At 40.5% G+C, this 60948-nt stretch overlaps 1 protein-coding gene and 1 non-coding gene across 2 annotated transcripts; both read left to right on the forward strand.

Annotated features, from left to right (window-relative positions):
* Positions 1-5187: 5187 nt before the first annotated feature.
* LOC104693664 (N-deacetylase and N-sulfotransferase 3) lies at positions 5188-57969 on the forward strand. The gene is made up of 14 exons (XM_039550835.1): positions 5188-5359; positions 11773-12897; positions 29435-29522; positions 30086-30240; positions 33030-33215; positions 35691-35819; positions 44859-45041; positions 46550-46646; positions 47493-47616; positions 50795-50969; positions 51394-51564; positions 52556-52665; positions 53119-53221; positions 54418-57969. The coding sequence occupies exons 2-14, from the start codon at positions 11917-11919 to the stop codon at positions 54535-54537; spliced, it is 2622 nt and encodes an 873-aa protein (XP_039406769.1). The 5' UTR covers positions 5188-5359; positions 11773-11916; the 3' UTR covers positions 54538-57969.
* A 2077-nt stretch (positions 57970-60046) lies between these two features.
* On the forward strand, positions 60047-60177 carry LOC120409994. Its single transcript, XR_005601891.1, has one exon. It is a non-coding gene; the product is annotated as a small nucleolar RNA SNORA24 (small nucleolar RNA).
* The last annotated feature ends 771 nt before the right edge of the window (positions 60178-60948 follow it).

A 60948-nucleotide genomic window follows, 5' to 3' on the forward strand; every position in this document is an offset into this window, starting at 1 on the left:
CTGGATAATATGGGCTATCATGAATATTGATGAACAGGGTAATTAAGATCTCTGTGCCTGGTGCATGATTACATATGGGCAACCTATTGACGTAATTTCTTATGATTAAATCAAAATAATATATGACAAATGTAAGAGTTCTACCAGCATCTCTGATATTTCAATCCATTTCATGTTTGGGGAGAACTGAAATATTAATAAGCAGAAAGATCTGGTATTCAAATTAACTCTAGCAGGAAAGAAAACAATTTCCCCCTTTTTTTCCTTACCTGTTGACTTGTGGGACAGATGACAAGCTGATACATTTCCCTGGAGGCTAACATCTTGTGTTCCAGAATACAGGCTTTCATTAAAAAATGATGACTCGTGAGGAGATGTTCATATTCATGTGAACAGAGTGCAGGTACTCATCTTCTCTAGTGCCTACAGACAGCCTGAAACAACCAATGTGACAAACAAACCCCCACAGCTGAAACAGCTGATAGCAACTTCAACATCAGCGATGAGGATTTATTCTGTGTTCTTGTGGGGTTTGATCTCCCAGCACTATAAAAACTCTGGGGTCCCTGATCGATAGATGCTCTTAAGCCATCAAGGCCAGTCTACCACTGTAATGAACAGTATCTCATGGTCACTGAAGCTCCATCTCAAAGTTAACCACGCTTTTTGCCCTCACTGCTCACAGAACAGGTCTGCTTCACTCTGGTGATTTAGGAACTTTTTCTAATTTCCATGCTAATTTTCTGCACCAGTTTTACCAAATCATTATTATACCAAAAATCTAAAATCTTTTTCTTAAATACTTGTTAGCTACCACTGCATACTTATGTCTCCCCCTCGAGTGCTGCAGCTCCACCACCTCTCAACCTTCATCTCAACTGTCGTGGGACAGGCTGGGTATTCACCTGATCATGGGAACAGCTCTTCCCTCCACCTCTTCCACTTGGAATCACTTCCCTTGAACTTTAACCAGCCTTCAAAATGAGGGTGTACCTCAGCCATATGAAATAGCATCAAGACTTCCATATTTCCACTTCTTCTTTTCCTCTCTGAGCTTGCAGTATTTTCCAGACAAATCACTTTGGCAGCTGACAGACATTCCCTAACTTTGACTGGTACCCACGTCCTTTCTCACCTCAGTGATTCCCAGCTGATGAGCTCTCAGTTTGGAGCAGACAGTCATGTCATTGATCCTGCAGCGTTACCTTGCATGCTGAGTAACTTTCCACTCCTGTGCAAACTCCTCTGGTTATTGCTCTTTGTTTGTTGCCACAGGGAAGCAGGGCTGTGCTTTGGGTGCTGTGTGTTCCAGGAGCACAGAAGGCAGGAGGGATTTATTTATATAGAAAAAAGGGAAGGGTGTGAGGAAGTTGAAGGCAGTGCTAAAGCATGCTGCTTTTCTCTTAAAAAAAGTCAGCTTAATTACCCATGTTCTCCAGGGTTACTTCCGTTAAGGGAAAGGAAAGATGAAATTATGATGATTTTTCCAGCTGACTGTAAATGACATTCTGCTTCAGGAAGTATTTGGATTATTGCACTGAAGTGCTAGGTATAGCGGTTCAGTGTTTTCCCTCTTTGCAAATTACAAGACTTCTTTAGAACTTTTCCTTTGTTATTGGTGGAGAAAATGAATTGATTTTAGGGTAACAGTACAAGTTCTTCTTAGCCCTATTTTATTACATATTCTAAAATCAATTCTTAACAGAAGTTTTAATTACACATTACTTACTTTAAAAGGGCAAAGATGCTTTAGATTGTTGATTGTGCTTATAGACACTTGGTTTCTTTTTAATTTTCTTCCATCCCCATTATCCCTTTCCTGTAACCAATTTCAGTATTGCTAAGGCACTTTCACTCAAATTGACATACATTCAAAACAACACACTAAAATGAATACATTCTGAACCTATGCTGCTATTTTTTTTGCATATTTATTAACTTGGAACCTCTGAACCTGATACAATGGGAAGGAAGAGTCTTTTCTCTCTTTTCATAAGCAAATTTCCTGGTAGATTGCAACAGAAAATGCTCAGTCCTCCTCATTAATGGATCTGTCTTACATTTCACATGGCGTGACTTGAGCAGTAACGGGTGGGTTTGCAGCTTAGAACAGACACACCTAATGAATTCCTGAGCTTCTTGAATTCCAGAGCTGCCCATTTGATCATTGTACAGAGATGACAATTGTCTCAATACCCTGATTAATGTGGAACAAAACATATTTATAACTATAGTTTATTCCAAGCCTGGAGATAAAACTGCCTTTCTGCTGCCAAGCAGTCAGCACCCACAGCATGTAATTAGCAACTTCCTTCCACTGGTTTGAAAGATATTACTACAATGTATGCAGATAGTGGGATTTTTTAGGCTAAGGTATTGAAAATTAAATAGAAGATACTGAAAAGAAACAATAAATGGGGTTTTCATCTGAAAGCTAGTGGCTTCTTAGAGGAAATCCATAAGCATGGCTGGCTTCCTGTATTGTTTGCTACAGAATAGTCATTACACACTTCACAAGTGAAGGGTATTGTAGTAACAATAACAGAAAAATGTAGTTCAGTTATAGACTTTGACAGTGTTGGGGTTTTTTTCTTCTCTGCCTCTTAGCTGATTACATTTTTGAACACAAGAATTTCTTAACTCTTAGGCCACGTTTTTCTCCCCATTATATAGATGGAACTTGTAAAGAAAACCTTTCCTAGTTTAACAAGTTTCTGATTAATCCAAAGAGCATTATAAATCTACAGTTAGTCTGCCTTTTGACTAGTAGCATTTGTAATAGCTTTAAAAAAGTAATAATGAAATGACTAATAACAGACAATTGCCTTGCTGCTCCTTGTTTTCAAATACCTACCTGAATTTAATGGCTTCCTGGCAGAAAATGCCAAAAGAAATAATACAAATAAAAATTAGTGTTTGGTTAAAAGATGTCTCTAAACTTTGAAATGGCAGGACTAGATAAAGTATTTCTTTATTAATTGAAAACTGTTGCTATTAAAAGTAACACTCCAAACAACGACCTTTCCCTGGCTTATGGGATGATGCGCAGTGTAATCAATCTGTCCATTGTATAGAGCAATCTGTGGTGGGAGTTGTAGTAATGATATCATACCAAAAGCACCTAAATTTTGCACAGGTTTCAGTGGGACCAAGAATTCAGTTGCAGACATAGAACCATGCAACGGTTAGAACTGTTCCTTGCAGTAATAGCCTGAAAAATGGTAAGACCCTTAGACAAGGTGGAATTCAGTTCATTTGAGAAAAAGAGATTGCTGATGGTGCAGAAGGAAGTAATACAGATGAAGACTTGAGCTGGAAGAAAAATATGAATGGGAAAGAGAGCATTCACATGTAGAGGTTAGCAGTAAGAAAGGCAGAAAGCTGAGTCCTTAGTTCATGGTGCAGACTAGCAGTTGTCTAGATGTGTCTGTTTTGCCTGCAGTCCAGTAGGTTTTCCTCCTCTCTAATTTCTTGTCTGAATTTACTACTCATTTTCCTATTTTTTGGTGAGGTATCGTGTGCCAGGCAGAAATCTTGGCCAGAAGTGCAGTCAGTGGTGTCTTAAGATGTATTGCTCAAAGAATGGCTAAGACATCACCCCCAGTTCATGCTGCAATGACAGCTCAAGAGCAAAAAGCCTGAAAAGTAGCACCAAGAAAGATGAAAGCTGTTAATATTCCTGCCAGAAGCACTCGGTGCTGCAGCTGCTGACATGCAGTGCTGCAGCCCTCAGCTGTGAGGTGTCTAGCACATCTCTGTGAGCAACCAAGTGCTTCCGAGGACAAGCGCTCTCCGACACGTTTCTGTCCAGGTTGGCCAGCAGCAACTTGAAAACAGCTGCTCAGAGAGAAGGGTAGGAGGAAAACCGTGAGTTTGAACTCACAGCTGAGAATTTCAGTCACTTCTGGTTGACTTCCACCCCATCCTTCATAGCCTGTTGTAGGAAAAATCCTTCGTAATAGAGAGTCCCCAAAACAAGACTGTATCAGGATATTCACCCAGTCGAGAAGCTTAATCTGGGAGAAAATCCCATTCTGTAGAATACTTAGAGGGCAACAGGATTTCAGATGGACTCTCTATTCCAGGGATTAATAACCTCATACAAAGTAAGCCCTTGTGACAAGAAGTTCTCTTTTTACTCTAAGTCTAGCTCATGGACCTTGCACTGTTTTGTAGCTTAGATGACAGTAAAATTTGGGGTATTTAGATTGTGTCATGAGAATAAAATGGAGAAAAAGAGAAGAAAGTAAATAACAGTATTCCTGAATTAAGAGCTGTAAATTCTCCTGGTGTTTGGAAAAGCAACATTCATGTGACTGTAGCTGTTTTTCCTTTAAGTTTTTGCCTTGAGTTAGTCATAGAAAGGAAGGACAGATAAGTGCCAGTGATGGAGTTAATCCAATGTATTGAACTGTCAGCCATTAGGTGAGCTAACAATCACCGGGCAATTGTGAGGTAAATTAGCTAGATCAAGAGGGCACTTGTAAAATTTATTAATTTTATTTCCCATTTGTGAAAGCTAATGCAGTTCAGACAGGGAATCGTAACTCCCTCACCTGCAGTAATGGAGCAGCCCCATCTCCAGAGCGAGGGATGCAGTTATCAGTGAAAAATACAGTGGGACTAACTGTGTTTAACATAGGGTTAGAAAATTCAATAGAGAAAAGCAGCCAGGCTGCAAACACATTAACAGACATTCGCTAAAGATTTTAACCCTACATTGTCTGGACAAAATGTAATTGACCTCACGGAATTTCCACCCTTGTGCGCTACCTTTAGGTATGGCTGAGAAATCGGCCGTACCTAAAGCTGAACGGACAGCGAGGGATTTGGCGGGAGGGTGTGAGTTAAACTTCCCCCTCAGCGCGCCTTAGCAGGCGCTTGCTAAATTGGTTTCGGAGGAGCGGGAAAAAAAAAAAACCCATACTTTATTTAAGACCAGGGATTAAGAATCCCACAACTGAGGGAGTCGCAGCCCTCGTGTGGGAGGGGGCGCCGCAGGTGCCGTGAGGGGCGGACCCCGCAGGTCGCTGAGGGCGGGAGCAGCCTGAGGGCCCAGGGCTGGAGCCAGCCCCGGCCCGGCCGAGCCTCGGTGGAGGGCGGGCGATGTGGGAGGCGGCGCGGCGGAGCCCCCGCCCGCCCCTCGCCGGCGAGCGCGGCTCCTCCTCCGGGAGGGCGCGGCGAGGCTGCCGGGCGGTGCTGCACCCCCGGCGGCAGCCCCGCCGCACCTCCGCGCCCGGGGCGGCTCCGCGCCCGCCGGGTGCTGGCGGCTCTCCCGGAGGAGCCTCTGCGGAGGGCACAGAAGGCAACGGGATCTGCGGGCACCGCGCGGGGACATGTCGGCGGAGCGCGCCTGGAGGTAACGAGCGGGGCGGGCGGTGCCCGCGGGCCCGGCGGGGCGAAGCCGCACAACTCCGCGCTCGCCGGCCCCGTGCCCCTGGCAAAGTTGTGCCCGAGCTGCTCGCAGGCTCCCGCTCCCGTGCGGGCACCGCCCGGGCCGGGAGCGCGGCGGGACGGGGCGCCTGCCCGGCGCTGAGGCTCCCGCTGCGGGGGCAGCGTTTGCGGGGTTGTTCTCACATGTTTCTTGGGGTTTGCGTTTGTTTTTCTTGTTTCCCGGCGCGCTCAGCATCTGCCTGGCGCGGTCCCCGCACCAGCCCTTCAGTGGCTGGGCTTTTCCCTTTCCCTCTTTCGCGGAGTTGTTCTGCGCGACGCTGTTGCCCTCTAGTGTTTGCGAGAATTTTTTATGGCTCTGCTGGGGAACAAAATTAGTCAGCCTAGTGCGGTAATTATTCCTAACTTCAGGTAGTTAATAGCTGCTTGGATTCCCCAGATCCCATCAGAAATTGGTGTGTGTTGCTGCTCGGTTCAGCTGTCCCTTGCAAGCCCCGGGAAACGGCAGATAACTTTTATATTATTCAGTTCGCTACCTGATGTGCTGGATAATTTCTTCAGGTTTTGGTGTGGTGGGGTTTTCTCTTATTAATAAAATGGTAAGTGGAAGAAGTGGGGTTTCTCTCACTGTCAGCATCCCCAGTCAGGTCTCTCGAAAGAAAGTATCGTGAACTCTGCCTTACACTTGGCAGTTGTGGGAGAAAAGAGAGGGGAAGTAATGGTATGGGCATGGACCAGAGAGTGTGCTGGACATTTATCTCACAGACCTTGAGCAAGTCATTTACTGTTTAGATAGTGATGTTTCTGCAATTGCTGGAAAATAGTAGGGTTTATCTCAGAAGAATTGTGCGATGTCAAGAGCTTTAAGATCTTTCCATAGAAAGTATTGTATGAAGGTAAAGTAGTAATCTTAAGACTAAATCAAACTTCTGTGTTCTGTTTAAGTCTTCAAAGCCTTTTTTAAAACTATTTTAAAATATTGTATATTTAATCTCTATAAATATTTTTTATTGACAAAGTGCAGTGCGTGAATCCCTGTCCTGTAAGTGTCTCTAGGTACTGCATTGGGCAATGCAGCATGGAGCTAAGGAGATCACAGGTACAATAGAAACTGAGAACTGCTTGCTGCAAGGACTTGGAAAAGAATTTCTATCCACCAGGATTGTTGTTCTGCCTAAGCCTTTTTTTTTTTTTTTTTAGCAGCTGGGAGAGAATGTAAGTCCTTCAATATTCACACATTCCAGGGTTTGTTATGTGATACTGAAGGGTCCCAAAGACTTCTCTTGACAGTTCACATCTTACATCACCATCTTTACAAGTTGAAAATGTCTTTTTAATATGCAGTTGTAAGGTCTCATTTTCAGCCTGGCTTTGCTTGTTTGAGCTGTTGCTGCTTGAATACTTGAGTCAGTAAAATAATGCTGTAAGTAGGGATACTCGGTGTTTGGTCTCTACTTTGGTATTTTCATAATTGATTTAAAAATCTGAGAACTGCTGTTTCATCCCAGGTTGGGTTGCGTTCAGTTGGACTTTGCTGCTTCCTACCATGTCATTTGTATATCCAAAGATTCCCGTTTTAGTAACACTAATACGACTTCCAAATACTTCCTCTAAAGTCATATTTCATAGCGACTGGCTAGAGCAGACCTTTATGTTCAAAGCAGTGAAGTAGCATTTTAATCAGTGGAGATTTAAATGTCTGTAGTAATATGCTGAACAATATGCCTCTCTTTTTATCTGCTCTTCATTTAAAACTCATCCTTCATGTAATATATCACCAGCATGTCACTAGCACTGTGGTAGCGTCCAGGTTGGTAAAGAACAGAATGAGAATGTAGTGATGGGGATTATTAGAAGAAAGTTATTAAAAATATGTCCCCAGACAAATGTAATATACCTGAATAATACTGATGACTACTCAATCCAGAACTAGCTCTGTTTTAGTAGTCCTTGATGAAAAGGATTCTTGTTACCCTTTAACAGTATGGTTTTTTTATGTAAGTATGACCCAACTTTATTGTTTCTAATCAAGGATCACAGTAAACAGTTATCCTAGCACAGGCCTGAGTAAGACTAAACCAGATTTTTCTTACTGGGTTTTGAAAAATTTGATTTGAGAACAATTTCTCACTTATTTATGGATATTTTAGCTTAGCCCAATGCTTTAATCTTGATAGTTTTTAACACAGCGGAAAAAAGTTTCTTGCAGTTTTGAAAATTGTGTTGATACTCATGCTTCAACTTTAATAGATTTTTATAAAATTCTGCACAATTTTATGTGCCTGTGCAGGTACCTAGTTTCTTACTTGAGCATGTGTTCTTACTGGATTGAGAACCCCTGTGAAGAACTTAGTAGGCTGTATTCCCAGCCAGTGTTGTCTCCTGGAAGAGTTTCCGTTAGGGTTATCATGCTGAAATGATCTACAGAAGCCAAGAATTTGGTCAGTTATGCTTACCAATGAAACAACAAACTAAAGAAAGCTGCAAGTGCTAGGAACTCACCAGGCTCCTTATGGTGTGCTTCAGGTCTTTGGAGTTCCTTACAGTATTTGTTCTGTCATCGGTGCTGCTTTGTTAGTGAATTAAAAATAACCAAAACAGAGCAAGGAGAACAAATTATAAACTCCCAAACCAATCCAAGTTGAAGAACTCTGTTCAAATGCATGTGTTTCATGCTGGTTGCCTTCAGATGCCTGTAATTGCGACTGCCCAGCGGTGCTGCTCATAATGGTAACTCTTCTGCTTGATAAGGTGATATTTCTTTCCTGTACCAACAAGATTTTTATGTGAACTAGTCCTGGGCTGCAGAAATCACTTCTACAGTAGACAGGAAGAACACTGAGTCTTGCTGTCCATGTTCATAATAAAATGCAAAACTTGCTTCCAAGACTCAGCTTTCTCTCAGCAGGATCTTCTCCATAGTGAGTCTGTAAGTTAAAAACCAAATTCTGAATATTCAAAGATGCTAATTTTCATCTTAAAGGGAGCATTTTGATACCTCCTACTTTGAACAGCAAAGGTAAAAGGTTCTGGTCTGAATTTTAAGACGGTGGCATGAAAATGCAGATTAGGAGATCAAATAAATGCAGGTTGTAGGAGCTCAAGTGTGGGTTCTTCTAAAACAATAAGGTTCTAGATAAAAAACCAAACAGATTTTATTGCTTCAAACCATGGAAAAATACCATACAAATTATTTAATAGGTAAAATTTATTTCAGCAGCACCTTTATGGAGCCTTGGATTCATATCGTATCTGACACCTGTTTTCAGGTGCTCTGAGATAACAGGTGGGACCATATCCCCCTGTCACTGAACTCCACATGACTGTTGAAACCAAAGAGCTGAGACTGCTCATGTCATCTGTGGGTCTTTTTCATGTTTTTTCACTGAAACGATACTAACAAGCTTGTACTCTTGTGAAGACTTTCTAGAGTCTTTTTTCTTTTCTGTAAGCCTTTTTCTTATACTTGGGTATTTTTTATTGATGTTCAAGCTATCATGACTTCTCCTTTCTTTGTCATGAAAGTAAGACTCTACAAGTACTGTCCTCTTCTGAAATGCTGCTTCTCACAGCTTACTCACTGTGGGTGCATTCTGAATTACACCTTTTGTCTGGTTTTACTGTAGGAAGTGATAGCAAGCAAGGACCATTTTCCCTGAATCCAGGTCTAAAGATGTGATAAAGGTCACTGTCATGGCCTCCATAGATCCCACAGTGCGTGGTGTGTGGTGCATCCCAAAGATGTCACTGTCAAGGGGGGGGTGCATTATGAGTTATTTTAGCATGGTGCTGTAATACATCACTAGAATATCCAGCAAGTCCTGTTGCTCAGGGGGAAATGCTGCTGTCCCTCGAGGAAAGCAGCTGTACCTTGTCAAGGCTTTGAGACTGTGTTGTTACTATAAAATGTGTGTTCTCTTCATGGTTTTTGTTTTCTTCTTTCTATGTTGTTTTGGACTCCTGCCGTACAAACCAGTCCTTAAGCAAGTGAAAATTACATAACATCAAGCTGATACAAGAGAGTGTGCATTTAAAACTTGTGCCTTGCTCTGTTCCATCTCCTCACTGTCTTCAGCAGGGAGTGTGCCAAGTCTGGCTGTGTCCTGCTGCGTCTCAGAGAATTCCTCATTCCTCACAGTCAAACCTCACATCTGTCTTGGCATTTCCAGCCACTCCTCCTTACAGCTGCACTCTGCAGCCCCAGGGGGTACCTGCAGTTAGGAGCTGAGGGTACAGTGACAGGGCTTTTCTTGAGGAAAACAGGTTTCTGGGCTGGCTCCGCATTTTTGTCTCTATGGAGTGGCGTTAGGAACCGTGTCCTTGCTGCAAATGTTTCTTGGGTTGCAACCATTCTCTAATACCCAGTTCAAACAGCTCTGTCTCATCAGCCCTTCCTTGCTATGAGCTTAGGTCGGTGTCAATTCTCATTTTTTTCATATCTAGACCAGCCAGGACTGTGGTTATCAACAAGAAGGAGGTGTATGTACAGCTTTTCTACAGAATGCAGTCAGTGTTAATTTTAGGCACTAAAATTATGTGTTTCTTGGCATTCAGGCAGCTGAATTGGAAATGCAAAATGAAGAGAGCCCTTCGTGTGTGTAATGAAAAATCATCTGTCTGGAAACCTCTCTCTGGTGTTACTCATTCAGGATGGAGCTTCTCTTTGTCACCTGACTTGTTACCATATGAAATACGCCATCTAGACTGATACTCTTGGAGCTAGTGCAGCAAGGGTTGGACATTTCAATACTTAGGAATGTTCTTTGAGTTCTTCTAAAGGTACTTTCACAGGTCTTTATGCATTCTTTAATTTCTTTCCAGATATATGCCTCTAGAAACCGGGAAGCTGGGGGTTATGTTTTTTTTGTCTAACACTGATTAGTGAGCCTGGGTGAAAGGCAGGTCTCCTGCCTAAAAACTTTGAGCCGGACCTTGTGCAGCTGCAGGTAAGGTTCAAGGCTGTGTGTAAGTCCTTCCAGAAGAGAAGGGGTTGATAAACAGGTATCTGTGAGTAGAAGGTGAGGAGAGTAGAATCTCTGCAGACAGCAGGAATCTTGCTGTGAATCTTAACTATGAATGAGACAGCTCACATACACCTGCTCTTCATGCTGAATTTTGCGATTTTGATGAATAGGATGCCTTGTAGTTTCTTTTTCCCCTCATCTGATTTTTCTCATTTATTTTTACTTTATGCTCATCATGGCACTAGGAAGATCTGTCTTCGGGATTTAATTAAATTTGTGGACATTACACGGGTCCCATTAAGTACATCATAATTTTTAGCTTTTTTGAAAACCTGAAGTGAAAGACAAATTTGCTTACAATGTAGGATAGAAAAAAACAAACAAACAACCACGTATGGAAGGATTAAGCTCTCATTTGGGAAATGACCATGTTAATGCCACACAGGTACCTTATCCTAATCCCATTTCCAGATGGGCCTGGGTGCATACTACACTGCGGTTACAATGGCGTGTTCTAGATTTTCACACGCTTAACATTTTTCAAAATCTGCTTTGAACCTTTGGTTATGAATTATGATCGTTATTTTATGCTTGTCACACCATCCAGTTGTTTTACTAGGGAGTTTTGACAGCAGTTGTACTGCTGGCTTGAAAAATTACTCTTTCCTTAAGTACAAGATAGAGCATAAGTATATCCTTAGGTGGTGTGCCTGTTAAGTTTAGCTTTTGATTTATTACTTTCTCTTCTCAAATTTAAGAGCTTGATTATTCTGTGGGGTTTTTTTAATGCAAAGACATGTGAAGTGCTTCTAACAATTTGCAAAACTACACAATCCAGTAAAATGCTTTGTTTTCCTGTAATGTTGTAGGAAGGAAGTTTTGCTTTAAAAACACTCCTATAGTAGATATAATACAGAGAATATTAGTATATGTTTATACAACAGTTAAGATGTGCCTGTTTTGTTAAGAACTCCTCCTTGGTTCTTTGAAAAACTAATACAAGATAGAATTTGTTTCATCATGTTCCCCCAGCTTTTTAGGGGCAGAAGGAAGAAGGTTATAAATTTTCTTCAATATTTGAGTTGTTAGCAGTTGTCTACTTGGAGTTAACTTTTATCTTTGGGTAAAAAGAATTTCTAAAACATAGTAAATTCTTAGCTTTTATGTCTTGCTTTTCAGTGCCTCTGGTGTGTACCCTACTTTATTTGATCCACTGAGTTGAGGAGCCTGTGAGATTTAGAGACCTTGAAATGCACGTGGTAACTAGTTGGGAGCAGGAAGAAATACAATATTGCAAAATTTTGAGCTGTTGGTCCCCAAACCTCTGGCTGGCAGTGATTTCTTTTCTCCCCATTAGTTTAAGTGGCTGATATTTCACAATTGCCTCAATTAAGTCTCTGATTTTCTTTTCTTCTAGACTATACCTTCGGTAAAGCTCTGTGGAAGATAGATGTGTGTGCTGCAATGGTGACATAAATATTTCAGAGGACTGGAACAAGTTGTTGAGAATCTGTTTGTTTTTCATGCTGCTGTTGAGAGCTATCTAAGGCAAGTAAACACCATGAGTTTTATCCTGAAACTTCACAGACATTTTCAAAGAACAGTAATTTTGCTGGCCACTTTTTGTATGGTGAGCATAGTTATTTCGGCCTACTACTTGTATAATGGCTACAAACAGGAAAATGAACTTCCTGAAACCTCTTCAGAAGTGGAATGTGGTGATCCTCAACTGTTGCCATACAAGCTGATGGAGATGAAGACCACGAAGCCAATTGATCCCCTGAGGACAGAACTTGTAGTGCTGGTGTTTGTGGAAAGCCAGTACTCAACGTTAGGCCAAGATATAATAACCATTCTGGAATCTAGCAGGTTTCAGTTTCACATTGAGATTGCATCTGGGAAAGGTGACCTCCCAGTGCTTATAGACAAAAACAAAGGCAAATATGCTCTCATAGTATATGAAAATATTCTAAAGTATGTGAATATGGACTCTTGGAACAGAGGCCTTCTAGATAAGTACTGTACAGAATATGGTGTAGGCATGATTGGATTTCACAAAGGCAATGAGAACGGCTTGCAGAGCTTTCAGTTGAAGGGTTTTCCTTTCCATGTCCACAGCAATCTGGGTATTAAGGACTGTTGCATTAACCCTCATTCCCCACTGCTCCATGTAACTAAATCTTCTAAGCTTGAGAAAGGGCCCTTGCTTGGAAATGACTGGGCTGTTTTCCAGATTAATCACACAGCTTATCAACCAGTGATATTTGCAAAAGTAAAGACACCAGAAAACATTTCTCCACCTGCTGCTGTAAGTGCTCTCTATGCCACAGTAATTCATGACCTGGGGCTCCACGATGGGATTCAACGAGTCCTTTTCGGAAATAACTTGAATTTTTGGCTGCACAAGCTGATTTTCATAGATGCCATCTCTTTCCTCTCTGGAAAGAAGCTCTCACTGTCCTTGAATAGGTACATTCTGGTTGACATAGATGATATCTTCGTTGGCAAGGAGGGAACAAGGATGAACACCAACGATGTACAGGTAAAGTATGTGCACAAACTAATGGTCATTACAGCAAAGTGGGGTTTTTTTATCTGCAAGTGTGAATAGTTTTTCGTAGTTGGAACTTCAGGGCTGGACCCGGGAGCTGTTCATGTTTATTGCACATGTTGAGAGTCTTACAAGCGGGAGGTAAATGTGGTGAGCAACAGTAAATGTCAGCATAAATTTTGAAGAGTGAACTGGGTTATTGGCTGTTTGAAATAGGTTTGGATGTCAGGAGTTGCTTGCAGCATTTCACCTCTCTCATCTCTGTTTTATGGCACTTGCTTGCAAGGAAGGTTGGTGTTAATATTGGTCTTAAAAGCTCATTCTGTCACTAAAGGACTTGACAGCTTCCATTTTAACATTTGGAGTTGTGCATTCCTGGAGGTTCTTTTCTACTCTGTTGTGCTGTTCAAGTGAGGTGATAGTTGTTGGTCAGTAGCAGTAACAACATTATTTCTTCCTTGCTTTTTGTGGGGAGTGTCCCAAAGCAGGTAGCTGGAGGTCCCCTTTCTCAATTTGGTCCGGAAGGTAAAAATCTGTAACATGATGGTTGTTGCCCTGTTTGTGCTAAAAATAAGGGAGAATGTTTTGTTAGAACTTTGTTAATGGAATGAGGAACTGCAAGAAGCAAAGACAAGGGCAGCGCTGCATGCAGTGGGTTATTTTTGTTTCATTTTTAACTAAATTTTTGGGGTTTTTTTCAGTGTTAATGTATTTGTCAAGCTACTGTAACTCTGCATACAGTGCTTCCTTAAAGAAAAGGTTTGACCCCGCAGCTAAACTTAAATTTCCCATGGATTTGCAGCATACACTCTTTTCCAAAACATGCTCTGTACATGCAATTATAAATGAGATTTGCCTCCTTGTTAAGTAGGTGTTTTCCTTAGGCAAACAAATTGCATGGGAGAGAGCAGAAATTAAGGTGAAACTCAACAAATGGTTTTCCTGTGGAGAACACGATGGCAGTGTTTGAGTTAGGTGAGTGAGCATGCTTGGAGAATCTCCTAAATGCAAAGTCAGATGGCAGGAAAAAAGTCAGATCTGACCAACATCACTGGCAGAACCTGCGTTGTTGTGCAGAAGCAGCACTTTCTGGTAACAAAGTGGGTGAAATAGAGCCTGAATAAATCCATCGCCGTGTTGTACAATAGCAGTTGGAGACAGCATGTTTTGTATTGTTTCTCTTTGCAAGTGACACCTTAGGATTGTGATTTTAACATAAGTTAGGATGTTTAATTGCCAGAGTTACATACCAGAAACAGGAGACTATTGAGACAAATTTGATTACAGCAGATACAGAAGGATAAACCGTATCGTTTGGGGAAAATAATTTGCAGTATGTCAGAAAGTAATCTTCCCAAAATAGAACTGTCATATTAAATAGAAGTAATATCCAAGTGGAAATAACTTTTAAGTAGCATAATTTCATTTGTACAGATCTGTGTTCTGAAACAATGGAATCTGAAAAAAGTGTTCCCTTCTGATTCTTCATCTACTTATAGTTAAAATGGTGTATTAAACATGTTGTTAGGGCTGTCAGATGCAATGTATCTTCATTACTATTAATATCAAAGGAGTTATCCTCTGTGGCACAATGACATGTGGAAGGAATGAAACAAAGTCAATTTGCAGTAGTTGGAAATACATTATTGTAAAGTGTATTTGCAGATAAATGACATCTCATTAAACAGGAGTTTTACTGAGTTCTGCTGCAGTGACTGTGACGGAGAATTGGGTGCTGCGAGTGTGAAAAGAGGTTCTAAATGTAGACTTTGTATAATTTCAGTGCTCAAGATTAGCTCATTTCCACTAAGCTTACATTTTAAATACGGGCAATATAGAATTGAGCAGGATGCTCTCCTATGGTTTAATTTTGTTTGACATGTCTCCTAGTTAATATTCTCTGGATATACTCACGTCTGGTAGAGCTGTGAGCTGGAGGAGAGTAGGGTGAATGTTTCTATCTATATTCTATCAATGCAAATCAGTCTAAACCTTAAGGAACCTCCCAACAGCCAGAAGACCTTTAGGGTTGGTTCTGATGCTGTGTGGGTAGGACCGAGTTCAGAAGCTGGAGGGTTAATGCACAACCAATAGCAAAAATCAGGTGGTCATCTGGTCCAAATCCCCTGCTCAAGCTGGATCATGGCCAGGTGCCTTTTGACTGTCTCCAAGGAGAGAGATTCTGACTGCATGTAAGATTGTGGTTTCAAAGGAATTTCTTCTTTAGATATCTTAAGTAGATTTGCAAAGTGGCCAGAATAGTTAATATTTGGAGGCTTAACTCATTAAGGCTTAACTTCTCTCTCCTTTACAGTGTGTCAAGTGGAGTTGAGCACTTCGAAAATTGCTATTACAAGGTTTAATGGTCATTTTTTATCAGTATTATATATTGACCTCAGAAGAGGTCAAATTAAAAGCAGGCCCTCTAAAATGAGTGTCTTCTGTACCTCTAGAGAGGAGGCAAAGTGGTGGTACTTCAGCTTGAGTACCTTTAGTGTCAGGAGCGCAAGTATAAAGAGCCCTTCTGAAAATCTTTTACAAACATAGTGTATCAACCTAAATACTCCTGTAAATGCTTTGTTTTGTTAAACAACAGATTAAGTTTATTCTAGTTTCACCACAGCTTCTTCAATTAAAAAAAAAAGGACCCGAGCTACTTGAAACAGTGGTTCAGATTTTTAGAGTACGTGTTGCAGATTTGCCCGTCTCTGTGTAACGTCTAGGCTGATAGAAAATAGTTCTTCCATGTAAGATGCTGAGTGGCTGTCACTGTGCATCAACAATAACCATCCATCTTCATATTTGTTTACTTTATCTTCCTCTGGTATAATAGAAATAATGGAAGAGAATGTTTCCATCGTCTAATTGCCTCCCACTTTGAAAATAAGCTTGGTAATAACAAACTCAACATTCATATTTTAGTAAGTTTTTTCTCTCCTGTTGTCTGTCAGGCAGGAGGGACCATTATGCTGTGACAATATTATATTTTATTTTCCTCATGTCTTTTAGAAAGACTTAAGAGCCTGTGCAGTGCAAATAATTCATTTAAATGGACATACAGAGAGTAATCTATCTAGATATCCACGGCGTAAGTTTATCTTAATAGACCATGATTGCCCTGGCTGACAGTCTACTAATTTAACATCTCTTTTTGCTACAGTTACTCTTTGTGAAATTCTTATTACTATAAAGCGTGAGATTTTTCAAGGGAGAAGCAGATGATAAAAGGGGGGAAATTAAGTGTGATTTTTTTTTTTTCCTGATGACAGTTTGTTCAGTGCTGGTGGTCTAGGCCATCTACCTTTCCCTTTATTTCCCCAATACATGCACTTTCTGTAGTTCCTTGAGAGTTAATCAATTTCTCCAAGTGAAAAATTAGAACACTGCCAAATTATTTTTCCCTAATAAGTAGCTGTGCGAGCTCCTCTTGACTGTCTGGTCCTTTGTGTGCTTTCCAAAAGAGACACTTTGTACTGAAGTCAAGATGGGGTTCTCTTCTCTTTCTTCAGGTAAACCTAACCTTTTCTACACTTGTAGTTATTCTTTGTAATTGCCAAGGAAAAAGCTTCATATTAACCATATCCATTACTGGAGGGGGATAGTAGATCTTTGTTTATCATTCTGGTTTGGGAGTGCTTGGGCAATGCATCTGTCAGTGTATACGTGCATTGCAGTGGGCAGTACAAGATTCCGGCTGCAGCCTTCCAGCATTAATCATTGGAGAGCTGGAGAAAAGAAAGAGCTGCACTCTCTGTGCATCTTCTGTGCCTAACATTGTTCTGGTAATGGAGAGGGTTTAGCCAAAAGGAATCGATTCATAGCACTTCAGTCTCCATCATTTACACAGTCTCTCATCTTGCCTGGGTGTTGAGGTTTATAAGGCAGACACCTCTAATGGAGCTACTCCTCTAACTTCCCGCAGTAGACATAAACATAGAAAAAGAGCTCATCTTCAGGCAGGCACTGGTTAAGTGAATCGCACCTTAAAAGCGTGTGACTGGTGTTTATAAACTGTTTTCAGAGTGACTAAGATCAAATATAAACATTTGTATTTGGTCAGATCAGTCCTCTTCCATTTTCCATAGCCAATGCTGTCACTTCTTACTTTCTTAGTAACATTGGTGGCCTAACCTTTTGTTTAATATAGTTCTGTTTAATAGATTTCTCCACTAAGAGCTAATTGTTTATTCCCTATATTAAATTCATCCACATTAGTCAGCACTTCTTAAATTATTGCAGTTGTTTAAAACCCATTAAGTGTCTTTTCACCCTGTGCAGCATACATGGAAAGAAACCAGGACTTCCCAAGGCAAAGCAGATCACTTGGCTATAAATTTTAAAAATCCAGTCATGGGGCTGCTGAGTTTTTCTTGCATAGGAATGACCTAAATATTTGCCTCAGAAGAGAATTTTATATATAAATTTTGTTAAGGCAGAAGGGCTAAAAGGTGCAGAAAGCCTGAACTGTCAAGACAAAGGATGGTCCCTGTCACAGGAAGAAGTCTAATTCTGTAAGTTAATTGCTTCTTTATCTGTAGGATCACGTAGAAGGTTATCAGAAAAGAAATGACAGATGTGTCATCGAATGTGTCAGCTGCAGAACCACCAGAGATACTCACAGCTGTTTGGTTGCACTGAGCCATGAATCTTTCCTTTGGGGAGATTCAAAAAATCTTTTAGATCACATCTTCAAATTACATAAGAAATTAATGATTATGAACTTCTGTCGTGCTAAATCATTAGCCATAATACCAGTATTCCATTGTGGAATGTATCTGCTGTGTGTGTACATACATTCTTTCTTAATTTGGCCTGAAGCTTCTAAGGTATTTCATATTGACTTGTTGGAAATAGCAGGTAAAAAGTGTGTTCAGTTCTTCAGAAGTGTCAAGGAAAAGGAATATTACTCTCTGGGGTGCCTCTGTAGCTGTCTGATGCCCTAGGAAGACTGATTTACTTGAGCGTATTGTGTCAGCTGTAGTAGTGTGGAATGTCGCACACTCTGAGACAGTAGAGAATTAGAATTAGATTTCAGGACTAAAATACAACTTTAAAACTAGTTATAAAAATCGTCTTACATATTTATGGGCTGCTGCCAGCGTACAGTAGGCTCTACCACTCAGCCACCATAACATCTAACTTCTAAAAGCCATTTGGCTTATGTGCCAACCTCTGTGAAGTTTAGTCTAGTAAGATTGATACAACTGCTGCTCAATAGAGCCCAGATCTTTTTGTTAAAATCTCACTGATGTTTGAAATGGAAAGCAGGATAAAAATGCTTCCCCAGAGCAGGAGGACTGCAGAGGGGCCACAGGGCCGCAGAGGAGCTGGCTCTACTCTGAGTACGACTCTTCTGGGGCTGCCAGAGTAATGCCGGGACTTCCTTATGGGCCTCTTCTTCCTGTTTTGCACCTGTGTGAGCTGGACACAACCAAATCCATGGAATAAGCATGGTGCTAAGTTTAATTTAGCAGTTTATCCATGGATGATGACAAAAACCGTGCATGTGGTTTTGGTATTGCAGCCTTCGTTCCTGTAAATTCAGTGTTTTGCGTTAGTTCTGCTTTTGCTGAAATTCTTATTTGTTTTGTCAGGTATTTTGTATTTGGTTTTCTTTGGAAAATGAATTTTTGGAATTTTTTTTCCCTCTGTTTAGTTTTGCAATACTGGAGTAACTGAATCTGATGGGGATTTTTGTTTGGTTTGGTTTTTAATGTTCTGACGCTGTACATGGAAACCTAAAAATATTTCATGCAGACTTAAGTCTTGAGACAGTGATATTTCAAGGATTGCACCATCTCCTTCTGTTACCAATTCTGTGGCAGGGAGCTAAGAGAAGAAAAATGCATTTCAGTTGCAGAGTTTTGTGGTCAGAGAGACTGCAGAAACTGTTTCTTGGCATGGTAAATCCTATCTTGGCGTGGTAAATCAGCCTCATTGCCGTCAAAGATTTGAGATCTTTGAGGGCAGTGAGGCTGATTTGCTTCAAGCTCTTGTACCCCAGCATCAGATGTGACTGTTGGTTATACACTTCCTTGGTTGTCTTCAGGATAGAACCAAAGTAAGGAAATCACAGCTTCTGTAGATCTGCTGGTGCTTTCCCAAGTAAGGGATGTGCGCTGTGAGTTCAGTCATCTGCATCTTTCCAGAAAATTGGAGTAATTTGTTTTCATTTCTAAATTCCCCACATTTCTCTGTGGTGGTGAATACTTTGTTTTACTATCCTTAGGTTTAATGTAACGATGGTGTCTTCTTTTTCTCAATGGAGTTCTGTGATTTAAGGGCTCTTTTATTTAAAATGTAAGGAATGACGCTCACCTGACAAGTGGACTAACTGAATATTTGGTAATGCTGTTCCTGCTTTTTTCCCTTGACTTAATTTATTATGCAGAGATATCTTGACTCTTGAGCATAAGGCTTCCCATCCAAAGAAATCCTCACAAATGCTTAGGTCCACCCAGTGTGCCAGCTTGCACTGAGATAATTTTTGGTTCACAGCCACATGGTTAGCAAGCTCTATCTTCCTCTGTCTACTAAAAAGTATACACTTTAGGAATGTAGGTGGGTATTTGCATGGGTATGATAAAAAATGCATGTGATTCTGCACACTTTGAATGTTGTCAGCATAACCTAAACTCTGCAGTGTTTGGGTCGATCCATCTGGCCATGAAAACAAAAGCTGCTATTGTCAGTCCCTCTCTTTCCTTGGATTGCAAGCTCTCTTGGTCAGAGGCTCCTTTTGTTCAGCAAGCACCTCAGTAATACAAACAATAATAATGCAATACAGCTTCCCACAGAGCTGCACAGATTCATCATCAGCGTACGAGGGAGGGGCTGCTGCAAGATTTATTCTGGGCTTTTTCAGGTGGCAAGTTAGCCATCCACTTCCTCCTGCTAACAGAACTGAATAAAATTTTCACACCCGACAAATAAAAACCAAACTGCAGACAGATCTAGAATTCAAAGCCATTAACTGTAAAACATAATACCAAAAGTGAGCCTTCCTCCTTCCTGCTCTTCAGTCACATCAAGAGGGCTCAGTCTGGCAAGAAGAGAAAAATGAGAGTGGAAGCGGGACTCTTCATTCATTTGTTTCTTTTACAGTACAGCAGCATGGGAAGTGTCCTTTCTTCTCCTGTTTGGTCTGGAAGGTCAGTGCAGTGACATAACTGATTCTTGGTAATTATGCTTACAAAACCAAGTAAAGGAAAAGCTGTTGGTTTCCAGTTTATGTGTAGCCCCTCATGGAATAACAATTGCCTGTCTATTTCTAATTCCAGTTTCTTTTTCTGTGCACAGACCATAAAAACCTTACGACCAATTTTTTCAAGTAGTTACTCTTTAGGAGTGACTTTGCAGTCCTGGAGATGAGTTAGTGTTGCTCCTTAAAATGTAGCTTCATATCTGAGATAAGTAATAAATTAAATTTAAAACCATTTTATATTGCAAAAATTATACTGTAATGCATTTGAAAATAGAAATAGTGGAGAGGACAAACAAAAAAGTCTGCAACTGTGCAGACGAAGTCTCCCCACAATTATTCCAACCCAAGTCAGTAAATCCACACGACAAAGGCCCTGCCACGCTGTGCAGAGGTGACAGGTTTGGTTTGGGAGCACTGGTTGCATTTTTGTGGAACTAATAAGCCACAGCTCTTCCTCAAGCTCCCATTTACTTGCCCTTTAGTGTTAACAATTCTGGGAGTAAGCCAAGTGTCTTTTCCATCTTAAGTGGACTTGGGCTAAAGATACCTCAGAGTTGTCTTTGATAGAATGCTAATCGCACTCAAAAGGAGGCTGAAAATCAATTTTGCATTTATATAAAAAATGTTATTTTACGCTGCAAGATGTTCCTCTTATCCCTTGTCCTTTCCCACTGCCATTGTTAAAGGTAATAGAAATGTTGAAAATGGTCATCCTGAGGATATCTTAAAACAAGGTGAATACTAAAATGTATCTCGGTTTGTAATGTAAACTGGTTTTAAATCCAAACAGACTATGAAAAATATTTTACATCAGTGAAGTGTATCTTACTGACTGAGGAGGTTTCTAGAGTATTGTGCTCAGTTCTGCGCAACTTGATTAGAAATATTTGGAGAGTGCTTAGAGATACCAGAATAGTGAGGTAATATCTGAGCAAAATGTGAAAAAATGAAAACTAAAGAATTCGGTAAGTAATGATGACCAAAGCAGAAAGCCATAGGCTGCAGATGTCTGCAGGGTATAAACAGTGAGGATGGATAAAAATATTTAATGTAAGGCACAGACATATTTAAGTGTAGGCTGAATAGCCAATAAAAGCCGCAGAATAGAGGCTAATATCGAAAAGGAAGTAAAAGGATTATGTAAGTCTTTAAAAATCAGATTTGGCAAAAGAGTATGAAATGTGCTATTGGAAGGAATATAATACTGGCAGGAGATTTGTATTAAGATATGTTCTCAATCTCTTACAATAAATCAAATGCAGAGCTCAGCTGGAATCCTGCATTTTGGTTTGAGGCTGCAAGTGTAGACTTTGGCAGCTGGGACGTTTATCTGGGCACACCTAATTTTTATAAGCTTGTCTTTTAGAAATGCAGGTACTCAGGAAAACAGGTAAGGTGTGTATTAACACTTCCAAAAAAAAAAATCATTTCCCCCCCCTTTTTCACTAGAGTCTTTGGGATTTCTGCTCAGTTATATCCCTTAGACTTGATGCTTTGTGGGAGCCAATTAAACTGTCAAAGTTCTTACTCACTTGAAATAAGTTTTTTGTAATTTCTGTGTTGTCTATATATAATCACGAAAGTATGGCTTGAGAAAAGAGTTATATCTGTTATTTTGTGGAAACTTTCTCTTGGGGGTTTTTTTGTAATTTCTTTGATACCAATGCTGATGTAGCTGGGGAATTTCATTCAGCAACTTTAGAACTACTCGTAAAGAGAAGGAAAAATCCATAACTTGTGACCCTTGGCTGGTGAGCAAGCTGCAGACTGAATTCCCAGCTGTGTCTTACCTGGAGCTTTCAGACAGAGGGAGAAAATGAAAGGGTTTTGGTTAAAGATTTTTTTTTTCTGTCAGTAAAGGTGAAACATAGAAAAAGAGCTTTAGTTTTCCTCAGCTCGCCCGAAACATAGGGACAGAGGTAGATAGCTATTTTTTTATTCAGATAGAGTGTTAGGAGAAGCAGAGGAATCTCTTTGGCTCTATTAGGAAAAAAAAAAAAACCCCACCTAAGAAGCATTTGTGAATGGACTGTGACATTGGCACATTGCCCAGCCCGTGGAGTAATCTTTATTTAATATGCCAGTGATGCGGTAATTTCTTTGTGCTTTTCTAAGCAGGGAGAGCAACCAGTTTATTTTGGTTTTTATCTAGATTACAGGCTTTGAGTCTTCATTCATTTGCACTTTCTTTGTTCTCTGGTATGTGAAACTCAGCATTAACACAAATACTGTGCTTTAGTCTTACTTGGGCCGGGGGAAGTATCAGCTGAGAGGGGAACAAACCCCAAGGTGTTTCTCTTTGATTGGTATCAGCATTTTAGGCACAGCTTGTAGTCTCCAATGCTTCTTTCAAAGTACTACTAAATAGTAGCTTGTTATACCTTAGTCTGTGGGGTTGAGTTTTTCTGTAATCATGTAACAGATTTGTGTTGTAATTGTGGCCAGTGTTACTCTGTGGGAAAACACTGCCCAAATTTAAATGCTTTGAATTTTGTGTGCGCTGGAAAAATAGATAAATTTGACCTGCTCTTGAGCTCTGATCATTTAGATAATGATATAGACCAGACTTCGAAATCTTGTTTATTTAAATTTTTTTCTGAGCAGGAAGCACAACCTTGTAGGCATTTTGGGAGTAGATGGGTCTTAGTTTGTCCAGGCTCAAGCTTTGAGGTCCAGAGAATATTGGCACTGAAAATAAGAGTAAGGCTGAAGTTTTTCCAGAAGGCTGTATTCACACTCTTGGAATTTGATATATGTAGCACTGACACCACATTTTTACTTTCATTACCTAAAGAAATTGAATTTTTTTTTAACTTTCCTGTTTGCCTCTGTCAGTCCAGGAATTAAATTGAAGGAGGGTAGATTTATATTGGACACCAGGAAGGAGGGTTTTTTACAGTGAGGGTGGTGAGGCACTGCTACAGGCTGTCCAGAGAAGCTGTGGCAGTCTCCCCCCTTTCAAGTGTTCAAGGCCAGGTTGGAGCAACCTGGTCTAGTGAAAGGTGTTCCTGCCTTTGGCAGGGAGTTGGAATGAGGTTACTATTCCTTTCTTATCTGGATAGGGCGTGTGGGGCAGAGCGGGAAGGGAAGGGAGGGGGTGCTTTGGAGACCTGATGCGGAGAGCCGGTCGTAGGCAGCAGCATGAAAGGAGCTGCAGGCTGTTGCACCTTGGGAATAGCAGTTTGGGAATCAAATTTGTGATAAACTAGGTTTTACAGAATGTCATCTTTTGTACACAAGCCGTGGTGTATAAGTAGACCTGAAATTGCACCTCTAAAAACATCAGTGTTTTGGGCAGAGTCACATGGCCACGGACAAGCTCCTCAGCCCAGAGCCAGTGCAGTGCCCCAGCTGCAGCTGCCTGCACATCAGCTGAGCCCCGAGCTCTCTGCTGCTCAGAGATGAGGCCTTGCCCTTCTTCCAGAGTTGAGCCTTGCAGGTATTTCCAGCGTGCAGGGCTGTGCAGAGCCACACACTGCCAGTGGCAGGGTGAGAGGGCCCAGCTCAGGAATCAGGATGCGCCGCAGCCCCCCTTGTCCTGCAGCCAGATCTGCCTCCTGGCTGCAGCAGGAGCTACAGCTGGAGCTGGCGTGTGAGGAAGCATTAAATAAGGAGCAAATGTGCTGTTGATAATGAATGTGGAGCCGGGAGCTCGGATCGTAACCTCTGTCCTTTCTGAGCTGGGTGACTATAAAATACATGCCCCGTTAGACGGAGCAGCCATGCCACTGTGTTATCTGTGACAGAACACTCTGCACCCTTCCAGACAGGATGTGAAGCTGTAGAAGTGTGGGTTGTCTAATGAAGGGTGCAGAGGTGTAATGCCTAACATTTCTTGGGAGCCAGACAAGTGTCACCACGAATCAATGAACAACCCTTAGAATTTATCTGCTGCTGGTGGGATACAATGGAGACAAGCCAGACTAAGCAGGCATAGCAGAGTGGCCCAGAAGTGACCTGGAACAGCATCTGAGGGATGGCCTGTCGTGCTCAGAGCTGAGGCAGCTGTGGGGCTGTGTGTGACTGCAGCTCAGCTACTGGAATGCTTCCACTGGGGCTAACAAACCTCACATTCCCTCTGTACTGACCATCACCAGATCACAAGAACTTATGAATATGGAGATTCTAAATGCAATTTAGAGCTACTGTGGTTTCACTCTGAGACCTCACCTCTTAATACTTGGGGTTACATAAGCAGGTGAAGTGTTAGGTAAAAATGTAACTGACAAGATTTCTATTGAATCCTGTCTGACCAAAATCCAAGGAAAAATAGGTAGCAGTAGAGTGTTTTATTAGTTCTCTTTCAACTGACCTGGGATTTTTTTGACCTTTAATTAAGAGAAATGCAGTAATTTATTTCTGCTAACTGCAAAATAACAAGATCATTTAGCTGTTTAGTAATAGTAACCTCTTTCATCTAAGTACAGTTTAATTAAGAGCTAATAATGCAGATTTTCAGACAGAATCATGAAAACAGCATGCTAATTGCTTTGCTTTATTAAGTACTATTGGCATCAAGTATTTATAGCCTTCATGTTACCTTGCCATAATTAGCTCAATTCTCATTAGCTGCTACCTCAGCCTCCAAGAAGTGAGAAGTTGGTGAAGGAAGTTAGAAATATTTCTTAAATCTCTTGGGTGTACAAATTATTTACTTAGATGAAAGAGCCTAATTACTTGAAAATATGTAATTGCACCATCATCAAGATCATTATTGTATGTGATAAAAAAAACAACTCTAAAGGAAGACCCAGTGACATTTAAAACAGTGTGTCCTGATGATAAAACTTTTGATTGAAATCATATGAGCAATGTTTTCTGAAGTGACTCTTTATATTTTTAGGATTCTTTACTGGACCTCAGATTCAGATACCTAGTTTGGACAACATAAGATGAAGTTGTGGCTCCTGAACCTTTTTCTTCTATTGGACACTGAAAAACTTAAGGAGCACATAACTGGGCTTCAGCCTGATACTTTATTGACACTTCAACAGAAAACTGGGTTACCTGTTCTCCACCAGCAAAACACTTTGCAGAAAAAGCTGAAGGTTTTCTTTGTTTTTTCTCTTGCCCTCTCTGTGTCAGCTCTGCTAAGAGAGTGCATAAAGACAAATTAAGCTTTCTTGTCCTTTGTTTGAAGGCTAGACAAAATGTTTTTTTCAGGTATGCCCCTATATCCAAAGCAATTATTCTTTCTCCTGCGTAGATTAAATGTTTATGGGTGTCACGGGTAATGGGTGTCAAATTGCTAATCTTGGAAATCCAGAAAGAGTAGGCATTGCATTTTAATGATGTTCCAAAATACATAATTTATCATGAAGGAATCATTTTTCCTCAGAAGCAAAACAGTCCAATAAAATACTGATTCCCAGACACTTGGCCTGGCCCTTCACTGAGGCCGTCTTCTGTTCCTGCTTGTCATGCTGCTTCCCAACAGCCCCGGTTCTGCAGGAGGGGGAGGTTGAGGGAGGCAGGTGGTCAGTGTGTACCTGCACAGCAGCTTCTGATGCAGCACTCCCAGAGCATGGAAAGGCAAAGTGATGTCCCAAAAAGTGCAGAGTAAAAGGACATCACATCAGTTCCAGCTCATTAAACCTCTCTACAGCAAGAACTCCACTCAGAAGTTGAAATGGCTCTAGTTCTGTTTCTTCCCTCTCTTGCAGGGGTTGGACAAAAGAGGAAATACAATATGGAAAAATTAAAATTTTTTTTGCATAAGAGCTCCCATGGAGGGGCTTGCTGTGCTTAACTTGGGTGCTTTCACACTGCACTTTCTACTAACTTGTCCTTCCTTTTCAGGAGGTCCTTGCCTTTATTGAAGAGCCAACACAACATTAGAAATTTTCCTCAAAAGCAATATAATTGCTAATTTAATGGCTCCTTTGATAGTGTTGTCAGACAGTAAAATAGTTAAGCAAGCAAGAGTTGAGAGATGAGTACTGCTTCCCAAAAATAGGAGGAGGAGGAGAAAGGCTTTTTGGAAAATGACGAAGCTGCCCTTGCTTTTGTTGCTGACATGAAAGCCGGTACTGATGTGAAGTGTAAGATGTTAATGCTGCAGCACTGTGAGGTTCTGTCTGTCTGCTTGCCAATTTAGTTGAAATGTACGTGATTACAAGTAGAATTAACAGCAAGTTGAACTATTTCTCTTTTCAAGTGCCTCAGTTCTTTAGCAGCTTTTGAGCAGGAAAATAGTCATAAATACGTTGGTGTGATTGCACAAAGAAGGAGTCGTTCCTCTTTGGTGAACTGGAGTTCAACAAGGCAATCTTGATTTATTCCTTTGATCAGTCAAGGTATTTGGGTCTGAATATTTTTGTTGATGCTGAGGAAATTACAGCTGTCTGTTTGCTGGAGAAAGGCTGACACTTGTAGCTTCTTTATGCCAGACTCTAAAGTGAAATCATGTTGGGATATTTGAGGGCAGAAGGCAGGATGGCTTCCTGGCTATGGAAGTGGGAAGCAGGTTTGAATATAGGAGTTTTATCCTTGGCTTTTCAGCTGATTTACTTGAACAAAAGCTTTTGACAGCCTATGTCATCTATCCATGCCTGTGTCCTGTTTGTGAGATGAGAAAATCTCTTCTTTTGCTGTCGGGATAACTTCTGTCTATTCCTTGGATTGTAACAGGGCCTTTTACTGAGATTTTTATTTTTACTGTTAGTGAAGAAAGGGGTCTTTCATCATGTATGGAATACTCAGATTTGATTTCTGGCACTAGGAGTTTCCTAAACTAGTCTGTGAGCTTAGGAAAAGTTCAAAAGAAGGTACTCCGTTGGAGCTATGTACATGTTAGAGATTATGCAGCCAATGATTTGTTTTCCTTATAGTACCAGCAGAAATGTAAGACGTATAATGTAAGCATATGAAGACTTGACTAAATGGTTTTAAAATACAGTCTTCAGCACTGGTGTATTTATGTAACATCTCATACAGATACCCAGAGGGGCTGTTCATAAACAATCATAAAATATCTAGAAAATACCAGCAGTTTACCCTCAGCTTACAAAACAGCATGTAGAAATGAAATTTCAGGCTTTTCATCCCCCTACTTTTCTCTCTCTTTCTGTCTTTCTGATGGAAACTCACAGTAATAGGCCTTGCCATCTGCTACTATATATTTTTCATGAGTTTTAACATTTTGTTTTTAGAACCTGAAATATGAGTAAAATGTCAAGTTGCCCAGAAAATAATCACAGGCACGACAACTCAAATGTTAGCTCGTCTTGTCTGTACCCAAAGTGGTTCACAGCAGGTCTGTGGCCTCCCTCTTTGCAGGCAGAGCAGGTACACGCTTGGAATTAGCTGATATATTCCCAACACAATGCGAGAAGGTGGGAACCACACTGGCAAAATTAATTCCCAGGGAAGAAGTAAACTCTGTGTTGCATTGTTACAGAAATGTCGTGGGCCTCTTGCCACCTTTCTCCCTCCTCCCTCTTAAAAGCCTGTGTGCCATTCTGGTTTTCCATCCTGCTGAGACCAGACTGGAGATGAAAAGCTAGGAAGGTGTTAGAAAGGTACAGGATAAACCCTTCACCTCAAAAAATGCTCACAGCTCTTCATGTGGAGGGAAAGAAGCGAGCAGCCCTTCGTGCCACCTCACTGTCAGGCTGTGCTCAGGATCCCCTCTCCTCAACAACGCGTGCCCTTAGCATGAGAAGGGAACAGCTGCATTAATTGACTCCTACCTTTTTAACCATACAGAGATAAAATCATTTCAGTGAATAGGTTCTGAGCAGCTCATGGTTGGTTTTCATATAAATCCTGTGCAGATTTGCTGCTTTTCATTAGAATAAGAAGCCTCCTCAGAGATCTTTGCACTTGCGGCCTGTGCAAAAGCCCTCGTTACAGCATTGCAAGATTTTTCACTTTATATTCCACTTCATAAGTCTGGAGCTTGTTTTCAATTATCTCCATTCTGTGCTTCATTTTGCTCATTTCTTTAGAATGTCTCTTGTTCACAGGACAGTTTTCAGGCTTTGCAGTGAAAGAAGATGATCTTTACCAGGTGAGCCCTGGGAAAGACCTGAAGAAGAGCTTATGTGCTCTAATAAGGTGGATATTGCCTCAATCTGTAAAATGGGACATATTTTAAGGACTTGTAAGTTGAGTGTCTTCTGCCTGATACCTAAACTGGGCTTGGCTTCCTAGCATTTTGTTGTCATTGGCATATAATTGGAGGCAAATTACTTATATAATGAAAACATCCAGGGGAACTAATTAAAATTACTGGCTCATATTTTTCAAGGCACCAAGTTGTCATTGCGTTTCAAGAGTAGGGAGCTTGCTAGACCTTTCAAGCTTTGAAAATATCCAGTCATTTTGATCTTTTTTGTGCTTTTAAAATACATTCCGCCTTCATAACCCAGTTACTCTTCTCTGACAATAGCAGTGCTTTCAACCACTTTATTACAATCATTGTGCTGTACTGTATGTTGACTTGGAAGACTTTTTGATGACCTTTGCTTGTCTGTTTTGTTCTTGCTTTGCAAAGTTTGGGAAGCTGGGTTTCTACGTTACGCCTGAAAAACTGAACGAGAGAAAAGCAGGGTGTAGGAGTCTGGGAGATAACTCCTGAATGTAATACATAAGTCTTAGGAGTAACAAATCAAGAAGAGCATATTGAAACCAAAGAGCAAAGCTGTACCTGATGAATAATGCTTTCCCCCTTCTTCCTCCATGCTGGTTTTTTTGTTTGTACTACTTTAGTGCAAGTACACAGATGCTGACAGTCAGTATGCTCACTATGTGAGAAATGAGTCAGAATTTGGGGGAATCTGGGATCCAGTTCTTTGATGTGGAATAGGATTGATTTAACTCCTTGCTGTCTCTCTAGATTTTTCTTTTTGCATTGCCCATGATTTTGAAACATGACTGAATTGCTTTGGATGTACTTGAGCTGATGTACAGAAATGTAATTTCAACGGTTGCTCTTCACCCTTGTGAATGGAGCAGTGCTGGGGGGCACAAGAGATCTGAAATTCATTCCTGGCTGTGGCCCAGGTTTACTGAGTGGCCAGTGGGAGGTCTTTTCTCTGTGTGTGCCTTTGTTTTCCTATCTCATGATTCAGGGAGCAACCCAGTATTTGATAGCTGGTCATCTTCATGAGGAAAATGATGGAGTTTTCATGTGGTCTTTAATCTTTGTATGCTAATAAAAATATCTGTACTGCTCTGTCTTACATAAAGAGCTGTTTTTAAATAGCAAAACCAATTGAAAAGACACATAACTATAAAAATATTTATATTGTTATATTAAATTTCTGTGTCGGGTTGTGTTTTCTACAGGTGTGTTTATATGGTGGGTTGTTTCTTTTTCAGGCCCTGCTTGACACTCAGAATCTTTTGAGAGCCCAAATTACAAATTTTACTTTCAACCTGGGATTTTCAGGGAAATTTTACCACACAGGTAAGAATGAAATGCTAAAATCACTTTGATTTTGGTGGTGTTGTGTATAGTGTGAGGACAAGTAGGAGTTACAGAATCTAAGGGCCTTAGTATGCTGTGCTCCTGCATTGGTTGCTGGTATGGAGCAGATTAAATGCCCCCCCCCCGCCCCTTCGGTTAAAATTTAGTTCCTTTCAATCTGTTTTTGAATGGTAAGTTCCACCAATCACATAAAATTTTGTATTGATTTCACTGAGGGATCTGTTGAGCTACCACAGTTCATCCTTGTGATTGTTTCATGTCTACTGTAGAAATATAGCAATATATATTATCCCTTAAAATAATTTTTTACTTAAACCACTGTAGAAGTAGGGAGAGATAAAAGAGAGGGTATTAAATAGGATGTGGGCTGGCAAAGTGGTCCTGACTGTCCCATTTTGTCACCAGTGCCTCAGCAGGCAGTATTTTAAGTGGTCACAGTTTATTATGTTAATATCATTCTTACGTTTTCCAACATTTGTGAAAATATAATAAAAGTAGAGACTACTTCTGGAATATTTTTTTTCTTCTTCTCCCTTCTGCAGGGACTGAGGAGGAGGATGAGGGCGATGACCTGCTGCTGAGATCTGTGGATGAGTTCTGGTGGTTTCCCCACATGTGGAGTCACATGCAGCCACACCTCTTCCACAATGAGTCCTCACTGGTGGAGCAGATGATCCTCAACAAAAAATTTGCCTTAGTGAGTTATATTTTTGCATTTTTTATTTAATTTAGGTACTCAGAAACCATTATTCTGTTTAGATTAGGAAAAAAAAATCAAGTTCCTGAAAGAAAAATTACTCCATTGAAAGGTATCAAATGACTGTGAAACCACTGCCTGTTAGGGTTACGTAAGCGTGCCATTTTCAAAGATGCATTTCTGCAGTGACATCCAATAACGTCTTATATATTCCCTTTGGATCTTTATGTAAATTTGTTTTGAAGAGTATTGCCTTTACTAATCATTTATTCACAGCAAAGCTCTGAATCAAAATGTTTCAGGGAGAATATAAGAAAAAATAAAAACAAATTTTAGATCTGAGGATATTTGAGAAACACATCGTAGTTAATTTCATTCAATAAACCAAAACAAAATTGCCATACATAAAACATGTTATTTGTCTGAAGAGGGGGTCTAGTGTTAAGACCTAAATATGCATTGTATCAAAACAGCTCAGCAAACATAACTTGTTTGCTGAACTACATCTGCTCTTCCAACAGCCTAATTTTACTTCTTCTTTTCAAAATACACTGTGGTTGCTCTTTAGCTGACAGGTGATGACTTTGTTCCTGGAAGGAGCAGGGGGATTTGAAATACCAGAGCAACAAACAGTGCACTTAATAGTCCTGTGTCAGTGAGTGTAGGAGCACAGGACAGACCTGACTATCAGCCAGTTAAAGTTTGTATTTGAAAACTTGGCTTTTAAGTGGGACACGTGCTTTCTTTCAAACAAAGAGTTCACCAAGTTTGCTGGTAATTGTAGTTGTACTGAGTGCAGGACAGCTCTACTTTAATGTTTCCTTTCAAGAAACCATTACAGTAGAAGTTAGATTCCTGAAAATTTTAAAGTCCTGTGTCCAGAATTGCACTTTTAATATGATCCTGTGTACTGATGCAAGCTCCACTGGAAATCAAATGGGTCCTTGTAGTTCTGGTGTGGCCTAAGACATCCTCTGGGATTAGTCTGCAGGATATAATTGTTGAAGTGTGTTTTAAGGATAACGCATATTCAACCCTGGTTTATGTAACTTCAGCAATTGCCATTTTCTTCACTACTTTCAATGCTCTTAATGCTTACAGATACCTTCTATTAATTTTTTTTTCTTGTTTCGACATACAGACATGAAGCTACTCATTATGTTTCATTTGCTCAGAGCATTCAAATTAATAGCAGAGAGAAGTATCCACTTTTTTCAAAGAGGCCAGAACTGCTGATGCCTCGTGCATTATCCACTGAATGTGTGTATTGTGTGGGAGATGCTCAACCGGGAAATTACAGTCAGTAAGGAATAATGGAGACACTACTTCATTGAAGATGACAGGCCCCTTATTAGAGTGAAAGATTGAGATTACATATTTCTTACTGCCTATTGTGAAACTTGAGGGAGAAAACCGTAAAAATTAGAATTTTGTTTATAGATAAATGAAGGAGATTCAGTGGGACGTTAGAGAATGCAATTTCTTACATGTTCTGTGAAGATTTTCCTTTCTGATGTTTATGCATGCTTAAGGGAAATAGGAAAGATAAAAGGACGAGGAATTGAATTATCTGTGGTGGAACTAAATCGTGTAAAGCTGTGTAACTGATGGCGTATCCACTCCTTGTCTCCTCATGGCTGTACAACCAGGAGGGCAGCTGTTACCCATTCCTGTTTGGCAGATCACACATGGTGCCCTTTATGTGTGCCATAAATTCCTAAAGGGACACAAGAATTTCACCATTCTTTTAAACATAGAGAAGTCAGGGTTGCCCACTATGATTGAGCCAGGCATGGCTGTTACACACAACAAATGGTTTTACTAACATCACCCCCCCCCTTCTTCTAGAGATTTTCATGTTCCTTAGTAACTAGCTCATTCAAAGGAAGAGGTCCAGGTATCAGCCAATGCTTTGCACGCACAGTATGATTAGGAAATACGGTGAAGATAACCTTGTCAATTCAAGCCATATAAAAAGCTCTAAGACAGAATTCAAAGGCAGTGCAGTGGCAAAACGGTATCTTCTGGACTGTGCATTCTGCTAATCAGACTATCCAGGAATATCTGCTCTATACTGTTCCTTTGAAAAGTAACCTGAAGGAAAATGCGTTGGATGTGAAGAGAATGTAATAGCAGCAAGGTGGGTATGTACACAGGATAAACAGCAGGAGTCTTCGAAGACAGGAAATGTGCTACAAAAGGGTTTACTCTACAACATTTGCCTGTAGACTGTTACAAGTGCTTATCTTTCCTCCGTTTTTAACATGACACTGAAATAGTTAAGCTGGTTTTTGAAAATGGATTTGTGTTTTGAATGGACTAGAGGGGAAATGCAGTGACTCTGAAATTCAGCGCCTTATCCAAGTAATTGTGAAGGGACATGTAGTGGAAATTGCAGTTTTGTAGTTGTAGCTGCCAAACGGTACGTATTGTGTTGAGTATGTGCCGGTGATTTTGTCTCTGAAATTGGGGTTTGTGAGCAAATTCCTTGCAAGAACTCAGAGTGCAGCTTTCTGTTTAATGTAGATTGAAGAAACCAGTGTAAAATACATTGATATCCTTCTTCCCTGCGTACTCATAAAAATATTTAGTAAAAAGGCTTTTGTCTTAAAATCCTGTGTTCCACCTTCCCCATGCTGCCTTCCATCTCGTTCCAGATCAACAGATTTTGATATTACTGTTATTTTCATCTCCTGTTCTTGGTCTTTCACAAAAACAGCATTTGAGAAATGCCAAAACATCAGGTTTCTTAAATTTTTGAGGGCAGCCATTGTTCTGTCATGTTTTAGGAACATGGTATTCCAACTGACTTGGGCTATGCAGTGGCTCCACACCACTCTGGAGTCTATCCAGTACACGTTCAACTTTATGATGCCTGGAAAAAGGTCTGGAACATCAGAGTTACCAGCACAGAAGAATACCCACATCTGAAACCCGCAAGGTATAGACGAGGCTTCATCCACAAAAACATCATGGTAAGTTGTATTGCTGATGTTCATTTTGTACTCTACCATTTCAGGAACAATTTATTTTTAAGTGGAATGGAATCCTGAAAGTTCACATTGTGAGAAGCACGTATTGCTACGCATAAGTAGCAAGACATATTTGACAGTGTCTTGTTAATTAAAATCAGTCTGTTCTGATGATGTTTCTGCTGATGAAGGTGGTGTTCAGGCACCCTGCTGTCAGCAGTTAACAGGCTGTTAACTGTTCTAGTCCTACGGTTAATGCTGGTTCAGGGAGCTCAAGGAAAAAGTCAATTTTGCATCATTTAACACGATATGCTGGGTTAGATTTCTATCAGGTTTTAAATTTGCATGGTACCATTAGCTGCAAAACAGTATTGCCAGGTTATGCCATCTCAGAATCTGGATCTTGGTGGGTACATAATCTCTGTCTTCCCTGAGAGCTGTGCATGGCTGCCCTTGTTTGGCTTCCTGCCGTACACCAATGCGAGCTGGGCTTTGCAGCCTGGTTGAACCCAGAGCTGTCAGCCTGGGTGCAGGCAGAGCCTCAGGAGCTGCAGGGAAGGAAGATTCCCCTCCACACCACTTCCAGGCTACCAAAGTGCTCTCAAATCCCTCTGTGTTTCTGAATGACACAACTCACAGCGCTGTCGCTGACAGCCACGTTTGCCAAAGGAAGGGCTTGCACACAACTGACACGGAAGGCGTTGTGCTGCTGCCATCCGGGCACTGGGGCGGAGGCTATCTCGGATTCACATCTCGTCATTATTATCTCAGAAGTGTTTCAAAACAGCTTTCCAAAATACTTGGTGGCATGTTCCCAAGTAACTTTCTTTTGGAGCGTGCGGGAGAGCAGTGAATGGGGGCCTTGTGTTGTACCTCTGGCTGCAACAGGCACTTCTGGGAGGTCAAGTGCCTTGGCACAACCCTGCCACTTAGAACAGAATTCTGGTATTGTTCTCGGGTTGCCACGGATACCACTTTTTTAAGCTAAGTAGTAATATTTTAAAGTTTTGGCCTATTTTTGGGTGAAGCAAATGGAAATGATCTCCAGAAATCCAGGAACAAAATTGACACCACACAGGGTTGAACTACAGTTCGTTCTCCTCAAAGCAGTCGCTGCGTGTGAAATAATGGGTTTGTGGATGTGCTCAGGGAGCACAAAGATGATTTGGGGAAGACGGATTGACTCAGAATCTCCAAAAATCTCTTCCATAAATATTTGTAAAAACACATCATTTGAAGACACATAATGAGATTTAACACAAGGACACTGCAGCCAAAAATCTGTTTCCAAAACCAGTGATATTAAACCACCTGTTCGGAGAGTGTTGAGCGTTCAGTTCTCCAGGGCAAATGCATCAATATTTTACATCTTCAGGCTAACGGTAATGAACATGCTCAGTAAGAACATTGTTGTGTAACGTTTGTCGGAGCATCTCCAATCCAGTACAGCCTCATTCCCTGCCTCTCTGGAGAATTGTTCTCCTATTTCCTCAGTGAAATCCAAAGGTTTTGTAAAAACTTAGGCAAGTTTATAGCAGAGGTACAAATTCCATACGTTTTCTGACAACACAGAATTTACAGTCTGTGATCACAGTATTCTCTACATAACAAAAAAAATGTTGAGAACTGAAACTGCAAGAAATAAAGACTATCTACAAAGCCACAGCCTGTGTCAAATTAGGCATTTGTATGCTTTAAAAGTTAATCTATCATAACAATCCCAGTTAAGCATCATACATGAATGTCTGTACTCAGCTGTTGATTTTCCATAAGGACTAGACATAGCTGAAATACTCTCCAGCAAATTACTTTCTGAATTCAATAGAAAATATATTGAATTTCTGATGAAAAACATTTTTTAGTTCTTCATATTCAAAGGATTTGTTCTTGGAATGTTTTTTAAATTAATTTTGCTCAGACTACTTTGTATTTCAACTGGTCCTACAAAACCACAGCTGAATGAGTTAATCTTTTATATAAAGTGAGAATTATTGGCAGAATTCCCTATGTGTCAGTGTAGAATTATTATTGGTGGTGATGCCTAAGCCAAAGAAAAACCAACTCGCCTTTCCAATTACAGTTTAAATTTTCAACAAAACCATCATTCAGATAAAAGTGGAACTGATTGATACGATACAGACTGATAATATTTTAGATTATCTTTCACATTATTTTAAAACTTTAGACTTCAAATACTTGGGTTTAGGATGAGGTGTTACTGACAGAATGAGTTTGAGGAAGCCCTGGAATTGTAATTTGGTGATAGAGATCAGTCTCCAATTTCAAACAAAATGTGATGAATTTTTGGATGTTATGATTTTAGGGATAATAATTCATCTAGATCATTACTGATTCCTAGCAAAGTTGAGATGCCCAATGTACCCAGCAATTACCAGTTACATACTATTTCTCTGACTTTTATTATCTCATTAGAAGCATAAACTCTTGAATTTTTTCTTTTTTTTTTCATAAATGCAGGTGCTTCCTAGGCAAACTTGTGGCTTGTTCACCCACACCATTTTCTATAAAGAGTATCCTGGAGGTCCAAAGGAATTAGACAAAAGTATTCAAGGAGGAGAGCTGTTCTTCACAGTGGTTCTCAATCCAGTAAGTACAGTGGAATTTTGAAATGTTTCTAAAAAATTAGTTAAAGAAAATTACTGCATGTTCCAGGGCTGATCAGCTGGGTCTCCCCAACAGTAATGGTTAGGCACAGTGAGTTCTTTTGCTTTTTCAATTAATTAAATTAAGATCTAATATTATATATGTTCTGTTAGTTGTACAAAGCAGTCTCCACCATTTTTGACAACTGTTTTGTTAGTAATGCAGCAGTGCTAGCCTGTCTTGTTCTTTACTTTTTGCATGAAATCAGACCCCTGAGATTTAATTTTTAGAAGAATTCAAATGTAAAGAACTGCTGTGAGTATCTCAGGTAAAGTTCATTTCTCTGCTCTGCCAAAGTTGTGATGCAAAGCGTTTGGGAGCATTTATTGAGGTGAGAAGGCTGCAAGCAAGGAATGCTTGGGCTGCAATCAGTTTGGAGAAATTTCACTTGCTGTCTCATAGCAGCTTCCAAGAAGAGATCCAAGTAAAAGAACCACACAGTTCAAAGAAAAGATCGGAGTAAATGAATGACATCTGCTTAACCTTTCCTTTATCTTTAATAGAAGATAAACAAGAAGTGAGGCAATGAAACAAACAGAACACTGACAGAAGAGAGCAGTGTAGTACTTCCAAATGGCATGGGATTAGGTCACTTGTTTCAAAACTGACCTTTTAGACAAGCTTTTAGATGAGGTTTTTGTTTGGGGTCCAAATGAAACATATAAATAAAACTCTACTGTTCTGTAGAAATGTAGTCACGGGAACACCAAAGGGAACAAAACGTATTTCCACTCAAAGCTTTCGGAATAACAGCCTAAATATTTTGTGCCCTTTTTTAATCTTCCGTAATTTAATGCAGTCTGAAGAAAAACCATTTCTGAAAGCTACTTCAGCAATTTATATTCAGGTCTGTTTTCCAAGCCTCAAATTCTTTTGGGCTATAGTTTTGGCTCTTTGAGAGCAGTTACTTTGTGTTGTTCCCCTTTTTCATGTTCACATAGCAGAATGAGGAAATAAAAACTTCAGTTCCTTAGCACATGTGTGGTTTTCCTTGTCGAGGGTGGCAGTGGTCACAGTCGTAGCTTTGATGATGTGTATTGTTCCAGGCACAGCATAGAATCAATCATAGAAGAGTTTAGGGTGGAAGGGACTTTCAAGGCCATCTAGTTCCAACCCCAAGTTAATAGAGCTGAGACCTGGAAAATTCATTGGCTGGGGAGGGCATTGGTACCATAGCAGTGCTTTGGCAGTATGTGGGTTTTGACTAGAAGTTACTAGTTTAGCAGATTAGACATAGTGGAAGGCACAGTAACAATATTTTGAGTCAGGACAAAATACATTCCACATTGAAGCACAGCCACAACAGCCAAAAACTATTTTACACCAGTAAGGAACAGCAAAATTTGAGTGCTTGAGGCATAAGCCTTTTAAATTAAAAGATTGAAGAAAATGGAGGGAAAGACGAGATAAGCAGTGAAACTTTCATGATTTTTGATACTCATTGTGGAGGTTTGATCATGCCTGCCTGACATCCTGGAATGTGAGTACAGTAGTGTCTTCTTATACATTACACTTAGGTCTTTGATTCATGCATTGCTATGTAGACTGTGTGATCACCTACTTCTGAAAATTATGATATCCCAAATACAGTACAGGCTAAAAGAATAGAAGTTAAATGCAGTGTTTTCTAAGTACAACTGTAAATGAGTATTAGGCCAAAATCTGCCCAAGACTCCTTCTAAAGAGTGCCGTTGAAAAGATGATGCATCTTTGTTTTAAATACCTGCCTATAAACAGTTTCTCAAGTTCTAAGCATTAGCCTGGCAAGTCATCAATTTAAAGATTAATGTTTGTACCTTTGTGGGTTTTAGGTCTTGCATTTATTCATGTTACAATTTCAAGTCAGAGTTGGGCAAAAATTCAGACATTAAAATGAAGACTTAAGTAGCTTTAGGAGTCTGTCTAATTATGGGGTGGCATTTTGGATTTCATAAGCTTTCCTGTGTTTTCATTAAAATTGCTGGGATTTCTTGATGTGAAACACCCACCTTTTGAGAGGATGCAAAAATGCCATTATGAGGCATTCTCAAAACATTGTTTTTCACTGATACAAAACTAAGAAGAGAAAACACTACCCATGAATCATTACAATGTCAGCTAAACAATATTCTCAGTAATGAGTACATAAATAGTTAGTTTCCAAACGTGGAAAATGTGAGTGTGGATTAAATGTTAATTTTAACAAATTTCTTCATTATATTTAATTTGGAAGTGAATGTAGCTTTTGAGGTGTAAGTCACCAGGCTGAGACTTCAGAAACTGAGTACCCTACATTGAAATAAGTGCTCCTAAGAATGAAGCCCAGCATTTCTCAGTGGTTTGGCTGTGCAGTGGTGTAAGAGAGGCTCTGCCTCTTTACAGTGTGCTCAATCAACCACTGTGTGCAGGATAAACCACAAAAACCCGCAGGACCATGTGTGCATCTGTGGGTTTTTGTCATGAGAACCAGCATGATGGCCCTGTTCCCAGGGCATTGTGCAGGCAGATGTCCTGCAGGTATGCAAAGCCTCAGGAAATCTGAGATGGCTGTTTATGTGACTGGGAACCAACAGTTGGCTTGTTGGAGCAGCAAATCTCACAGCTGGCAGGTTGCGTTCGTGTGGTTTGCATTTGTACCCCCTCAGTGGTGGCTGGGATGTGATGCTGACCATTATTGCTGTCGTGTTCATAAAGCATCCTGAATTCTGAAGTGCCACCAAGCTGCAAAAGAGCCAAAGCACTAAGAGAACACTATTACCCACTCTTCAAGTAATATTTTGTATGTCTGTGTCCTGTTAAAGATCTTGCTGACTGCAGCGGCCCTCGGGCGAGATTGTGCTATATCGGGATCTTGCACAAAATGTTTCACAGGAAAAGAAAAAGCAAGCTTCAGCAGCCTGTATTACTGGCATACTGGCATTATTTCCCCCCAGATTATCAGTTGAATAATTGACTTACAGGGAGGTTGAGGGACTTGCACTGATTTAGCCAGAGAATACCGGGGCAAAGCCACAAGGGAAACATGCACCGTAGAACTGTGTAGTGATGAATATCTTACCCAGTCAGACGCATCTCCTTCTCTGGTTTATTGTCTCACATAGTTACTGTTTTTTCATACCACTATACTGACTTTAAAACATTTTAGCACATATTCTTCCTGATAAACTTGTTCGAATCTTCAGTGACTTCAGATTCATCTCTCTCTGCAATATCCAGTGAAATTCTTGGATAAGTAAAACAAATTTCTGTTCAATGTTTCTTAGAACAAAATTGTACCGGTCTCCTAAATACGTCTTTTGAAGGGAGTGAGCCATTACATTTTGAGCTATGTATGATGAAGAGGTCAGTACAGACACTGTCATCAACTGTATCACTGCTTCTCAGATCTGTTGAGCTGTAGGAGATACAGATCTGGAGCTTTTCTATCCTACGAGATGAATGTTTAAGGGTAACCAAGAGTTCATGAAATTTTTCTGTAACTTTTCTGCCCCTAAGAAAATCAAACAGAATACAGTAATTGGATGACGTGAATTTACATGCACTTCCTTGCAAAGTACTGTGTGTCTAGAGATGGAAAGAAAAGGGAAAATGCCCTGTGGAGAGTAATTTGGTGAAAGCCTTCAAATGGTTGACAGCCCAACAATGAAACTAATGTGTAGCCAGCTGTGTGCTCTTGACATGGTTACAGCAGTGCTGATGAAGAGGAAAGGCTGCTAATGCCTTAGGCACTTTGTCTGATTGATCTTAAAATAATTGTAATCTTTGTGTGCGTTCAGTTCTAAGTATTATTTTCTTCTAATTTTTACCTCTCCCCAGTTGCAGTGAGTAGAGCTGTTATTAAGCTAATTGACTTGCAGCAAGGGAGAAATTATCTCCTTTAGCACTGAAAATGAGAGGATTTGCATGCACATCAGCAGAACCTGCTGTATCTTAATGTGACCCTGAACTGGCACTACAGAAGAAAATACAAAACCAAAGGCGTTCAGACTCGGATCTTCCCTTTCTGTCCATCTTGCTTGGCACAACTTCATATTTAACTGTACTGACTGTGAGAAGCAGGAAAGATGGTTCCGTTTGACAGGCTTGTCCCACTTCATGGGTGAGAAAGGCATAAGTTTCATCTCTTCCCTGTCCTCTTGTGCCCTTAACTCCAGCAATAGTTGCCATCAGTTGGGGCAGGGAGGGAAATCAGTCTTGCCAAGCATTTTGGCTGACTGCAGAACACAAGTATTCTTTGCCTTCCTATCTGTTCTTCAAAACCCACCCATAAAAGCCAGACAGAGTCTGGTATTTTGTGGGTGGAATAGAAAAAAATACAAAAAAAAATTTCTAAATGAGCAGGCAGTGTGGAAAGGCTGTGGAACAGACAGGAATAGCTGTCTCTTTAGAGCTGATTCCTTGTAACAGTGGGCAGGAAATGCATTGAAACTGTGGCAATAAGAAAATTTTACTCTTCTGTGATCCTTAAAATTCTTGAATGGAAGGCTTTTGTGCCAGTGGTTTAGAGTGAACCGAGTCTTTTGGACAGTACTAGCACTACTGAGTCACAAGGGGAATGAGCAGCAGCTGAAAATAAACTTGGGGTTCCTGACTTGTCAGATCAACAGTTCAGAACTACACCAAGTACATCATTTGTTTGAGCTCGTAACTCTTCCCTGGCTCCATCATATTTATGGTGGAGACACCACTATACAAATGGAATTCCACTCGTTGGCAGTCTGCGAGTGGACAGGTCCGTGGCAGCTGTGAAAGCAGCAGGGCAACCTCAGGGCTTAAAAGGGAGTTGCAGTCTGGGATCTCTCTGGTGGAATTGAACACAGCTTTTCTGCAAGCATCCAGGTCTGAAAGGATTGTCTTTCAGCTATTTAAAATACATATTCAATATAGACTGTGCTCTGATTTGTTATTCTGTCACTTTGGTGGTCTAATGGAGCAAAACCTGCTGTTACTGAGTCTCTCAATACCTGGAACAAAACTGTTCTGAGTAACTTGGAAACAATAGCAGAACTGCAAACAGAGTGTGCACATTGCCAAATGAATTGGAATATAAGTGTTCTGAGAGTTGAATGTACTCTCGTGGCCTGTAAACATGTGCTCAGTAGCTAAAGCACCAGCAATATTCCAAATTGGTAAAGCATCTGCTTCTAGTGTCTAGCTGAGAGCACAGAATTAATTGTCAATCATCATTTAACTTCATTTTGAAGGGTTGTGCGTAACTTCATTGAGTTGGGAGGCCTCAATGCTGCCTTTTAATGTTGTTGCACAGATGGGAGGGTGACATAGTGCCTGTGACTAAAGTACCTTGATGTCTGGTTTGTTAGTAGGAATTCATTTGAGTTGGAATTGCCTGCAGTAGATCTATATATGGTGAAAAAATAAGTGTCCAGTATGTAGTAAGTGTTTATTACCAATTTTTTCTTACACCAACTCTTCTAGTTCTAGATTTGAAATGCCAGAATAATTAAACTCTTCAAGATCATCGATGTCTTGCAAGTCTCAGACTTCCCTCCACTTCCCTTGCTGCCGCAGCTGACCTTTGAAAAGAGAGTCTTCTCTCTGCTCTGGGGTCTGATCCTGGCAGCTTAAGAGAGACCCCTTGACTCCGGGGGAAGTCAGGAGCCCTAAGAAGGGCTGCTCACTCTTGGGAATAGTAATATCATTCCTTTGGGAAGCAGGCACTTCTGTTTTGTCAGGAAACAGCAGCTTTTGCCAAGAATCCAGAAACTTAGTTTGAGTAGTGTCCTTGGTGTATCATGTCAATAGGTGCAGCATCCTAATAATCTTGATTTTGTAGTGATCAGTATTTTTTAAAATATGCAGCCAGTTAACATCCATCACTAGAAGCTGGGTAACTTGTTTGCATTTTGTTCGAGTTGTTTGTCAAGCATCTCTCTGTTCTTGATACATAAATTAGATCATGTTGGTTCGTCTTTTCCTGAGACGTGATTTAATAGCAGCAACTCCTTCTCGATCTCAGCTCCAGTTTGTTGACCTAGAAGCTATTGCCTCTAATTGGGAAATGTAGTAGTAAGGAAATATGCAGCACAGAATGAGCAGTCAGAAAGATAAAAGCTCTTTCTCCTGAGTGCTTGTTCTCATTTCCCTACATTTCTGCAGTACCAGTCCGAATCCCAAGTGAAATCAGGACTGAGAAAGGAGAGCAAACATAATTTAGACCTCTGTCCTTCCGCGAGGAAGGACAAGATGCTGAAGAGAAGAAGCTGGAAGGAGAAGGCAGAGCACAGGAGAGCACCTTTGCAGCTCTGCTCCGAAAATGTGTGAGAGCAGGAAAGGAGCTGCTGCCCAGAGGCCAGATTTAGTCCCAAACCATCATTTAAAAAATTGTGTGCATTCCATTTCAGTTCCCTCCTGAAGGATATTAAATCCTGTGGAGAGTGTGCGTTGAAGTGCAACCAGGGTGATGGTTTGTTTATGAGGAACAGCTGAAAAAGGGTGATCCTTCTACACTGAAATAAAGAAAATGCTGAGATGCCGGAAAGAAATTATTTGAGAAGAGTGCTGGAAATAATAAAATCAAATAAGCTCTTTTTATCTGAAAGGGAGGTTAAAATGCTTGTTAGAGTGAATGAATATAAATCCGTTCACAACTGCTTCCCTTTCGAAGGAGAAATAAAGAAATATATGAAGCTCTGTTTGCATTTTACAGCATTTCCCAGAGGTGGAAGATTATTGAACAAATAGTGTTATTTACTGGGTCTAGCCTTGGGAGATGGCCACAAAGGATTCCTTTTATAGCTTCTGATTGGTGGTTCCAAGAGAATAAGTCTTCAGAAGCATAGCATGCTAGTAGTTGCAGAGAAAGAATAATTCTTCTTCATTAGAACTTGTTTGAATGACTCAGGACATGGTATGGTAGAGCAAATCAAAGCATCATAAACCCAGTATGGAAGGGAAAGAATAATCATTATGTTTTGTCCTGGTGTGAAACAGCAGCACCTGCAGCTGGAAGGGGATTGATGTGTGTTCCCATCCTTCTGCACAGGGAAGTGGGGAATGATCCACCATCCCTCTGAGCTAATCTGTGATATTTATGATGCCATATAGAAGAGACCTTTTCTACAATGTAAAGTCATGTATTAGCTCATGTATATGCTTGACTGAGTATGGATTTCTTTCCAAGACTCAGCCATTTAAGTTTTCAACCAGCATTTGATCATCTTTATGTTGTAAATAATTAACCATAAAGTATTTGAGTTAAAAAATACAACTAAAATGGGAGCTTAGGACTCTGATCGTTTTTCCCCTTCAGTGACGCAGTTTTATATGCTGGAAATTATTTATGATGATATGTCCAGTGAATTTCTCAGCCTGCACTGACATTCTTAAAATTACAGTGATATTCTCTTCAGGGAAAGAATAATTATATTTTCCCTGGACTAGAAATCTTTTCAACTTCCCTTGCTTTTTCTTTCATGGCAGTGCTGTAGCTGTTGGCGTGTGAGGAGTTGCCAGGAGGTGAATTGACATTAAAAATGTCAGAGGTCAGCCCACGTGCAGGAAAGAAAGAGGCTGTCAGGAAAGCAAGTTAACCTTTTTTATGGGAACCTGCTGATTGTGTCTTTGGTGAGAACAGCGTAGTCCTGTGGCTGCTCCATTCCTGCTTTGAGAACTGAAATAAAAAAGGACTTGAAAAGGCTATACATTTGGTGCCTAAAGGGAAGGGGTTTTCAATCTCAGTCCTACCCACAAAGAAAGATCATCTCCTAGTGATTTAGTAGTGTGTATCTTCTAATTTTGCCATAAATACCAGTTTTTCATTCTTTTCTTTTTTTAAACTGGGGAATGGAATTCCTTTACAAAAGATTAACTTCAGTTCCTGAACTAATTTCAGAATTATGACCATGATAAGCTTTTCTTTTTTTAAAGTGGCTTACATCAGGTCTTACTTTAAATAGAAATGGCTCATTCATGGCATTAGCAGATGTATTTATAAAAAGAGTCATGTTTCTCATTTTTTAATGGAAATTAGTCTGGAGAGTTTATCCTGGGAGAGTTCTACTTTAAAAAGAACTTCCAAGAAAGAAATCACTGGTGGCGAGGTGAGGGTTCGCAGATTTCAGTGTAAGGGCAGACTGTTACATCAGTGAAAAATTACCTTGAAAAGGCAGCATTTTAGAAAACAGAAGGTTCTGTCTGCAGCCCTTCCTCAGTCGCTGGGAGCCCATCCTTGCAGTCTGTGTTTTCCTGCTCCGCTCACCAGCTCAGTTTAGGTGTATCCAAAAATGCCCTTCCTGTGAGAAACCTTCATGGAAGCATTGCTTCCACTGGGAGTGTAGAAGTGCAGTTGGAGCAAGGGCTGGAGCAGGAGGGTGTATCTGGCTATCACTTTCATAGTAAAATATTGGGAGAGAAAATACCAGCAGCCTTAAAACTTTTGGGGTTTTTTGTTTGGGAATATTTATGCACAGTTATTTGAAAGTACGCAGTGAGGTTTCAGATATTTTCTTGGTCTCTTTCGTCAGGCCAGTGCTTGCAGAATACTTTTGTAGAAGGGATGAACTACTTACTCTATAAAACTTAGACCTGCAGCCACAAGATTAAAGTCACAGCAATAGAGCTCAGCTGCTTCCTTAGTCTCTGACTTCTTTACGCTTCCATGAAAACAGGAAGCCCATTTTTAACATTGCATTTGTATTCCTCTTAAAAGTAAAGCTGTGGGCACTGTTTTTGCTGTATCCTACGAAGTAAATGCACATAAAGATGATGTCGGTGTTGCCCAACCCCAGGGTAGCATTGCCCATCTGCTGCTCACAAAGCTCGTGGGACCTGTTCCAGCATTCTCCTCATTGACTGCATTGAGTTGACTTGAGCAGAAGGATGTAATTCAATGAGGGCAGGGGTGGAAAGGGCTGGGTGAATGTGATCCAAGGCTTGCTGCTCTCAGTAAGAGCAAAATGCAAATGAGATTTTTACTACCTAGGGCTGCACTGCCATCTAGTGATGCAAAGACTCGAGGTGTGCTCTTCATTTTGTCTCCCACAGATCAGCATCTTCATGACACACTTGTCTAATTACGGGAACGACCGCCTGGGCTTGTACACCTTTGTGAACCTGGCCAACTTCGTTCATACCTGGACAAACCTGAAACTGCAAACCCTTCCCCCGGTCCAGCTGGCTCACAAGTATTTTGAGCTGTTCCCTGAGCAGAAGGACCCCCTCTGGCAGGTGAAGGCTGAGCAAGAGATCAGAAAAAAAAGTCTTGGTGGTTTTTTTTAAATTCTTTGTTTCAGCTTCTTGTAGAGAAAAGCAGTTATGTTTTTAAGTTGGTTCCATAAAAGAGCCAGCTTAAGCTTCAGGGTGTGATTGTGTTCCCTGTCGCTTGTAAAAGGCTGTGAAATTAATATGCATTAAGATGTGCAATTAAAATCATCTTTAATTAGGTTTTTTCCGACTTTACTTGCCTTTAAAAATATGGGGAAAGACAGGCAAGTGCATGTTGTGTTATTTTTCTTCTCCTTTTGGAACTAGCAGGAATAAAGCATTTGACAGGCAGATTTATATGCATCTTCTAGCAATTAAAGAAATGAGGTTTTCTCCAAGTGTGTAAAGAGAAGAGGGCATCCAAAAAGAGAAAAGAGCATTAAGACCATGGATACCCTAATTAGCCAAGTGGAAGCAGATGAGATAAATCAGAAAGTTCACAATTGGCTGAGAACTGCCTGAGGAAGAAGTTTGCCAAGAAGCTGTAGGTACCTGAATGATATTAACCCAAATAAAATCTTTTTAAGGTGGCTTGGTAGAGATACTCTAAGAAGCAAACTTTACTAAATCAAACATAAAAATGTCTTTAAGTTTGCTTACTCAAATGTTTTCCAGCCTTGGATATTGAATTGCCAGCTTAGAGTCTGAGATTGCAAATTTGTACTTAAATATGTGTCTTGAAATTCATGCTGGTTTTTAATAAAACATTGAACTAGAGGGAAAAATGTCAGGGATTTTGCATAATACTAAGAATTATTTTAAAAATGGAAATTAGCCTGGAGCCACATTACTTGAAAAATTATAATTACTTAGAAAAGACACTTGTAAAATACAGGGACTAAGATATACTGTATGTGGTGTATTTGTGGTGTATTATGTTTTGTATAATTAATGTGATTTTGAAGACAGGTATATATTTTTAAGCCTAAAAGGGGTACATGGAGATAATTCCCTTCATCTCAGTGCAGTATTGCCAGACAACAGTGTCAAAAACTGTCTGTGAGTAGCATTTCCAGAACAAATTTAAACTGATTCAATTGTAAAGCAGCAAAGCCCCCAAAGGTTAATATTAGGTACTGGTTTGAATTGGAGGATCAGAATATGAATTTGTGAATAGAAAGCCTTAAATCATAATTAATTTACTCCTTTAGTTTAAAAAATGCAGCATATATAGTGTGGTAGCTGTTACAGGAATGGGGCAACTATATATGTGTACAATCCTTCTCCTTAAAATAAATTGCAAATACTTAAGACACTCAGGTTCTGACCTGGTTATGTTGGAAATACAATTCTGAATCACTGGAATAGTTCTGGAATGCACAACTTAGTTTTCAGTCATAAAGAAAAATAATAACTTCAGGTAAGAGTATTTGTACATGGGTGAAAAATAGGTAATTTATATAGAAGGGTAGCTTAAGAACCTTATCAAATGTGATTGCCAAGGAACTTCTGAGTTTTCCTTTCTATTTTAGAACCCCTGTGATGACAAACGGCACAGAGATATCTGGTCTAAGGAAAAAACCTGTGATCGGTTGCCAAAATTCTTGGTTGTAGGACCCCAGAAAACTGGTGAGATTTTCTTGTATTCCAACAAGATAGGCTGTGTGTAAGTTCAAATAAGTAAAACAGTTAATCAGTGTTGACTCAGGCTGCTGTGTAGAGATCCTGATCATCTGACAGCATTTTTTTAATTTCAGCAAATATAGCTTAGTAATGTAACTTACAACAGCAGTCAGTACACATTGAAAATGCAGGGTTCAGGTGTGTTTTTAGCAGCTTTACATCAAAATAAGTAAATTTTGATAAAGAGATGAACTAGATAGACAAGCTCTTGTCAAAGTGCAAAAAGGAAAGGACAGGACAGAGACATCTTTCAAATAGATTGGATTCTGAATTGCAAGTTCTTGTCTTGCCTGTGTCTCGTTTATAGAATCTTGTTATTTCTTGGCCTTTTTTTCAAGCCAGAAAGTTCCTAATGGACTGTTCTAATTACAAGATTGCAGTAGTTTATAAATTGACTTAATGGTTATTTTTCTTCTCCGTAATCAGAAAATTGCATGTAAGCTTCCTTCCATCTTCACCAATCCCCAATAGCTACTGAATGCAAGATTTTTAAATATTTTTGTGACAGTCTCGTATACACAAATCATTATTTTTAAAACACAGCTATTTTAAGTAGGAAAAACAGATTTCAACACTGGCACTCCAGTGTCTGTGTTAACTCTTTACCGTTCTTTAATTGTCCTAATTCTAAAAGCTCAGAAAGTGCAGGATCTTAGGTGGCATAAATCAACATCTCCTCAGTGAAATGAAATGGAATAAAGCTGATTTAGTCCCATCTGTGACTATGATCCCCCCAGAAATGTGTGTATGTGTATTTTTATTTTACATCTTGGACTTTTATCCCATTTGCAGGTACTACAGCCTTGTATTTGTTCCTGATCATGCATCCTTCAATCATTAGTAACTCCCCCAGCCCAAAAACCTTTGAGGAGGTACAGTTCTTTAATAGAAATAACTACCACAGGGGGATTGATTGGTAAGATGGGTTATTAGTATAAATATAAAAGTTTCTATATTGTGAACAATAGAAAAATGACATTACTGTTGGTAATGGTAACTGTGCCTATATAAAGTGAGATAAGAAATAACCTTCAGTGTCCTTCCGAAATGAGAAATAAATGCAAGTGAATAATGATCTTACTACAGAATATCTTAAATGCACTAACTTTTGTGAGGCTGTCTTGTAAATATCCAGGTATTAATCTGTGCAGAACAGTAACAAAATGTGTATTTCTCGTTACACATGCCTTTGAAGGTGGGACAGTAATGGTTGTTAGTTGTATATATGGACACAAAAGTTATGTTCCTGCTGGAAATCTTATTTCTCAAGAGAAAAATATACTATCAGGGAGAGGCATTTTTTCCTTTAAATAGGGTATGGCAATAGTAATAATGTTAAATGGGGGGCAGGGAAAGCCTCTCAAAATGTTCTTTGAAGATCGGGTAATGAGGAGAACGTGTCTCTGTGGGTCAGTAAGTGGTGCTGAGACAGAGCCTGGATCCCTGCTGCCATGTTCACTGTGGCTCCCTGGGAGTCACCAGGCACAGCTGCCCTTGAAGGTCACTCCTCATTCCTCTGCTTCCACAAAGTGCTGCACTGTAAAGCACTGCAGCATGAAAGCTGGTGACATGCTGGGGTGGCTGGGGAGCACCAGTGAATAATTATTGATTTCTTGTCTTGTTTCTTTATTTTGCCTCCAGTTTAAGGGAAAATACTTTTATTGCCTTTGACTTTGTATTCATCCATAAAATTAACAGGGTGAACGCTGTTCTGTGGTCTCAGTGCAGACACATCAAATCCAATTTGTTTGTACGTCACTCGTTTTCCCAGAGTTGGAATTGCTGCAGCACATTCCCGCTGGGAAGGGTGGTGAGTCAGCCAGTTGTGCCAATGGAGAGGTGCTGGATAAATGACTGGGAGTGGGAAATTGCTGCTGAAGCGTTTGCAGTCAGTGAGGAGGACGTGCAGGCGAGGCAGAGCAGCTCCACGCTGATGGAGCAGCCTAAGTACAGCAAGCCCATTCTTCCACAAAATCAGTGTTCTCAGGTTGCTGGAAAACTACTGTGCTGCTTCTCTCTTTCCTCCTGCCTTATCCCCTTCCCTAAGGTGCAGGTACAATTTGGCTGCCACACATGTCAAATTACCTTCATCTTAATGTGGCACTGGTGCATAAAGCTCACACTGGTCAGCCTGTCTAGACCAGGCACATCCCTTTGACAGGTTCTCACTACAGCACCAACTATGTGCCCCACTATCCCTGCCAGGTTCCCACAGTTAAGTCTTGGATCCTCTGAACTCCCTGTTTGTGTAGTTGCCTCATTCTTAGATTAAAGTTCTGTCTGCCAGACGGATCTCTCAGACCACCTAGTCTGATAGTGTATTTCAATGCTGGCTTCCCACTTTGTAATTAGATACAAGGGGCTCTCTTTATTAGTCCATTAATTGGCTGGGATTCCTGCAAGAATAACAAATAACAATCAGTTCGATTTCGTTTACAGTTGTGGAGACAGGGCTTTGTCCCTGAGCTGACTCTCACTTAGTCTTTGTCCAAGCTTAGATTTAGAGCAAGGCCAAGTACAGAAACAGAATAGGGTTCTTTTAGCCCTCAGAACCTCAGTATTGCTGTTTTGAAAGTGGTATAGATGTAAATTGTAGTCTTCCAATAGGCATGGCGGAATAGTGAGATGAGAACATATCCTGCTGCTATTGAAGTGGAGAAGTCTAAATAGACCAGTCCTGCATTTCTTTATGTAAGCTTTGTTACAGGTTTCTTGGACAAGTTTCTTTAAAGCCTTCTCAGCTTTGCCCTTACTGAATTTAATAATTGTCTCATGAATGAGGGACCAAGCGAGACTTCTGCAGTCCATGTCCAGCAGAAATGCTGACCCTAAACTTTGGAACCTCTTGATACCACACCTAGTCCAATCTCTTTCCAGTTTTCACTGATAGCACATCAATGCCCACTTTTTTTGAATCTTCTGTGTTACCTAAAGAATCAATTCACTTTTTTTGTCCAAAATCAGTGTAGTGCCACGTTTGGTGTTAAAGGCTTATAGTCTTCATTGCCTTGTATTTATCATTCTACTTCCAGGACTTCAGTACAACAGCATAATAACTTCACACGTGATCTAGAGCAGATTTGCCCCTAGTGCCTGTTGCCTCTCCCCAAGCTGGCCTTCTCCTTTCCTGGTAAAGCATTCTGAGGCCACACAGTCAGGCTGAGTCATTAGCTTCTAATAATTTTTTGAGTAAAAATGGGTATAGCTTCGTCTTTCTCATCAAATCAGCCCTAATACTTCTGGGAAATAAAAGTCCATTGACTTCAATGGTTACAATTTCAAAGCCAACAAGAGCATGTCATTTGATTTAGAAGTAGCTCGCTTGTATGAATAGAACAAAGTCCAAGCACTGGAAGAAATCTCAGTCCTTAATCATGGTTTTCAGAAGAGGCTGTTTTAAATAACATTTATTTTCTCAATACAGGTTAACTGAAAAGTCAGGAGGGACAAAATTTCCCATTTATTGTTTTTCCCAGCAATAAGAAGTGGTCTGAGGGCCAGGGATAAAGAAGTCCTTGTATGACAAAGCAATTGCAGGAATTTAACTACGACTTCATAATGGATGAGGAAAGCTCACAAAAAACCCTAAAACAACTACAACTCAATTTTCCCCAAAAATGTGACTCTCAGAAAAATAAGGGAATTCTGTCACTGCTTTGAAACCTTTTACCTGATGAAGCTGTGTGGGATTGTTTCAGTGCCTCTCCCCCGCATAAACAGCCTCTTTTCAGTGAAAGCAATTCTGATACTAAGTAGCTTTTTCTTAGAGTATTGCACTTCAATTGATGTCAGCAAAAGGCCAGATTTGGAAAACCCAATTTCTGTTCTGCCTGAAAAGTGAGAACTTGCTAATTTTAAGATACACAAATACTGTAACATTTTTATCCAGTTAAAAAAAATAGCTTCAATGTCTAGTTACATGTAGTGAGAGGCAAGCTAGTACCAAGTAAAATATGATTAAAAATGCACTGTAAAATTTGGTTTGCCTTTTGGCTTTTATTTTAAGTGAGTATTCTAGAATAAAATATGCTTAACAGATTTATCAGCCTTTGTGGGATTTTTAAGTAGTTCTGAGAATGATGTTGCTTTCCCAGGTACATGGATTTCTTTCCCACACCTTCTAATGTCACCACTGACTTCCTCTTTGAGAAAAGTGCCAACTATTTCCATTCTGAGGAAGCTCCCAAAAGAGCTGCTTCCCTCATCCCGAAGGCAAAGATCATCACCATCCTCATCGACCCGTCCGACCGCGCCTATTCCTGGTACCAGGTATGCACTTGGGAGAACATGGGCAGGCACCAGTCCAGGTTTCCACCTTGAATCCTCTCTGTATATCCTCTCAGGGTCTATCTGTATAAAAGGGTCGCATAGCACCAGCTTTTGTTCATCAGTCAGTGACCGTATGTGATCACCCTTGGGCTGAGATATCTGTTGTTTAAACCTGAAAATATTTTAAGGGTTAAAATAACAGAAACCACTTTTTCAAGTTTACCTGTAATGTAAAAGACAGTTACTTAGTCAATTGATTTACATAATCAGCACATACAGAAATTAGTATATAGACACAGTTATCTAGTTCATGCTCAAAATACAAGGTAGGTTAAGAAATTTTTGTCAGTAGGAGCAACCAGTTTGCCTTGTTCTCCCAGCTTGTGTAGTCTGTAAAGTTCCAGCAGTGTCACTTCTTTTACAGCATCAGCGATCCCATGAAGACCCCGCAGCTCTGAAATTCAGCTTCTATCAGGTGATCACAGCTGGCCCTCGAGCCCCCTCTGAGCTCAGAGCTCTCCAGAAGAGATGCTTGGCCCCTGGATGGTATGCTACCCACATTGAAAGATGGCTCACTTACTTCCCACCTTACCAGGTGAATAAGACTCTTGTCATCCTCATCGTATATATACACTGTCCTAAAAGTTTACGTTTGTAAAAGTCTTGCCTACTGAGCGCTGATCTCGGGGATATCCTACAAATCATTAATCTCCTTCTGGCCCCATGTAAGATCAAGCCTCAAAAGATGCACATCCTAAGCCCTGAACATCATGTGATAACACCAGACCAGCCAGACAAAATCACATGATCGGTATCTCCTTGGGAGATTTATTTCTGGAATGGAATTTCGTGACATTGGCAGCGTGTCTGGCACCACTCCGCACCCAACAGTTAGAGGGAGGTTGGCTGCAATCCCAACCTTCTGTTTATCCAGGACTCCTGTAGCTGAGACAAGTTGGCTGGAGTCCGCACCTTCTGTTTTCCCAGAGTGTGTCAAGAAAGGTCTGATGCATCTAGCGGGTGGTATTCTCCACATACTCTCTTTTCAGCCAGCCTTGCATCTCTCTTCATGAGACACACAATGCTGTAATATCCTGACTCTCGTATGAAATTCTCCTCGTTATGTTTTCATTTGCTTTTCTCCACAAGTTACCCGTGAACATTGAACAATATGCATTCTCATGCAGATTTTTGCCAGATTTTATGTCCCACAGTGATAGTGAAGAACCAGCCCTGGTAGCCTTACCTTTTATCTAGAAAAGTAGTAGCCATTAGTAAGGTTTTTTCTTGGCTGGACCAATCTCTCTCCATTTCCTGCCAGTATTTCTTATCTTTCTAGATCCTTCAGTGCCATTTCTCTGTTGTCACAACAGCTTCCAATGCAATATAATTTCAAATTTAATTAAGATGCTATTTACTCTGCTCCCAGGTCATTAATGATGATGACAATTAAGACTGGGCCCATTATTGTTTCCTGGGGCAGTACTCTCTATATAATGAAGGAGTTTGACAGAGGTGGAAGTTTCAGTTGCAAGCCTGAAATAATGAATTCCAAATTAAACTGCCATTTATTTTCTCTGTTGTAGTTGCTAATTATTGATGGACAGCAGCTGAGAACTGACCCATCTACCGTAATGGATGAAGTACAGAAGTTTCTGGGAGTCTCTCCTCATTATAATTACTCTGAAGCCCTAACGTGAGTTAATTAGTTCATCATTTTCACATGTTTCTACATTCCTAAAATACCAGCTAGTCTGTAAGTCAGCTCCCTGTAGAATAAAGCCCCTCACAGTTCTTTGAGCTGTCAGTAGGGTGAATTGTTCAGAACACAATTTGGGGTTCAATTTTCCATGAATCATTCACTGAGCCACTTGGCTGTTACAGAAGTAGAGCCCTGACAGACAAAGTGCTGTTTTGTGAGAATTGCATATGAATTTTGAATGGATCAAAAGGAATTTTACTTCCGTGAGTGGAACATGGAATGTTGATATGCATAAATAGAAAGCAAATAGAATTAATTTCTCTTTTTTTTAGCATTAGCTGAAAAACAGATTCAGTTATCAGTCAGGAATGTAACATCCACTCCTTTGGATTCCGACTCCTAGATTTGGTTACACACAAATTTTACACCACACAATGTTTGTTTCAGATTCGATTCACATAAAGGATTCTGGTGTCAGCTCTTGGAAGAAGGAAAAACCAAGTGTCTTGGAAAGAGCAAAGGCAGAAAATATCCTCCTATGGATTCTGAGGTAAACCATTATGCTCATTGGCATTGTATGGGAATTCAGTTGGCACATATGGGACATGACAGAGGCAAAATCATGAGGACAAAATCAGAGAGGACAAAATTAAGGAGGTGTTAATTATTTGGGTGCCTTTCCCTACAAAGGAGATGTTTAAGATAGCCGTGGAGTGCATAGACTTTCAGTTCTTTATTTCAAATGTGAAGATTAAGTCATTTAAAAAGTAACAGCAACAAAAAACCCCCACAAATTCTAAAACTTGGTGCCCCTTAGAAAACTAAACTTGCTGCTCCTGAAGCCCTGTCCCCTTTACCTTATGGACTTCAGCAGCAGAGGTTCCACAGCACAGGTTTTCTTCTCATGATCAGATGGGTATATTTGTGTGGCCCCTTGTCTTTAAGACTAGTTAGACTGTGACAAGTAATGCAGACACTCCTATAATCCAGTTTTAAGAGAGGTTAGATTCTGTTTCTATGAATGTTATAAGTACCTTCCTCAGACAAATGCCCAAATGAGGAAATTTCCATCAGATCAAATGCTGCAGCCTGTACCCAAGGGCAATTCAGTCTCCTATTCTAGCTGTAACTTTTATGTTGATTCTGTCTTGTATTGCCATTTCATTTAGCCTGACTAAAATGCAAATAAAAACTTACAGTTTGAATAGCAGTAAGAATTAATGTACCAGGTAAGCTGGGATTTTTTTCTCACAGTACTTATAAATAACTTCACATCAGTAGAGTCATACTGATACAAAATCATTAGGTGAGAAGGATTTTGGTCAGAGATAAGACTATGTTTGTGTAAACTCTTTGTCTTTTTCAACTCTAAATACTTCTGGAAATGGGGGTTGCTAACTGATACATGTCAACATACAAAGATATTTTAGAAGCTGTTATTTCAATCACATTGCAATAAAAGTATCTGCATCACCTTCAGTGTGATTCTAAATTTACGAGACTATCTAAGAGTAGAATCAAATTTTGCTTTGACTTTGGTGTTCGTTTTGGACAACCTTTGTTTCCCTTGAAATTACCTCTTAAGAGTTCAGCTCCTTGCATGCAGTAGGTAGCGTAAAACAATATAGATTGCATAAGAGGAAGTCAAGTTTTCACACAGGTCAAACCAACTTTGAAACCTTGAATTCACAGCAACTGCAGTAGAGCATTTCATTAAATAAAACCTCCTCCTTTTGTATCCATCAGTGCAGGGCCTTTCTGTCAAGCTACTACAGAGATCACAATGTGGAACTGTCAAAACTCCTCCACAAACTGGGACAACCCCTGCCATCGTGGCTGAGACAGGAGCTACAGAAAGTGAGATAGCAGTGGAAGAGAGCTTTTTGAAATCTCCCTTCCACATTTCAGTCATCATACCTGAACTTTCCAGCAGCTACCAGAAGGTCTTGTAAGATATACCTCTTCAAAAAAGTGTAAAGGATAGAAGTTATTTCCATATGCTGGCATGTGGATTGTAAAAATACATGTGTTTCTTAGAGCTCTGGTGGGCCAAATCTTTCTCATTAACATTTCTGGGCCTGTGGACTTGTGGACTACTGTGCACATATGTGGAAGTTATTTACAACTGGTATAAGCATCAGAGATACACGACCTGGTCCAATTTCACGGTAAATATTCACATTTTTATATATCAGTTTTAAAGTATTGTGTCTCATGTAGGTTTTGTAGCCCTTTGTTGGACCACTGACAGTTTTTCTTAGGATTTGATTATTGTGTTGCATAGGATAAGATAACTTAATGTAGCACAAAATGCCCAGAGTACTTCTGCCTTTGGAATCAGCTTGCTAATGCCCAAAACATGTGCAAACCCAGGGGAGCAGTACAGTTACCATGTGTCATTTAGCTGTGAGTGGCAACAAATGCACCCAGCAGCATATGGAATCCACAGGTGTAGAAAGAAAACCACAAACAAGTAAAACAGAACTTATGATTATATCCTGTAACAACAAACCCTTAGAGTGTGGGAAGGGCCTTTGTCTGTAATTAATATGTCTGGTTTTGTACCGACTGAGATGTGAACTATCTGAGCAGAAATTTAACTGGATGTGTGAAGCACACGAGTTGCAGTATTAGACTTCGACAACCGTGACCCAAACTGGAGCAGGGCAAGGAAGATGATTTCACTCCTGTCAGCAGCCAGATCTGGACACATCACTGTGGGCTTACATTTCTGAGTCAGGAGTGACTCCACTGAAATAAATGAAAAACTCATAAAAAGCAGAAAAAGATCCTTACTTTTATTGCCTTAATTTGCACCACTGTTTTTTGCTTAATTTATTTGCTTTTAACCTATGGTTTTCCCCCCACAGCCTCATCAAAATTGTAGCATCTTTCTGCAACCTTCAGATTACGTCAACAGCAAAAATTACCAGATTTCCAGATGAAAATACCAGTTCTGTTTCCAGATATGTTAAACATATTTGGTATTAAATATTAGGAATAAGCTTTCGAGGGGGGAAAAAAATAAACACAGCGTGTAATCATGGTAGAAAATTACACTCGAATCATGGGAAAACACAAATATCCGCCCTTGCAGGCAGATTATTTATGTGATAGTTCTCAACAATACATCTCTCAATGCATCAGATTAGATGGGAGATAAAGTCTAATCAATAGTGCTTAGAAGTTGAGGAAGATCATTGGAAGCTTCAGCTAAATGTGGCCTTAAAGCTCCTCACTGAACTTTGGCTCTGAGTGTTTCTAAAGGTATGAAGGGTTAGCGAAAAGAGAACTACAGTACTAAATGCAAGGCTTTATACAGTAGCTCTGTAATGTTTTCATCATTTGTTTCAGGGTGAATACTTAAAATCATGCATCAAATGGTGGAACAACTTCCTATTGTCTCAGTGCTGTTTTACGACATTTATGTAATCATACAATTTAACTTTCAAGGTAATGAAATGGAAACCAGTCTGTTATTTCCTAAACAGAAAACAGATGTTGAGATCCTTACTGTACCTCTAACTGGTAATCTTTATTATTTATTGATTTTGTCTGTGTAATGCGTGGTTTTGATAGGCCTGTAAAGAAAAAAATCTAGACAAATTTGCTGTATATAACAATATTCTTTACGCAGCACATTTTTGCTAAGAGAATATGCATGATTAAGGATGAGGACCTACTAGAGTAGACATTTTTTAAGATGAACATCTCTATTGTTTATTAGAATGAGAATTTCATTTCACTTTAAATATTCAGTCATATGGATTTGTCTCAAAAGCTGACTTGTCTTAAAGTACTTATTTGAGAAAAGAAACACTCTGGATTCTGAACACCTGTAAAAGCAAGTACTCTGCATGCTATGGACAGCTCGTGCATCCTGCAAGCATCCATATAGATTTGTTACAGCTAAATTGAATAACTGGAGAGAATGCCTGGGGTTTTCATCCTGTCATGATTGATTTTACTCGATACAACCTGGTGTAACATCAGTCAAACATTTTAAAAATGCAGGGATTGCACAAAGCTCCTGTTGTGCAGGGCTGCCTCAGTTACTCCATGTTCTTGAGTGTAACAGCATTATAAAATAGAGGAAAATGGAAAAAACCTTGGGCACTATCAAGTGCCTAATGTTTTCAGGGTGAGAACACAGATTGAGTGCCTCTTACATGCAGGAGGAATGGCCTTCAGCCACATTCCTAGTTCATTCTTTGTTTTAAAGAATTCCCTCTCTGTCTTCTTGCCCTGGGAAAGCAAGGCCCTGAATGAGTGGGCAGTCAACGACAGAGTGGTGACATTGGTCACATTGTCCCCTGGGGAATTTTACAGCCCGTCTGTGGTCACCATGAGGCACTGGGACAATAAATCCTCCACACGTACGTCCTTGGGTGGATTGTTACTTGTTTGTGAAAGGATGGTATGAAGCCATGGGGGTTTTATTCCAGAACTATTCTATTTAAATGTGTTCTTACATTTAACAGGAGCCTTTAAGAAGCACTTTTAACATGCAGCCAACTTGGTGGAGGAGGAGGAGGCTGAGCACACCATGCAGACAGCAGCTGGGTGTGTGCCAGGGGATGCACATAAGTACAGTTGAGTAACCAGGTCATACCACACGAGTTACCTGACAAAGTATAACCTCTTCCATTCACAGTTTACCTGCAGTGTTTGATTTCCAGAAACAGACTATCAGTGTTAGTACTCTTAAAAATCTGGATTTGTTACAATGAATCTGTTTGCTAGTCCAAGTCAGATGTTTTATTGTGGCTGGTAACACAGCCATAGTTTCTGTTCCCCTGGTAGGTAACTGCACAAGCAATTTCTTTAACAACTGCTTGATTTTGTGAGTTTCATCTTCATTTTCATAAACATGATTCTGAAATTTGCTTTCTGCAGACATCAGTGCCATTAAAAAACAATGTGGTTCTGAGCAGATACTCACCATTTGGGGGTGTAAACACAGAGCCTGATCTGAAATCACCTAATTATTTGAGCTAACATTCCTGAGAATACTGTGACATTTTCCCAGTTCTACTTGTGCAGAAAGAATTAGTTTGAATGATTCGCAGACTATCTTGTACAGAATATCCTTTTTCATTGCTTAAAAATGTGAAACTTCCTCAGGAAGAAATTAAATAGATATTTCAATGTTTATAGATGTAATACTCTTGTCATTCACATTGAATGAAAATTGCTGGAAACATTTTTCTCAGAGTTTTTTTTTAATAAAAAATAGATATTATTCTGATAGTGGCATGGTATTTGAAGTGCAACAATAAACTCTGATAAGAAAATGTAGTGCTGTGTGGAAGTGACTTTCATGTTCACAGAAGATGTCCTTTTCCAGGTTGGTTAGCAGCTATTGCAGCTTGACACTGAGCTACAACACAATCCAGCAGCACAGGAGCAGCACGAAATGTTTTCAGAAATGAAAAATACTGCTTACTCTTGCTGTGAGTGAATATTGCTGCTTTATGCAGCTGCTTGTTTTACTCCTTTTGCTTCCTGCTTACTTTTTATTTCTTGTGCCAGCACTTGCTAATGCGCTGGAGAAACATCTCCAGAGTTTGCTATTTTTAAGATAACAAGGAAAATTTATTCAAATCATTTGCCTTGGGGATTCAATAGTTGTGCCAATGCATCAGCCTACACAGACATGAGAAAAGCTTTCTTTGGAGAAACCTCTAAAGATGGTATCAATGTCCAAAGGAAAATTCACGTTTATCAACAAACAGGACAGAATATAAAAATGTATTTACCTAACTGGGCAAAAGCTGCTTAGAAGTGTAGGTAATAGGATATTAACAAAATATGGAATTCATTACAGAGAAATGATGCAATTTAAAATTAGAGAGATGGGTATTATACAAGAAGTTTAGACTTCTTAATCTCTTAAAGAAACAGTAAAGTAATAATAGATAGTAAGAAAAGGGGAAAGATCTTTGCTACAAATAATACCTTCTTGCCCTCTGATTTATCCACTTTCACGTAATGTTTCTTTTCAGTTCTTCCAGTCCACAACTTCCTGGAGCTCGAAGGCAAAAGACTTTATGTTTTTTTTTTGTCTCTGTGGGCAATATGGATGTAGAAAGCACAACAGGCAGGGAAGGGCAAATCCCAGGGGCAGGAAGGTAACCAACAGCTGAAACCAAGGGCTAGGGAAACCTGAATGGGGGAGGAATTCAGACAAAGTAAGAGTGATCATCTAAAAAACGTGCATTGAGCTTGACTCTTCCCTGGGCTGAGGACAGCTAATAATCGTTAAATAAGCTGCTGTGCTGTATAGTAATTAGGGGAGATTGAGACTTGACATGAGGAAGCATTTCTTTATGAGATGGTGTTCAGACACTGGAACAGGCTCCCTGGAGAGGTGGTTGATGCTCCAGGCCTGACAGTGTTTAAAAATCATTTGGAAAATGCCTTTAACAACAGGCTTTAACTTCTGGTTGGCCCTGAGCTGGTTGGACATGTGGACTGATGATCCTTGTAGGTCCCTCCCAACTTGAATCTTCTGTTCTGTTCTATCCTGTTCTAACTAAAAATGAAGGTGTGGACATTTGGCCAGCATGCAGTTGCTTACATGGACTGGAAAACGGAAATGACCTGTGTCCACCTAGAGGGATGACTTCATTTTTCTAGCACGTCTTTCACGACCTCTGATTTTTATTTTAGTCCATGGTTTTCAAATAACAAGCAGTATTGTTGCAGCATTTAAGGCCCATCTTATGATGGGACCAAGTATACACACACGCGTATCTACACAGAGAAAGCAGCATCGCTGTCTCGATCAGCTGAAGGTCTCTGCTTTGGAGAGTCCCTTAACCCGTTTGCCCCCGGGGCTGCTACTCGGTATCTTCGGGAAGGAGCGGGAATCAGAAGGGGAGGGATCAATCCCCTTTGCCGTCTGCGCGTTCCCCGTGTGGCCGAGCTCAGGCGCGTGCGCGCCGTGGCCCCGCCCAGCGCCGGAAGCCCCGCCCCCAGGCCGGCGTCACGGCAGTGCCCAGTTCCCGCCGCCGGCGCGTGCGGGGTCGGCCGCGTGCGGAGGGGGTTCCGCGTGGGTGGGCGCGCGGCGCGGCCGTTGGCGCTGAGGGGGCGCGCGGCGGGCGCGGGAAGGGTGAGGGTGAAGTGGCGGTGGCGGTGCTCGCGGATCGGGCGCGTTCTCCTCCACAGCGGCAGAGGAGCGGAGCGGAGCGGAGCGGATAGAAGGTAGGCTCCGTGATGGCGTGGGCTCCGTAACAGGGAGGACAGCTGGGAGCCGGGCAGGGCGGCCCGGGGCCGCGGCCGGGTCACGGGCGCGGGCCCGCGCCCGCATGAGGGAGGGAGAGAGGAAGGGAAAATGGCGGCCGCCACGTGGCTGCGGAGGGGGGGAATAGGGATCCATGACTCCATGGGAGCTGCCGCCTGTGGCTGACTCCCTTCCTAGGCATGGAAGAGCAGGGCCTTGCTAATTGGCAAAACTTTTACCCTCTTGTGGGTATGAGTCGTTGACTGTGGCAAGTAACAAACCGAGTCTGCCATGGGGTTAGCCGTCTCCCCCTTTTTTGGGTGTCTTTTCGTTGATCGGTTTTTCAGGTGTCTCCCTTATTTCCCCCCCGTAATAAGCTATTACAGCCCAGTTTTTAAACTTTTTTTTTTATTATTGTTTCTTTAGTTCCACAGGAGCGCAGAAGCTGAAAGTATGGAGATGTACTTCTTGAAGATACTCTTTCCAAAACCCATGTGACTGGCTGTGTGTTACCTAATAAGATCTTCAGAGGTGAGATTTGGGGCAGGAATAATGCAGATTCGATAATTTATGTTTAGCGATTACTGTGACTTGTCCTGTGAAATCAAAGTACCGACTTGGTGTTTCATTTTAATGCATATTTCATTGTTATGTGTTCTCGGGACAGAAGAGTATAAACAAGCGTATTAGTGTGACTAGGAGGAGCTGAGCTTGGATGTAGAGGCATTAGAAAACATAATGCAGTATTCCTAGCATAAAAAGCACGTTGCCAGTAGTTTGCATGCCAAACTAGAAGCATCTGAATGCACAGATTTCCCAGGGTTATCCTGTGCAAGGGGAATGTCTTTTTCGATAAGCATGTGAGTACCAAGAGAAATCTGCAGCTGCAGGACCGAGGGAGATGGGAAGTTGATACCAACAGCTTTGTTTCAGAGCAGTTTTACAACCCCTAGGAGAGCATCCTGCTGTTCAGTGATGATTGCTGTCTTATTTGCGTCTCCAGTAGCAATATTAAACTGCCTCAAACTTGTTTTTACAGGGGAAAAACCCTC

Source organism: Corvus cornix, chromosome 4 (assembly GCF_000738735.6).
Source record: "Corvus cornix cornix isolate S_Up_H32 chromosome 4, ASM73873v5, whole genome shotgun sequence".
NCBI classification, from domain to species: domain Eukaryota; kingdom Metazoa; phylum Chordata; class Aves; order Passeriformes; family Corvidae; genus Corvus; species Corvus cornix.

Coding starts and splice junctions, on each gene's coding strand:
- LOC104693664 (XM_039550835.1), top strand. CDS start 11,917: ATGAGTTTTATCCTGAAACTTCACAGACATTTTCAAAGAACAGTAATT. Junction 30,241..33,029: donor TCAACAAAAAATTTGCCTTA/GTGAGTTATATT, acceptor GTCATGTTTTAG/GAACATGGTATTCCAACTGA. Junction 46,647..47,492: donor TGTAGGACCCCAGAAAACTG/GTGAGATTTTCT, acceptor TCCCATTTGCAG/GTACTACAGCCTTGTATTTG.